General features: G+C 40.0%; 1 protein-coding gene across 3 annotated transcripts; it reads right to left on the bottom strand.

Annotated features, from left to right (window-relative positions):
• Positions 1 to 11,264: 11,264 nt before the first annotated feature.
• LOC144693154 (F-box only protein 34-like) lies at positions 11,265 to 49,992 on the bottom strand. 3 transcript variants are annotated; one of them, XM_078562666.1, is made up of 3 exons: positions 49,967 to 49,992; positions 23,747 to 23,856; positions 11,265 to 15,538 (listed from the first exon to the last, which is right to left on the bottom strand). In XM_078562666.1, the coding sequence occupies exon 3, from the start codon at positions 15,526 to 15,528 to the stop codon at positions 13,300 to 13,302; it is 2,229 nt and encodes a 742-aa protein (XP_078418792.1). In that variant the 5' UTR covers positions 15,529 to 15,538; positions 23,747 to 23,856; positions 49,967 to 49,992; the 3' UTR covers positions 11,265 to 13,299. The 3 variants fall into 3 exon arrangements, with proteins under 3 accessions (XP_078418792.1, XP_078418793.1, XP_078418791.1); XM_078562667.1 differs by lacking the exons at positions 23,747 to 23,856; positions 49,967 to 49,992 and adding exons at positions 20,223 to 20,337; positions 20,577 to 20,663; XM_078562665.1 differs by lacking the exons at positions 23,747 to 23,856; positions 49,967 to 49,992 and adding an exon at positions 20,577 to 20,663.
• Positions 49,993 to 60,869: the final 10,877 nt, after the last annotated feature.

Below are 60,869 nucleotides of genomic sequence, written 5' to 3'. Positions count from 1 at the left end.
TAGGATTTGAAATGCAATGTCTGATAAGGTTGTTGATATAGATTCAATGGTAGCCTTCGAAAGATAATTGGATCAATATTTGAAGGAGAACGAATTGTGGGGGTTATGGGAAAGAGCAGGAAAAATGGGATTAACTGGATTGCTCTTCGAAATAGCCAGTGCAGACTTGATGGGCTGAATGGCCTCCATCTGTGCTGTGTTATTCTATGGTTTCTTAAGTGATAGATTGAAAGTAGACATAGAGAACTCTGGTCAGACTATATTTGGAATACGGTGAACAGTTCTGGTTTTCATATTACAAAAAAGATATAGAGGCACCAGAGAAGATGCAAAAAAAGACTTACTGGGATGATACCAGAACTGAGAGGTGTACCCATCAGGCAAGAGTGAACTGGCTAGGTTCTTTAAGAAAGAGGAAAGGCTGACCTGATAGAGTAGATGTAGGGAAGATAGTACCACTTGCAGGTGAGACCATAACTAGAGCTATAAATACAATATAGTTACTAATAAATCCAATAGGAAATTCAAGAGAAGCTTCTTTGCCCAGGTTAGAATGTGGAACTCGCTTCCACAAGTAGTTGAGTTGACTAGTATAGATCCATTTAAGGGGAATCTAGGAGCAGGAGGATATGATGATGGGGTTAGGTGAAGAGGAATGGGAGGAGGCTCATGTGGAGCATAGACAGCACCATTGAGCTCTAATGCCAAGTAGCATGTTTCTGGGCTGTGCATACTTAGTAGCTTTGTAATAATTCTGTCCTTATCAGGCATTGCATCCACTGGCTTAACATGAGAAGCACCACAGGATTTTATAAAAATGGTTTTTCACATACCTCTGTGAAACACCTTGAACATTTTTCTACATTAAAAATGCTAAGTAAAATTGTTTTGCAGCGTTTGATTTTCAAGTCAAACTACAATTTCAGTCACACTTAATCATAGTCAAAAATCCTAGGGAATTTTCTGCCAGTTACAATTGATTAGTTATGTTTGAAATTCCCGCATTTCACCTTTGTGATTGATATAAAACAGCAGCCATTCAAAATACCTTCTGCAAAATATCAGCCATGTCCCCTTACCCATTGACCAGTCAACCAAACACAAGTAAACACCAAAAAGTTTGCACATTTTGCAAAAAATATTTCAATTTAGCCACTCCTATTTTTTCCTCAGACCCATATCAATAGCATGGTATTTAAATTTGGTTCCAAGGCTGCAGTCTGTGCTCATGTGGCCTCAGAAAACCCATGGTAGGTCCAATAAAAAAAATGCTTGTTCACTTGTACCTTGCTGCAGCCCTGACAATTCAACCTGGCATGTTCTTGACCACTTTGACCAATTCCTTGTTATCGCTTAGCACATTCCAGCCTATTAGGTCAATCCTGGTGGCACATGCATTTCAATTCTAATAAGAATAATGGGAAAAAATGATATTGAAAAGCAGATAGCATTGAAACTAGCTTCAAGTTGCAAACATGCCTGATAAACCAGCAACACCTGGCAGCTAGGAATTAGCCTATAATAAACTGGAAATGCCTAGTAGCTAGGAATGGGCATACAACAAACCAGGTGGTGGTTGGGAATAGGCATTGAGCAAGTTGGGGCAGCTTTCTGTGTTATCAAACTACCAAGGATCCAATTCTGCCAGTCTCAAGAAACCACCACCACCCCAATGCAGAAACTACAGAACCTCTTCCACAGGACCCATCAATTATCACAGTTCTCCACAATCCAATCCCTCTGTCCCCAAGTATTGATGGGCTATGCACCTCTAACACTTCACAATGTTAGGCCTCAGCACTATGATGCATTTGGAGACTATTTCAACTGCTGCCGACTGTGGGACCCAGCAATGGTTCTCGATATTCACATACCTAACCATTGCCGGTAGAATGATCCAATGAACTAAACCTACATTTCATCTCACAGCTACCCCATCTGCAGTACTACAATACCCCAAACTTTCCTAAATTCCCTAGATTCCTGAATGATTCCAGCAAATTGGAAGCTAGCAAATCTAACTCCATTTTTCAAGAAAGGAGGGAGAAGGAACTACAGGCCAGTTAGCCTGACATCAGATTCCAGAATTTTCCTGATGACTATTATTAAGGAGGTCTTTAACAGTACATGTAGTATAATCAAAGTCAACATGGTTTTACGAAAGGGAAAGTGTTTGATAAATTAAAATTTTTATCTCCACTATTGAAGATTGGTGGAGGTAATGTTTTCACCTGTTGGTCTGTCTGTAAACAATATCTTTCAAGCTAATGGACAGATTTCAACAAAACTTTGTGCACAGATAGGGTATGGTCCAAGAAAACTTCTTGCCAAAGATGCAGTTGTGGATCCTGGATTTTTTTTAGAAAGATCCATTAGCATTGGAAGATAGGCCAAATTGTTTCATTAAGAATGCTGTTGATTGTTTTAAAATGTTGGGCTGTCACAGCTGCTGTGGTGAAATTTGTCACAGCTGTCAAAACATGAGCAGAGTTTTCAGAGCAGGTTATTGGATGTGGATTGGCCTGAAGCTGCCTCAGTGAGATAGAATCTCTTAATAAAAAGATATCTTTTTTCATTTTGTAGTCAGAGCATCAGCCAGGTAGGAAAAGCCTCAAGGAAGAGCTGCATAATTTTAATGTTGAATTAACATAGCATGGTAGAGGTATGTGCTCTGAATGTCCTCTTCACTTGTTTGAGAATGTAACTATTAGGGTAGATAAAGACAAACCAGTGGATGTAGTGTACTTGTAGTGTCCCAAAGATATTTGATAAGGTGCCACACAAAATGTTAATATGCAAAGTAAGGGCTCACAGAGTTGCAGGTAATATATTAGCACAGACAGAGGATTGGTTAATGGACAGGTAGCAGAGAGTAGAGATAAACAGCATTTTCAAGTTGGCAGGCTGCAACTAGTGGAGTGCTAGTGTTAGACAGATTTTTGATTTACAAAGGAAACAAGGGTTATGGGGGCCAGACAAGAAAGTTAAATTAAAGGCCATAATCAGGCCACTATCTTATTCGATGGCTGAGCAGGCTGCTCCTGCTCCTATTTATGTTTCTATGCCAGGGCCTCAGCTATATAGAGTCTTTATTGATGACTTAAACAAAGAGACAGAGTAATGTATCTAGGTTTGCTGATGATACAATGCTAGGTGGGAATGTGAGCTGTGAAGAGGGCAAAAAACAGATACATTTAAGAGAGTGGGCAACAAGTTGGCATATGGAATATGATGTGGGCAAGTATGAGGTTGTTCACTTTGATAGTGAAAGAAAAGCAGTTTGTTTTTTAAAAATGCATGAAATTTGTAAATGCTGGTATTCAGAGAGACTTGGGTGTACTCTTACAAAGAATACAAAGTTAGCATGCAGATAGAGCAAGCAATTAGGAAGGCAAATGGCATGTTGGCCTTTAGCAAGGGGATTAGAGTATAAAAATAATTTTACAGGGCTTTGAAACCACACCTGAAGTACTGTGCGCAGTTTTGGTCTCCATATCTAAGGAGGTATGTACTTGCCTTGGAAGCGATACAGCAAAGGTTCACTAGATTGGTTCCTAGGATGAGAGGTTGTCCTAAAATGAAAGGCTGAGAATACTGGGCCTATACTCTCTGGAGCTTAGAAGAAAGGTGATTTTATTGAAACATACAAAATTCTGAAGGGGCTTTACAGGGTAGATACTGAGAAATTGTTTCCCCTGGCTGGGGAATTGAGAATGCAGGGACACAGTCTCAGGATAAGGAACTGATCATTTTGGATTGAGAGGAGAAACTTCTTCACTCATATGGTTGTGAATCTTTAGAATTCTCTACCCCAAAGGGCTGTGGATGCTCCATCATTGAATATATTTAAAGCTGAGATAGAATCAAAGATTATGGGGATTGGGTGAGAAAATAGAGTTAAGGGAGAAGATCAGCCATGACTGTATTTAATGGTGGAGCAGGCCTGATGGGCTGTGGTCTACTCTTATTTATGTTCTTATGTAAGCATACCCCAATACTACCAAAGTTCAGCACCCCACCCTTAACTGCTGCTGAACAACACATACCAACCTTCAATCTGCTACATGTTGTCCATCACCTACCATTCCATGCAATAAAAAAGAGAAAAACACACGATTTAACCGGAGGAAATTGCATTCATTTAAGACTGGATTTCAGACAAGCAGTCAAGCCAACAATTGCAATGGAGCAAGATCAACACATGTTCATGGCGCATTTCTGGTAAAGCTGGCATTTATTGCTCATCCTTAATTCCCCCCAGCTTCTTGAACACAATTGAATGGTTTGTTGGGCCATTTCAAAGGGCAGTTAAGAGTCAACCACATTGTTGTGGATGTGGAAGTAGGCCAAACTAGGTTAAGTTGGGAGATTTCCAACCCTAAAGATTAGTGAATCAAATGGATTTTTACAACAATCTGGTCATTTCATGGTTGCCATTATTGATAACAGCTTTTTAGTTTAGATCTAAGTTAATTGAATTTGAATTCCCTAGCTGCTGTGGTGGAATTTGAACTCATATGGCCAGTCATTATTAGTCCAGTAATGTAATCAGAAGGCTACAGTACCCTTATGATGCAAAGATATAGCTGAACGTCATCAGTACATATGTGGAAGCTGATCTAATTTCTTTTAATGATGTTACCAATGAGCAGCATGAAGATGAGGAAGGAACCAAGGATGGGTCTTTCTGGAACTCAAGAGGTAGCTCGACAGGGTGGGAAGAGAAACCATTGTTGCAGTGGTTACTTGATTGGCAGGAGTGGAATCACTTCTACTGAGCTTGACAAGACGGGAGGGATTTCAAAGAAGATCAATCCTGTCAAAGGTTGCAGACAGGTCGAGGAGGGAAAATGCACCAGAGTCACAAAATGTGATTTGTGACTTCTATTAGGACCCTTTCAATGCTGGAGGAGGAGCAGAAATATAATTGGAGGGACTCAAATATGGAATTGTGGGAAAGGTAGGCATGCATTTGGAAGGTGACATGTTTAACAATTTGGAGAAGAAATGGAGGTTGGAGATGGAATGGTAGATTGCAAGGACAGGTTCGTGTCTTCATTTTAAAGAAATTGTGTTACGACAGTTGTTTTTAAACAGGAAAGTTAAAATGCTTCCTCAGCAGGCATTATCATCATGATAGGTGTTCAGCAATTTAGTGGGAATAGAATCAAGGTGAGACTCATGGCCAAAATGGGTGCTTGGAGAGAGAACGAAGGAGCTGAAAGAAAATAAATGAGGAACATTGGAACCAGGTTAGGGTGTGGGGAGAATGAGGGAGGATTGAGTTGATTTGCAATGGAAAGGGAGGAAAACAGAGGTTACTAAACTGGTCATCTTGATATTAAGTGACAAAGAGATCCATGAGCTTCCTGCATTTGTTGTTGGAAGTGAAGGGTAAGGGACTGGCTTGGGGAGTTAGAGATAGTTGAGTGGATAAAATAAATTCGGGATTGTTTTTGCTCTGCACAATAATTCTGGAGCAATGGGTGGTTTTGGCAGATGAGAGCTAGGGCCGAAAAGCGCTTGATATGGTCCAGTCAGATCTGATGACATTCAATAGCATTACCATCGCTGAATCCCCCACGATCCACATGCTGGGGATTATCATTGACCAGAAACTGAACTGGACCAGCCATATAGATACTATGGCTACAACAGCAGGTCAGAGGCTGGGAATTCTGTAGCAAGTAACTCACCTCCTGACTTCCCAAAGCCTGTCCACCATCTACAAGGGACATGTCAGGAGTATAATGAAATACTCTCCACTTGCCTGAATGAGTGCAGCTCCAACAGTACTCAAGAAGCTCGACACCATCCAGGACAAAGCAGCCTGCTTGATTGGCACCGCACCCACCACAAATATTCACTCCCTCCACCACTGACGCACAGTGGCAGCAATGTGTACTATCTACAAGATGTACTGTAGCAATTTATCAAGTCTCCTTCAACAGCACCTTCCAAACTTGCAACTTCTACGACCTAGAAGGACAAGGGCAGCAGATGCATGAGAACATGACCACCTGCAAGTTCTTCTCCAAGCCCCACACAATCCTGACTTGGAACCAAATTACCGTTCTTTCACTGTTGCTGGGTCAAATCACGGACCTCCCTTCCTAACAGCACCATGAGTCTTCCTAAAGTACATGGACTGCAGCAGTTCAAAGCGGCGGTGCACCACCACCTTCTCAAGGGCAATTAGGGATGGGCAATAAATGCAGGCCTAGCCAGTGACATCCACATCACGTGAAATAATAAATAAAAATAAAAACTAAACCATTTGTTTGTCAGACATGAAGTCTCCACCTCTTGAACTTGAGGGAGCAAAGATGGGAAACTCTAGTGGGAATTGTCACAATGGAAGCAGGTGATGGTTTTACTGGATATTAGCAGTGAAAGTGAGGGAGTGGTTGAGCAGATCAACAACTGCAATATTATTGTTGTGAATGAAAGATGAAAGCCTGGGCAGTTGGGAGTTTGAAAGTGTATTTGTAAGGAATTTGGAAAATATTTTCCCTCAAGAGCAGACACAGAAGGAAGTAGGGTTGGTAGGAAGTAGGGGGATATGAATTCGGAGGAGGGAAAGGGGAATTGAGAAGGAGATTAAAATTACCTAGAATGAGTTGCTGCTCAGTCAGGGATGAAGGAGAAACTCAGAATAAGGCAGTTAAAACCCCTGCAAAGTGATAAGCAGACCGCAGGGAAGCTTCTGTTGCAGTGACTAGAATACATTGCTTAACAGATCTGGGTCTGAACAATATATGGTGCAATTTTTCAAATTACCCAAATATCTTAGGCACAGCAGCAGCTGGGATGAAAGCATGCATCTAAGATCAACTAATCAAATTATATCATGTCTTCACACGAGACTGTTGGTTCTTTGTCAAAGCCAAGGTTGAGGGAGGATCAAATTCTATTCCGCAGAGTTGGGGAGCCCCCATGCCAGACTGACGCTTTTCTTTTGGGAGAAGAGCTGTATTTTGGAGTTATCATCTGGTACGATAAAAACTCTACTGGGTCACCCAAGAATCTAAAGATTCTTTGCTGAAGTCTTGAGGACAAAGCGCCCCTAACAGGGACTTTGAAAACCGTGTAATTTGTGCCTGTATAAACTAATTTGGCAAAACTATCTTAAAAGAAAGAACCTTAATGTCCTGGAATTTTAGCAAGGAGTCAGCACTTACCAAGCTTGCACACCAGAAATCAACTAGAAGTAAAACAGGTAAGAGTGCAACATCTAAATACTTAAAAGGGCTAAAACCTGTAATTATTTCTCCTAAAACTCACTGAAAACTGCAGAAACTAATTCTAGAAGTCAAATAAAATCACCCAGTGATAGTCTTCTAAAGTGTTGGGTGTGGGGGAAAAGTAGAGGACAGTTGAGATGATGTACACATCTTTGGTTTTATACAGGGCACCAATCAACACATTAACGTAGCTTACCTCATTGTTGTTCGTGGGATCTAGCAGTGTGCAAATTGGCTGTTGCATTTGTTTTCCTCGCAACAATGGCTAGACTTCAATAACTTATTGTGAAGTACTTTAGGAGGACCTAAGGATGTGAAAGGCTCTATTTTATCTGTTAAATATAAAATTTTAGCCATTTTGCATACTGGAGTCTGCTTAAGTTCCTGAAGATGAGATCACAGTTTCTTGCTTGCTAGCATTAGAACAGCTTCTTTTGAAGGACTGGGCACTTAAATTGAGAATAGTATTAAATCATAATGTACAATTTAAACACCCTGTAAAGGAAAACAATGAAAATGTTGCAGACTCAGTTAACATCTGCCATTATTACTCCATACGGGTTTTTAATACAAAAGCTTAACCGCTTAAGCAGCGGACGGTCCTGAGTAGCTACACATGGCAAGATGAGTTTCATGCCCTGATCATGGCACCCAGGGTGGTCATGCACCTGTTAGGCCAGTTCTGCTCAGTAAGTACTTTAATATTATTTCAAGGCCCCTGAGTAAGTCTTGACAGGCCCCAGTTTGAGAACCACTGCAATAGAGGCCTAAGTCTTCCACTCTACCTGTCCCTTCATAAATCTGCTGATGCCATGGCCTTCTCTGGCTCAAGGGAATATAAGGACTTTAATCAATGGTTAACTTAAATACCTATTTCCCCAATAGCGTTTGTCATTCCCCATTACACCCAACTCCAAGCCTGTAAAGTTTCTATAGCCTTTACCTTCAGCCAATCCCCCTCATCTCCAACCCTAACCTTCACCTGCTTCCTCTAGCCTCCACAGTCTTTTCTTGCCCTGCTCTAATTATAGGAACAGGAGAAGGCCATTTAGCTCTTCGAGCCTGTTCCACCATTCAATTAGATCATGGCTGCTCTGCAACTTAACTCCATATACCTGCCTTTATCTACATACAGGTCTTTGTTCTATAACCTTAGGTTTTAAATTTAACATTTGACTTAGCATCAGATTCCCTTTGCAGAAGACAGTTCCAAACTTCTACCACGCTTTGTGTTCAGAAGTGTTTAATTTCTCTCCTGAAAATCCTGGTTCTATTTTTTAGGTTACATTCCCCACTTCTAGATTCCCCAATCAGCAGAAAAAGTTTCTCACTATTTACCCCATCAGTTTCCCTCAATATCTTGAAACTTTCAATCAAATCACCCTTTTAAATTCCAGTAAATATAAACCTTGCTGTATAATCTTTCCTCTTCATTTAACCTTTGGCAAGCAGGTATCATTCTGGTAAATCTGCACAGCATTCCCTTCCAGGCCAATATATCTTTCCCAATATGTGGCACCCTGAACTGCTCACCGTATTCCAGGTGTGATCTAACTAGGGCTTTATATAGCTGTGGCATAACATCGATCCCCTTGTAGTCCACTGGATATAAAGGCCGGCATTTCATTACCATTTTTGATTATTTTCTGTACCCGTTCATGATCTTTTAACAATGTATACAGACAACCCCCCATCCCCAGTCTTTTTGGACCTCCACTGTTTGCAACTTATCGTTTAGAAAGTACTCTATCCTTTTTAGGTCCAAAGTAAATGATCTTACACTTGCATATGTTGAAATCCATTTGCCACAGTTTACTCTATTCACTTAATCTATTAAGATCTGTAATTTTATGCTTCCATCTATATTGCTTACAATGTCACCTATCCTTTTGTCATCTGCAAATATGGACATGTGGCTCTCTATCCCATCAGCCAAATCATTAATAAATATAGTGAACAATTAGGGCCCCAACACAGATCCATGTGCGATACCACAAATTGCATTCTGCCAATTAGAACGCCTACCAATTATCCTTACTCTCTGTCTCCTCCCGTTCAGTCAATTTGCTAACCAGATCAATAATCTGCTTTCAATTCCATGAGCTTTAACTTCAGCTAATAGTTTATGAGGGATTTTACCAAAAGCCCTCTGGAAGTCCATATAGGTAACATATATAGTTATTCACTATCCACTACATCAGTCACCTTTTCAAAAAAGATTCAATCAGGTTCATCAGCCATGACCTACCCTTTACAAATCCACAAATCAGTGAAAACTTTCAGTGTTCAGTCACTTATTTACAGACTCTAGTAATTTTGCTTTTTTTTCCTCCAAACCTTGACGACAAGACTCCAATTGGTTTTTGACTCATCACATGCAACTTCAGAGGCAATTGAGAAATGTTTTAAGTTTTCCAAATGTAAACTCTTCCAGGCGATGCTTTGAATTATGATGCAGATCAAATAAGATAATTATGTAGTAGAATCCCGGATTTGATTACTTCTAAATCCGCATGACAGCAATTTTTTTTAAATATTGGGGAAAGGAAGTTGCAACTGATCAGACTGGAAAGATAATAGCAAATACATTTAACTTAGAAAATATGATCAGTGATAAGAATATCAAATCTAATTATTCACTAAAGGGTATGTATTGTAAGAGTAAGTGCAGCAGGAAAAGATGTTTCAGTGTACCCATTCGGCAGTAGTAATTGCTAAGTAAATAAACCGATTGCACAATGGGTAATGCATTTGTTCCATTCCCTTCCCAAAAGGACAAAATCATATTGGGACTCTGCTCCACGGGCTTCTGCCACACCAGCCATTCTGCCATTTAAGGCTGACTATTTTACCATAGGACAATCCTTCAATAGCTAAATACATGCATTTTCTCCTGCCCCCTTACCACCTTACTAAGTCAAAGCGAACTCTGGTGCCCCTCGGTCACACACAGCACAGAATTAATGGCATAGATCAGGGATCTTGCTGGCCCATATGATTTAATACCACATTAAGTGGTGCAGTTATCAACCAACTAAACAATGAAAGCCGCTCAGTCATCATTATGTACCTCACTTATAATTCAGAGAACATTTTCACCTTAAAATAAACAAAAGTGCACCAATATAGATGTAGGGCATATAAATATTGTAACTAATATAACAAGTACACACCCAACAGATAAGAAGGATGATAAAACATATGATAAATAGCTAATAATTATTACCCAAGAGTTAATTCTGAACAGTGAGACTTCTGTACTAGTACAAAAGCTATAGCCAAAAACCAAAATCAAGCCACTTCTATGGTGAAAAGTTGATTAATTTGTAATCAACCCAAAATTTGGCTTTATTAACAAATGGAATATTTGGAGTCTGATACAGCTTCCAACATAATGTTGATTAACGTTTACAATAAAGAAAGGCTACTTTAAAAGTTCTAATCCAGAAATGGGGATATAACGAGTTTCTATATTAGGTACCAAACATTTACAACCAGTAATTTTTTTTATTAATGTCCCATTTTATTCATGTTACAACTTGTTTTAAGCTTATAGAAAATTGCAAGTTAATGTACATGACACACAGAAACAGCAGCTGTACAATTGTGTATCTTAACTGCTGAAATGTAAATAGAGATGCTTGCAACGTTGAGCACTCAAAATGAAAGTCTTTTGGAGCAAGCAGCAAAAAACTTTGGTTGGGGCAAAATACACTCTGAAGCAAAGAGTTACAGGTTATGCAGAATTAAGGAGTCAGTAGCAAACAAACAGGCAAACATTTTTAGGCACCATCTGAAAATGTTAAGTGCGTTGGTAATCAAAATCTAAATTAAAAAAACGTGCTCATGTGTCAGATTTATTGCATTTGATGGGGATACTTCACTACATTTATAAAATTCAAAGTAACGCACATGTTTACAGGACAGTGCGAATGCAAAAATGAAATCCTAGTTCTGACTACAATCAGAAACAGGTATAAATATGTAATCAAATCATGTATCTCAAGCTTGCAAAGGCAGTAAAAGTGCTTTAAAAGATTTATTTAGAAAAAAAATACATCAGTACTCTTACAACCTAGTTTTGGGAGTGTTACAGACAGTGACTTTTGAAAAGAGACAGCATTGTTATGGGGTAACTAGGCACAATATCTTAGCTTAAACAGAATACTGCAGATGCTGGAAATCTGAAAAAAAAAATTATGTGAATACTTAGCAGGCCAGGAAGTATCTATGGAGAAAGGAATAGAGTTCGCTTTTCAGGTTGATGACCTTCGTCAGAACCCTCCCTTCCTCTCCACAAATGCTACCTAATCTGCTGAATGTTCCCAGAGTTTCCTGTCTTAGCCTTAAACTTCACCACTGTTTCACAATGTTGAACATTTTCAATAATGCAGTTAAGAGACAAGTACAATATTAAATAAAATATTTATCCCCAGAGTTGAGAAAACAACTACTCACACAAGGGCATGAATTGAGATGAATTTTGTGCAGTTGTTTCTTTTGAAGGGAAATCTCAGAAGTCAAATTTTAAAAAATATATATGGTACACACACACACACGCCTACACATGTAAAAATGTCCATCCCTGATTCAGGCAGTGCCAAAGAGATGAGAGGATGCTTTTATATTGCTGCTTCCATTTTTTTGAGATGAGAGGGAAAATTAAAAATGAATCATTTTAAAGTCAAGCTGGAATAGAGCTTTCAACTGGAACTCAAAATATAAAACCACAAGGGCGTTGGGATCTTAGTCTGGTGCTGCAGCTGAAGTAGTTATTATTAAACCATGGCAATTTAATATGTTGCTAAGATTTAAAAATGACCTAGTCTTAATATTTTTGGGGGATGAGGTATATATCTTTCCCCACACTACTTTATGTCAAGATGAAATTTATGGCTTTATTTTGTAGAAGGCTTTGTTTAAAAATAGATTTTTATTGCTCATCAATAAAGCAGATTTTAAATATGATAAACATATCAGTTGGATCAGAACATTGTTTGCCATGGCATAATGAATTTTGTTTTTGATAAAAAGTTGAGTTACATCTTATTTCAACACAATAACTGGTTAATCTTATTAAAATACCTACCTCACTAAAATGATTGCTTTATACAAGGGTTTATATGACTCTCCACTTACAGCATCAACAGTTCAAACCTTAACCGAGTTTAAAAGAGATGTGTTCAGTTATTGACTAAATAGCAAAATATGTATAAGTGCTTTCAGAAACCAAAAGATGTACAAATGACTCTAAGACTCTAAATCAAGTAGGGAAAAAAAAATTTGCACTGTGCAAAGTATCTTTACTTGTCGAAAGCACTTCGTGAACAGCCTTACATTTCATAACTATCTGAATGAGACTTACAAAAACACAAAGCAAAGAAAATAAGAGTTCAACTTAATTTCCTTTTAAGACCAGAAAACAGGCTCCCAAAAATTACTGCAACTCAATCAAAAGCACTGATATGGAAATTAAAACTGAAGATCCAAACAATATTACTGAAAAAAATTTCAAGCCATTTTACATTTTGCATAACCTGTAATTTTGCAATGCCAACATAACATTTTTCCATGTATTTGCCCCAACATCATATAGCAACACTTGACTATCATAATTCTAACTATGTCTTAGATGACCAATTTTGTTAAGATGTGTTTTGAGTTCATTCCCACGCCAATATTTTGCATTTTCACTTAACTGTAATTTTAGGTAGAATATACAAACTATTCAAAAGAAAGACCAAAATTTAAAACAGACTAACTGCAACATTGACATAGCTGCATTGTAGTGGTTTGTTGCTGTGCCAGCTACATTAACAGTACAATATTATCATCGATCAAACACATGATAGAGCAAATACTGCACTTCTTGCACAGTTAACAGCTGCTGCAGTTCTGTACATGCAGATTCATATAAGCCAATATGATCATATTGTACAATGTAAACAGTGCAGGACTGACAAATATTCCAATTTCTACAGGAAGCAGATCATCCAACAGGAATTTTCTTAAATCTCTAGTCAGGCGAAACCAAATCCACCATTTTTTTTTAAAGTCACATTCCTTCTCCATTCTTCTTTGCTTTTTCACATATTTGTTGGATGTGATTACAAGACTGCACCCAGTTATTATCATGAAGCCCAATTTTACAGCCTGGTGAATCTTTTTCTGTCTGCCAACAGCACATCCAGTATGAGCGCCCATAAGGTAAAACTTTGTAATAGGGTTTTGAGTGCCACCGACATGGTGACACATCCCCTTTTGAGTAATGCTTTTTGCACTGCTTGCATGGATCATCCTTGTATCGTGGGTCACAAACCCAGCGTGAATCTGTTGCTCTAATGTCATAGTTTTCTATAATGAACTTGAAATAATGGCACGTGCATTTCAGAGCTGCCAGAGTTTTGGTAGGGAGGAACATGAAAATCTTCACCATAATGTGGTGTGGTAAAAAGACCATGTACTGCCGAGGCTCAAGAAGCTGCTGGATTTTGAAACGTGTTTCTAGGAATTCATGAGATACTTGTCTTCTTAGAGGAAAGAGCTCAGTTAATGAAGGGCATGTGGTTTTGAAAGATAGAAGAGAATTGTCCTGATTTGCTTCTAAGCAACTTCTGTCAAATGTTTTGCTTTTAGCAGTCACAAAGTCGTCCTTGCATTGTGCAACATCCTGGAGTTCCTCAGTAGTATTTTCATTTGAATCCAAGTTTTCTGTATGGGACTGTTCAAGTGTGAAAAATAATTCTCCAGGAAGTGGTTCCTCACAAGGATTAGACTCTTCCCAATTAGATCTAGATACTGATCTACATTCCGTTGCTCCATTCACTCTTCTAACCAGATTTCCATCCACCATACAAGACACCAGCTCTTTGTCAACAGTAAAGTCATTTGCATACTCACGCTTACCATTCCCTGGTAAAGTTAAGTTTGATACAAACTTATTGTTTGTTTCCCAACATAGGGATGGGGTATTACAGGACTCCACTGGCATCCTGACATCACTGCTGAAAACTTCTCTGGTACTGTTTGGCAATGATGTTGCTTCTTTGCAGATTAATGAAGACTTTTTGTTAGAAAGATCCAACACAACACCTGAAAGGTTATTTGCTTGAGGTGCACCATGTGTAGCATCTTCCTGTGATTCAGTGCACGGTTCAGTACAGCTTGTGCTTATGTGGCTGTATTGTTCTTTGTTTTCCCCAATATTATCAGCTGCTTTGGATACCCCCATGGATGTTGTAATGACCTCTGCACTCTTGGTGCTTTGCTCTGATTGGTGTGGACTAGTCAGCAAAACCCTCCCCACCCCTCTCCGAAAACTATTATTCCTGGACAAACTCTCTCCATTTCGGTCATGCTGATTCTTCAAGCACTCTGATTCAAGCTTTGCTATAACTTCTATAACTCGGACATATTCACCCTGTAGTTTATTATTTTCAGTGGACTTTTTGTGGCTTAAGCCAAACTCAGGTCCTATGGCAGAAATGGCTTCTGGTGATGGAGGCCCTCCCTTTGAATGCACAATACCTGGTATGTTGGCACTGGCATTTGTAAATGTTTTGCTACAGTCTGGGAGCAGAGAATTTGCCCTTTGTTCTAGAAAAGCCACCATTTCTGCCACAGAAAGGGAGCTGCTGTGACACAGTCCATCACCATTTTGCTTCTCATTATTTACAGATGAATTTTCCTCACTGTTACTGGTTGTTGGGGGATCAGCATGTAAACACCTTCTGTCAACATCCTTCACATTATCTTTTATTCTCATTGGTTGAATTTTTACTTTCTCTAGATCAGCAGATTTCCTTCTGCGTTTAGCAGTTGTTACCTCAGTATCCCAGCTGCTTTTTATTTTCATGGAACCAGTCCTGTTATTGCACTGATGTGCTGCAAAGAAGGCTATTTTCTCCTTTGTGTTACCAGGTTTTATGACTGCCCAGATATCCAGCGGTGCCTCCCCTTCTTCCTGATGAATTGAAGGAGGCAGAGTATTTTCAGACATGTGTTTCTTTCTTCCCTTAAAGGCAAGATTATCAACTGGATTCCTCATATTGCACATTTTATTTTGAGAAATGAAACCAAAAGGTCTTGGACACCACAAGCTGATGTGAGATGCCACTGTACTAACTGTAATGGATTTACAACATGACCGATTATTGTAGGTGGATTGGCATCTTTCAACTCTCACTGTTGCATGCTGGCTGGAGCAAAGCCCTCCAAGTGCCTCTTGGCTTGATTCAAGAGATGCATCTTTCTTTTGAAGTTTTGGGTATGGCTTAAGGTGCATAATGGCCAACCTGCAAATAAGGAGAGAAATGGTTACAGTATAGGTAAAAATGTTCAGATTTTTATTTCTAGAAACACTAAGAAAGAGATATGCTATATTTTGCATACTATGATCAGTACTTACTGGGAAGTATTTAAGCTAGTCTTGATGTGATGGAAAGTTTTTCAGTTTAACATTTAAAGCTAATTTGCAAAAAAAATTTAAGATACCAGGTCCTGTGGGCAACTTTCCCCATAATTTTATTTTGGAGTGCATGGGTAATTTATTTTACTGTGTGGCTTCTTTAAAATTTTTTGCATAGCTGTGCACGTGTGGTAACTTAAAGGGGCTGACTTGAGCACCTGTGCAAGAACTTTCCAGTTGCTGCACAACTGTACAACTTAAAGGGAACATATCCCCTGGAACCTCCCTCTTGTGCTGTATGCTACTATGATTCTCTACAAACAAGCTCTGCAGACCTTCATCAATGGTTAGCACCCTTAGCAAGCAACAGCATCAAGCAGAACGAAACCTACATATATAATACAGCAAGCCAACCTCTTTACTGATTGAAATCAAACTTATCTCCCACATATCAACAGCTTGCAATGTCAGAAAGAAAATCTTGTCTTAGCTCAAGGAGAAAGTCGACATGGTATTTCTGCAACAGACCCACATCAACCCTTCAGAGCATATTGAAACTATTAGCATCTGGTTGAGTAAACTGTGGGCACGCTACATCTGCCCTTAGCTCTACAGCCAAGTGCCCCTTAAGAAAACAGCCACTCCACTTTGATAATGGCAAGAGAATACATCACAATACCTTTAATGTGGACTCCCCCTCATTCTCCACTGAAACAGTCCTCTCAACTAACTTCAACAGCTCCAAACCCCAAATTCTCATATGATCCTGGAAGGAGACTGAAAATAGCACTCTTCATCCCCAGGTGGACCAGCTCTCAGCAGATGTAAGGCACCATGACTGATCTACAGTGAGTTCGCGAGACTAGGCAAAGGAGCTTTTTTGGTTCTTAAGGGAGTTCAGTGGCGAGTCTAAAATAAGTACATTGCTTAAAAATGTATTACCCGAGTTTTACATTTTCTAGCTGTTAGTTACAGCTGTAGAAATGTTTAAGTGGTTGCTGGATGTTAGTCCAAACACAAGCAGCAAAATCTTAATTGGTGATTGCGCGACAGTGCTGACTGGCACAGGGGAAACAATATGCTAAATTCCAACAAGCATATAGAAACACTATTCCAGAGAGTCAGCAGAAAGAACTGAACTTGTGAGATTATGAGCGTTTTGGTTCTTTGAGGAGATTGGTGCTGAAAGGAAGCTCCGACTCCCTCTCTGGACTTGCCTGATAAGAGGTAATTTAGTAACATTTAGATGGGACCAGAACAGGAGGATATCACAGTCACATGGACAGCATGTGTGCTACATGCATAACACATGAACCACCCTGGGTCCACAAGATACGCAGACAGAATCTACTGATGAGAAGTGTCAGTGGACTGTGACTCTGTAACATAACATTGCTAAGCTCAAGGAACAATTGTTTACATATGTGACAAAAGTGTTTAGTCTAAAACACGCACTTCAAATAATTGGTTACTATATGAATTGAGAGTCAGTGTTTGACAGTGAAGCAAGATAAGCATGTGGCTGACTGCCCCCAGAGGGACTGTTGTCGTGACTGGGAGTCTCATGTTACGCTGCCTCCCAGATGCAAGGGTATGAGAAATAGTGGATGACTAAGGTTCAAAAGCCACGCGGTTCACACTTGAAATTACAAGGCAATTTTCAAGAGCTGGAGTAGATTAAGATTCAAGACTTCCAAAACAATAATCTCAGATTGTATCCAGTTCCAGGTGCTGCAAAAGAGGACAAATAGCTATGGCACATGAACTACACTGCTTGAAGAATGGTGTATGGAAGGAGGTTTCAGATTTCTTGGATCTTAGGAATATCTCTGAGAAGGGTGAATTTCACTTCAACCAAAGAAGCGCCAAACCTCTTGTAAAAGTTAAGAGCATAAGTAGTAGGAGCAGAAGACGACTATATGACCAGTTGAGCTGGCTCTGCCAATCAATATGATTATGGCTAATTTGGGCTTCAATTTCACTTTCCTGCCGCTCCCCAAATCCCTTGATTCCCTGACAGACCAAAAATCTATCTTGGCCTTAAATTTATTCAATGATGAAGCATCCACAACCCTCGGGGGTTGAGAATTCCAAAAGATTCGCAAACCCTTTGAGTGAAAAAATTTCTCCTCACCTCAGTTCTAAATGAACAGCGTCTTATCATGAAACAGTGCCCCCTTGTTCTAAATTCCCCAGCCAGGGGAAACAACATTTCACTAGCTAGCATTTCAAGCCCCTTCATAATCTCATTCTTCTAAACTCCAGAGAACATAAATCTAATTTATTCACCCTCTCGTCCCAAAGACCAGTCTAGTGAATCTTCACTGTATTGCCTCCAAAGCAAGTATATCCTTCTTTAAATATGGAGACCATATTGCACAGAGTGTTCCAGCTGTGGTCTCAACAAAACCCCGCACAATTGTAGAAAAACTTCTTTATTCTTGCACTCTAATCCCCTTGCAATAAAGCCATTTGCTTTCCTAATTACTTACTGTATCAGCATACTAATTTTTCCTTGTACAATTACACTCAAGTCTGTGAACATCAACATTTATAAGTTTTGTATCTTTGAAAAAACATTGCTTTTCTGTTCTTAAGACCAAAGTGAATAACTTCATACCTCCCCACATTATACTCATCTGCAACCTTGTTGCCCATTCACTTTACCTGTCTATATCTTTTTGCAGCCTGTGTCCTCCTCAAAAAGCTAGGTGGGAATGCAACTTGTATCGTCAACAAACTTAGATACATTACTCTGTCTCTTCATCTAAGTCATTAATATAGATTTTGTAAATAGCCAAGGCCCCAGCACTGATCCTTGCGACACTCCACAAGTCACAAACTGCCAACTTGAAAAATGCCCCATTTATCCTTACTTCCTGTCAATTAACCAATCCTCGATCCACATTAATATATCAACACTAACTCCGTGAGCCCTTATCTTGTGTATTAACCTTTTGTGTGGCACTTTATCGAATGCTCTTTGGGAATCAGAGTATATAACATCTAATGGCTCCCCTTTATCTACCCTACTAGTTACATTCTCAGAAAGCTAAATTAATTTTTCAAACAGGATTTCCTTTTCATAAAACCAAGTTGACTTGTTTTAATCATACAATGCTGTTCTAAGTCCATTGTTCAGGCTTCCTTAATAATATATTCCAGCATTTTTCCCAACAACTGATGTCATGCTAACTGGCCTGTAGTTCACTGCTTTCTCTCTCCCTCCTTTCTTTAATAGTGGTATTACATTTGCTCACTTCCAATCTGCTGGGACCATTCCAGAATCTAGGGAATTTTGGAAAATCATACCTAGCATATCCACTATCTCTGCAGCCATCTCTTTTAGAACCCTAGGTTGTAAACCATCAGGTCCTGGAGATTTGTTGGATTTTAGTCCCTTGAGTTTCTCCAGTACTTTTTCTCTGCTGATATTAATTACCTTAATTTCCTCACTCTTGGTTACCCTCTATTTCTGGTATGTAACTTGTGCCTTCCACTGTGATGACAGACAAAATATTTGTTCAATGTCTCTGCCATTTCCTTGTTCCCATTATAATTTCTCCTGTCTCTGCTTCTAAGGGACCAATATTTACTTTAGCTACTGTCTTCCTTTTACAAAGCTCTTACAATCTGTTTTTATATTCCTGGCTAGTTTACTCTCATATTTTATTTTCCCCTTTTTGTCCTTCAATGGCATGACAAGCAAGCTAAGAGCAGCAGACCAGATTTTTATTTTAGAAGGGAGAAGTACAGAAGTAGAACAATCTCACAAATACATTCTTGTTAATTCAAGACAGAAGGTAACAGTAGACTCAATACTGTGTAATAACCAGGAAAGATGTACCCTAGAGAAAAAGAGCAAAGGTTTTGTACCACAGGAAATGAAGGCAAAAAAATGCTTCTTTCAAGTATAAAACCTGAAGTGGACCAAAAACACGAATTATAAGATTTAAGGTCAGGGAACTAAAAAACTGACCAGGACAGTCAAAATTGATGTGATTAGGATTGCTGGGAATATAAAACAAATTGGCCCAGATTTTGTGGTCAGCAGTAAACAAATAGCGCTCACTATTCATATTGTCTACATCTGCCCACAGACTTTGTGGACTTTTATACAGCAATTTATGGTCAATTAAGGGAGGGAAAGAAGATAAGTTTGAAAGAGAGAGATAAGAGACAGAAAGGGTTGAAATAATAATTTTTTATAAAGTCTCTAACAATAATTAAGATCCGAAGGAATGAGACACCACACTCATACAAGTATATTTTCAGTGCCAGAAAGGCTGTTTGACAGTAATTAAGATTTATCACACCTTAAAAATTTCACTTGTACTTGAATGGACAAGCCCTAAGTTTTTCTGGTGCATTTGTGGGCAAGTACTGCAGTTTCACTCCTTTCGTGTGTTTGGATGCCGAATTTCTCAGTGAAAAAGTTTGGAGGAGCAGCGCAAATTGTAAAGCAAATTTCTGATTCCCACATTTAACTGCGGATGGGCAGACACCAGAAGCTGCTGTCAAATTTACTCCATTATAACAGCCAGCGCTGGTGGCTTCACTATTACTCTTACCTGGATAGAAAGAACTTTTTGAATATCCTTTATTTAGATTTTAATGAAGCATTTGATATAGTGCTACAGAGATTGGTCCACAACGTTAGAATGCTTGGCATGGGCGGAGTTACTTCTGCAATAGATGGAAAAGTATCTGAAGCAGAGGAGTTGGATAGACGTGGAGCAACGTAACTTGTGAGGTGCCTCAGGGATCAATGCTGATTATAATATACTTAAAATGGTGAAATAGGAAAAGAATTAAAACTCTCTAAGTTTGCAAATAATATCAAACTGGGATGAACAGGCAACAAATCAGGAGCAAGCTGATCAAATATAGAATGACCAAATCATTTCTTTTTTATTGCTACATACCTTGAAATATGGTATTTTACACCTTCATGCCTCTTTTGGAGTCATAAATATATCAAAACCAACTTGCACAAGGGAATAAGAGTTTACCTGGTGAAAAGAGGTGAAAGTCAGTGAACAAAAAAAAATGCTAATTCGGTTAAAATTTGGTGGACAAAGGATTTAGGAGGAAAATATATATAGTTACAATATGCGCTAATACTAACTTTCATTAGAATAACATTACTACCAAAGTAAAGGTCTGTATAAGTATCAAAAAAGATTCCAATAAACCCCGTGAACTCTGTGTCAATGTAATGATTTTAAGGAGTTGCAGCTCACCCTTCTCTAGTTTTAGCAGAACATTTGATATCTTTGTCCTTTCACATTTCCCCTGTCCCAACCCCTGCCACACCACATTACCCAAAAGAAAACCAAAATCCTTGTAAGAAATCACGGAAAGTATCTGCTCTTATGGAAGATGCTGGAAATTTGAAAGAAAAACAGAAAATGCTGGAAAAACTCAGCAGGTCTGGCAGCATCTGTGGAGAGAGAAACAGAGTTAACGTTTTGAGTCCGTATGACTCTTCTTCAGAGCTCTGAAGAGTCATACGGACTCAAAACATTAACTCTGTTTCTCTCTCCACAGATGCTGCCAGACCGGCTGAGTTTTTCCAGCATTTTCTGTTTTTATTGTTTCTGTGAAAGAGTGGTTACGCAAAAAGTCAAGGATCGAGAGGAAGAAAAAAATTAAGCACTAAAGGATGTATGATTTTTGGTATTTTGCTTCAGAAACCATACAAAAACTTACATTTATATAACACAAAAATAAAAAATACTTGGAAAAACTCAGCAGTTCTGGCAGCATCTGCGGAGAGGAACACGGTTAACATTTCGAGCCCGTATGACTCTTCAACAGAAATAAATAAAAATAGAAAAGAGGTGAATTTCATCTCTTTTCTATTTTTATTTAGTTCTGTTGAAGAGTCATACGGACTCGAAACGTTAACTGTGTTCCTCTCCGCAGATGCTGCCAGACCTGCTGAGTTTTTCCAGGTATTTTTTATTTTTGTTTTGGATTTCCAGCATCTGCAGTTTTTTACTTTTACATTTATATGACGCCTTTCACAAAGCAAACAAAACATCCAAGATGTCTTTACAGGAGGAAAGGTGGCAACCTAACAGGAAGTGGGGAGCAGAAGAGCTTGTATGCAGGGTAAGTTTGAACAAGGACAGGAAGGCAGAGGTGAGGGGTGTGGAAGGTGAATGGTGCAGGATAAAAACAACAATGGCACAGAACCTTAAGAAAACAAGATTAAGATAATAAACCTGAGGAAGATAAGAACAAGATTACACCATGATTTGCTATGGCAGAAGGCAATTAAAACCTGATGTTTCTTGATCTGTACGGCACTGTCTGTTAATCTGGCACTACAGTATAATTGAGAGAGAGCCCGAATTTTGGCTCAGGTATAACACACAAGCACATTGGATGGGAAAGGAAAAGATTACAGATAGCAAATAGATTGGTGTTATACTAATTCATTTTCCTTTTAAACAGATTGATGAGCATTTCATATTCTCACGAGCTAATATTTAATTAAATTAACGAACTGTTGAGACTAGACCGATCATCTCTCAAAATGATAAACCAAAGAATCCAACATATCCTCAATATTTACATTTTCATTAGGCCAGTATTACTGCGATTTAAAAAAAAACAAATTGCACATAGCAATGAAATTAGGTATATGATTTATCAGGGAAAGCCTGTACAATTTGAAAATCCTGAATACATTGCAGATTACTGGATCAACTGAATATATGGTTTTCAAACTGTGTTGTCAAAAATACATAATTAAGCACAAATTCTTTAGATTGAATTTATGGGGTGGGGGGGGATTAGAGACAGTACTAACCCCTCTCTATGTAACTGTGCTTCACATATCTGGTATGGAATCCCCTCCTTCCCTCCAAAGTGTTACCACCAACTCAACTCTCTATTAAATATTACCATTGCTGGGAAGCAAGTTATGTAGGTTGGAATAAGCTGAGATAGTCATTTTGTTACAGGTATGAGGTTATTAAGGTTATGTTTTAGACTGTGTCTTTAAACTTAAGTTAAAATGAAGTGTGACTACTATAAATTCTGCCTGACAAGAAACCTGGCTTAATTAAAGGACTGGCTGAGAAAGGTGTGAAGTTCTCACACCTGGGAATAAAGAACAAGGGCAGCTGTGCTAACAGTAAATAGATTTGCCAGCTCCAAGCTTATGGGCAGAAAGAAAAGAGGGAAGAACAGCATTTAGTGTGGTTAGCAGAGAGAAGAGGCTGTTGTTCTTTGTGAGCTACCAAAGCCAGATGCAGGAGGGAAACGGTCTCTAGTCCGTGAGACGGACTCTCCGAAAACTGAGGGAAGCACCTAAGAGATGGTCAAAGTTAATACAAGGTGAAATGGGAAAATGTACCCGCTGGAAGCAACTATGGATTGTTTTGCTATAGGGACAGTAATTCTATGGAGAGTGCTGTGTGTAATTTAAAGTATAAGCTGCCTACAAAAATAGTGTTTTGCTAATTGCAATTTTAGTAATCTGTTACAGTAAAAATCTTAAAATGTGAATTCTCGCTGTGTCACCTTTTTCAGCTGTTAACTAGAAGTTCAAATTTATTTTTAAAACATTATTGGTCTCTACGGGGATCATAGCAATTTCTTCTCTCCTTTCCGGGCATAGTTAATATGAAAAAAGTAGAAAAGTAGAAGTTTAAAAAGGACACAACAAAGGACAGAGAAGCAAAATGGATAGGAAAGAGTGGAAAATGTATGATCAATAATGTACATGGCCAAACAGTAACACAAAATGCCACCCAGGTCACGCACAAATCCTCTCTCAGATACCGTGCATTCATGGATGTTGCCGTGCAAAAAAACTTGAGGCACCAAACTTTCAAATGAACAGGCAGCAGAGGGGACATTGGTAATCAGGTAAGCACTCTTAATTTCAAATACCCAGGAAAGGTGGGAATCTGTTACTGTCACAACCTGATGCTACAAGATTTCTACAATTTCTGCTGATTTTTGCACAGTGTTACATTTCCAATGTTGTTCTCACTGAAACATACAAATTACTTATTTGGTTTAATGAAACATGCACTTCTTTGCTGTAGTATAAGCTGGTACTTATTAATATCCTCACCAGAGGCAATTCCAAAGTAAGGCACGCCGTCACTTCCTTTAATGTTTTCTACATCCTGAGACCAGTGACTTCTTACCACAAGGCCTTAACGCATCATCTTCAGAAACAAACTGAAAGAGAAAACAGGAAACAATGTTCTGTGACACATACGAAAATACCAAAACCAATTCAGTTTTGTTGCACACAAATGTCAGTTCTCTCACACCATTCCGTCTATCAATTATGTATAAAAGATAATAGATTGCCAAAGACATGAATGAAATTTTCATTACCTCTATTAATTTATTTATACTAGAAGGAAACAAGATGCTACTTTTTCAGTCCATGGAAAGTTGAGAGTGTAATTTGGAAATTAGTTCACAGCTACAACATATAAATTCAACCAGTTAGGATAACAATTGCTTAATGGTTAAAAATAACTAGAATTCAAAATTAATCTTCAAAGAACTGACCGGTATTCGCCAGCCCTTCTCAAAACCAACAGCTCCAAACTCATGGGATAAATATATACATGCAGCACAAGAAAGCAGCAATGGTTAACAGCGCAAAGCATGAGCTCAGTGAGAAGGGTTCGATTGCTGAAGTACAGGCTGCCAGCAGATTGCTTTACGTTGCACTCTCTGGAGACCTGCAGGAACAAGACAGCATTTCACAACTAGAGCAAAGGAATTTCACACCATATTATTCAAGAAATCGAATCTTGATTAAACATCTAGTGCAAACTCTCTTTACCCAAGAAATGTAGATCTATTGGTTTTCATTACCAGCTGCAGTCACATCTCTAGTACAGTACTAAGCAGTTTACAGCAACATAAAAACTTACTACACAACTACCTTTCGGGTTCACCTTAAAAATTAACAGAAAACTCGGGCAACATCGACAGGCACATACCTGAAAGTGTCCAGTAGAGCACTATTAGCCTATATATGGCTCAGCTGGTAAATGCTTAATTTGTTGCACAAAGTAACTGCCTCCCAGCAAGCTGATTACATTCTTGTTACTCCACCCACTGCTCAACAAAAATAGGCAAGCCTTCTTGGGCCTGGAATTTTTCAGCAGCAGCAAACTGATAAATGAAGGCCAAAAACTGCAAAAAGTTGACTAATGGCTGAGTTTTTAGGCGTAACCCTGAGCTGGAGACAAAGATTAATTGCTCCGTCAGCCAGCTCTTTTGCAGGGCACCACTAACTGCTTACTCATCCAGTCAATTTACCGAAGTACTATGAACTATTAAAGCAGATACAAAACCAGCAAACATTTCCTGCTCTTGAACTCATATATTCTGTGAAAGATTGATATAAATGCAGAAGTATTAACAGTGTTTGTAGCTGCTTTGAGCCCAATAAAAAATTAGCACAAGCATAATTTGATTTAATTTAGCTTTACTGGTCTTTTTTCTTCTCTTTCCCCAAAAGGCAGAATTCACAGTGCAATATAATTCCATGCATATCAGCAAACTTCTGTTACCTTATTCATTGTAACAAATTTTCATTTATGAACATTGACAGCAAGTGCCTGCAGGGTATTAACCAAAGGTGAGGAGATAGAATGGCATCACAGCTGAGTTCAATTCTGCCCTTATAAAGCATTAATTAATTCATGCACACTTTCAACAAGAGATAGATAGATAGATATCTATTGGGAAGAGTAACGTTCTCATTTTGAGCCTGGATGTTGAGGATCAAACTACTGCACCATCCAAAGTCTGCCCAGCTAGCTAAACATGGAATTAAAACCTGCATAACATTCACTCATCTGGAGAAATAAAAGGCTCTGCCCTATTTTAAAGGGGGATCACAACAAAAGCATTTCAACACTTGTTACATTTAGCACTTCAGAGAACTGACCATAATTTTGAAAATTCTCTAAACGAAGCTGTATTCATGCTTACTTATGTGATACAGGATAATTAATATGAAATGTCTTAAATTCAACAGCTACTGTACACTAAAAAAGGCTCGTCTTGTTTTAGTTCTGTAGAACAGTTTAGGTATGTTATTAATGGAATTTACCTGAAAATGCTTTTATGGTAAGGAAGTATCTCTCTTTACATTAACTAATAGATCAAATTCCAAACACACTTATATATTGAAGTTACAACATGGAAACAGGCCATTTGTCCAACCAGCCCATAAAATCTGTATTTCCCTCCATCTATCATGTCTGCTTCCACCATTAAGAATTCGACAAAGTTTGTCAAGCATGATTATCCCTTTGGAAATCTGTGCCAGCAACTATCCTCTTTTCATCTAGATACATAGTAATTTCATCCTTAATGAAAAACTTTGGAATTATCCCAATCACAGGCGTTAAGATAACTGTCCTGAAATTATCTGCGTTACCTCAGTTGTCCTTTTATGTCCGAATTTGGCCACTCTCCAGTCTTTTGACATACATTCGCAATCAATAGAGTCCTAAAATGTAATACCTTGGCAATTTCTTCCCTCATGAGCATGCACCCCACCTGGCTCTGATTTTTTAGTATTCCTGGAAATTAACCAACATTATTTTTTTAAAATCCACTATAATGTTGCTCAGCTCACTCTCAACCATTTCAAGGTTCACCTCTTTTCCAATATCCTTCTCTGGAGTAAAGACCGATGCTGAATACTTATTGAATACCACCAACATTTTTTGATCATCATCCACAAACTGACAATCCTCTCCTTTCAGGACATGTTCCTTTTCATGTTTTTTTTCAATCTTCCCATAACTTTCAGTTTTCTCGTGATTATTATAGTCTCCAAAAGCTATTTAAATTTTAATTGGTTCTACTATCTTTAGTTATCCCATGACATACTCAAACTGCCAGCAGCTTCCTTCACTTTTAATCCAACATTGTTATTCGGTACTTCAAAACCACTTTTTAGAAACATCCTATTGTCATTACAGTCCCATGTGCCAAGTTCTCCTCTACTAGCTCACTCACCTTTCTAAAATCTACCTTGACTGAATCTTAGATTCTATTTTTCATAAGGATTTTTTCCCCTTTCAAGTTGGCTCTTAAATCATTTCATATTGTGGGCATTACTCCCAAGTTGCTCATCCACATTTCGCTAATCAACCTCATCTATTTGTATATCAATCAGATGCAGCAGCCACTCCAACCTTGTAAGCACATTTTAGGAACTCCATATCCTTTCTTCATTTATTCCCCTTCTGTTTCTGTTGATAAGTGGATAATTAAAATCTCTCTCAACAATTGCTGTGCCTACTTATTTCACTAATCTGACAGAAATTCTCTTTTTAATTTCTTTCCTACAAATTAGAGTTTGTAGTATGCCCTTTCCAATATAACTAGCCCTTTATCTTTGAGCCCCAACCATATTCACAATCTGTATCCATTTCTTGATTATATGAACCCTCTCAACTGCATATATTTTCTTTTACAAATATTGCCACTCCACCTTTATCTTTGCTATCTCTCCTACATTTATTATATCCCAATTGTTTTTCCCATTCTTGTCCAGTTTGCAGTCAGGTTTCTATTAATGCTTTAAGTCTAGATCACCCTGTAAAATAACTCAATTTACTTTTCCCACAATCTGCACATTACAATACATGTAGTTTCCTTAAACACTACTCACTCCTTTTCTCGTGCTATTTTTGTCTCTTTCCTTTTCTTAAGTGTTTCACCAATTTATGGCTAGTTATTCGATTTTATTCCTCCACTCCATATCCCTCTTGCTAAAATGATTTTATTTATAAATATCTTCTTCTTTTCCCGGGTTGATTTTATTTTCATATCCCAGATGATCCCATCACCATCTGTTGTTTGACCAATGTATGTATACGGTGTCTTAATCTTTACAAACATGCTGCTCCTTAGTAGCAACAAGACCAGTGAGCTGTAACTAATGTCAGTTTCGTACTCAACCAGTGAATTATGCCAGATCAATGAGATATTGATCAATTTGTGGCAGAATGTTAAAAGAATTATGGGGATGTTAATTTGATTATTACCCAGACTAAGGATTAAACCAAAATTGCAGAAAATGCACATCAGGCAAATCAGCATCTCCAGAGGAAAGACAGATCAGCATTTTGACAGTGTACACTTCACCACAAACCACTCATCTTTATACATTAAAATTTCTACAGTTTTGTTTTTATTCCAGACGTCCATCTTATGCATTTTTTTTTCTTTAAACATTAAGCATCTGGATTTCTTTCAGAGCTCCAAAAGGTCTAACTGAATAAGTGGAAAGTTCATTTTTTTAAAAAAAGGTATATGAAAAATACTAATCGACTACTGTTGGCCTAATTTCGACCAATTTTATGTACAAACGCCAGCAGGCCAATTCTTCACAGAGCCTCATTATAATACAGCTGCATCATCAGCATCAGAAAGTGTTTACTGACGTCACTTCAAATGCACAGGTGAAAACTGCACAATGTAATTCATTCTACAAGATGTGCTTTGGGGAACTTAAGATACTGTATCAGCATTAAGCTTTCTTTCGATGATGTGTATATAAAATAAAAAGGACAAAATTAATATCTCATTATTGATCTCTGAATATTAATAATATGAACAATAATTGTTACATCACACTTACAAACAGTACTCAAGATAGAAGTGGTGCACCTCTGGGACATGCTTTCACTAAAAGTGGGAGACAGGGAGGAGGAGAGGGAAAAAAATGGAAAGAGATGGCAATGAATGGGGGCTGGGGAGATTGCATGCGACGATGGGAAGGGGTTCGGTAAAGTGGGAAGAAGGAAAATTGAGTGGAAAGGAGAACTGGCAGTAAGCAGGGGAAGTGCAGGGAGGGAGATGGAGCAGAAAGGGAAGGTGGGGTGGGTAGAAAGTGAGAAAGCCAGATGGAAGGAGCATCACAATCAATTAAGTTTGGTGCTGTCCTCACCTTGCAACTTTATAAATGGATTTCCATCAAAGTTTGCTGGAAAACTTACTTATCTTCCCCTTCTTAACCCAGGAGTACTGAAGGCATCTGTAGCAACCCCCCACTCCGAACACTGTTGCCTTGGCTGGTGGCATTGTGGTTATGTTACTGGACTTAGTAATTCAAGAGGCCTGGACCAATGATCTGGAGACACAAGTTCCAATACCAACACAGAAGCTAGGGAATTTAAATTCAATTAATTTAACTTAGCATAAAGGGTTAGTATCAATAATGGTGATCTTGTAACTCCCATATTGTCAAAAATAACCACCTGGTGCATTAGTGTCCTTTAGGGAAGGAAATCTCCCATGCTCATCCAATCTGACATATACATAATGTGACTGTTCATATTCCAATTGATATTAGGGTAGTCGACGTCCCCACCTATTACTGCACTCAGGAATTTGTCTACATATTTGCCCTTCCATTATTTGGGGGTCTATTGTACACTCCTAGCAGCATGGCTGCTCCTTTTTTATTTGAGCTCAACCCATATGACCTCATTTGATGCTTCATTTAGTATATCATCCCTCCTCACTACTGTAATTGATTCTTTAACCAATAATGCTACACCCGCACCTTTTTTATCCCCCTCGCTATCTTGCCTGAAAACTCTATATCTAGAGATATTGAGCTGCCATTTTGCCTCTCTTTAAGCCAAGTTTCCATTATAGCGATGGAATACTGCCATGTGTCTATCTGTGCCCTCAGCTCATTGGCTTTAATTTGCTAAACTCCTTGCATTTACATATATACCTTTTACCACTGCCAAATTCTTGTGCTGTACACTTTTTAACCTGTATTCTTGTCTTTCAGAGTCACTCACTAATTCTCCAACTCACGTTCCCTGCTCTGAATTTGCCTTCAGGTTTCAATCCTCGCCCCCCACCACCAACCTAGTCTAAACCCCCACCCAACACCACTAGCAAACTTTTGCTTTTAACACTAGCAAATCTCCTTGAGAGGATACTCGTCCCAGTCCTGTTCCGGTGTAGACCGCCCAGATTGTACAGAGTCCACCTTCCCCACCAGTCCCAATGCCTCAGAAATCTGATGCCATCCTTCCTACACTAGATTTCCAGCCACATGTTTAATCACTGAATTCTCTTATTTCTATCTGTACTCACTAGTACAGTGCACAAAATTCTTCAACTGCATTCTGGAGAACTTCTTTAGCCAGCACATAATAAGCACAACGAGAGGGGGTGCAATTCTAGATTTAGTCTTAGGAAATGAAGCTGGGCAAGTGAATGAAGTAGCTGTGGGGGACCATTCTGGAGATAGTGGCCATAATACAGTAAAATGTAGCAACATTATGGAAAAGGACAAAGATAGAACCGGAGTAAAAGGTCTAAATTGGGGGAAGACAAATTTTACAAAGCTGACAGGTGCACTGGCGAAAGTGGACTGGGTACAGCTACTAGAAGGGAAAGCGGTGTCAAATCAGTGGGAGGCATTCGAAAGCAAGATTCTACGGGCATAGTGTAGACATGTCCCCACAAACAAAAATGGGGTACTGCCAAATCTAGAGCCCCCTGGTTATCTAGAAGCTTACAAGGTAAGATAAAGCAGAATAAAAAACTTACGACAGTCATGAAAAACGTAATACTATAAAAAGCCTTGAGGATTATAGAAAGTACAGGAGTGAAGTAAAAAGGTGATTAGGAAAGCAAAGAGTATGCTAAAAAATATTGGCAGATAAAATCAAAGAAAATCCAAAGATGCTTTACCAGTACATTAAGATCAAGAGAATAACCATAAAAAGATTAGGGCCTATCAGAGGTGTACATGGTAACTTATGTATTGATGCTGAAGATGAGGGCAGGATTCTCAAGAGTACTTTAAGGATGATGCAGACATTCTAATTAAAAAGGAGTGTGAAATATTAAATACAGTAAGCATAATGAGTGGGAAAGCAGTGGAGGGACTGGCATTCCTTGAAGGTGGATAAATCACCAGGGCCGGATGGATTGTATCCCATCCATCCCAGGGAGGAACGCCTGGGAAGCAACAGTGGATGCTCTGACGATCATTTTCCAATCCTCAATAGATACAGGTGAGGTACCAGAAGATTGGAGGTCTGTGAACGTTGTACTATTATTTAAAAAAAGGTGTGAGGGATAGGCCAGAAAATTATATGTCAGTCAATCTGACTTTGGTGGTGGGCAAATTATTGGAATCAATTCTGAGAGACAGGATAAACTGTCACTTAGAAAGGCATAGATTGATCAAGGATAGTTAGCATGACTTTGTTGGAGGAAGATCATGTATTACACTAACTTAGTAGGGTTTTTGAGAAAGTAACAAGGATTGGTGAGGGTAGTGCAGTGGATATTTTCTACATGAATTTTAGTAAGGCATTTGACAAGGTCCCACATGGCAGATTGGTCAGTGAGATCCCATGAGATACAGGGGAAGGTGGCGAGTTGGATCCAAATCCAAGAAATAAAGGATAATGGGTAATGGATGTTTTTTTGCAATTGGAAAGCGGTTTCCAGTGGCATTCCACAGGGCTCAGTGTTGGGGCCCTTGCTGTTTGTTGTATGTATTAATGATTTGGACTTCAATATGGGAGGCCTAATTGGGAAATTTGCAAATGTCACAAAAATTGGCTGTGTACTTGAAAGTGAAGAGACTAACTGTTTCTTCATAATGACATCAATGGTTTGGTTGAGTGGGTGGAAAAATGGCAAATGGAATTTAATCTGGAAAAGTGTGAGGCATTGCATTTGGGGAGGGCAAACAAAGCAAGGGAATACTCAATTAACAGGAGGATATTGAGAGGGGTTGAGGAAGTGAGACACCTTGGAATGCATGCCCACAGGTCCCTGAAGGTAGCAGGACAGGTGGATAAGGTGGAAAGCATGTCGAATGCTTGCCTTTATTGGATAAGGTATTGAATACAAAAGCAGGGATGTAGTGATGGAACTGTATAAAATGCTGGTTAGGCCACAGCTGGAATTTTGTGTACAGTTCTGGTCACCACATTACAGGAAGGACATAATTGCTCTGGAGAGAGTGCAGAGGAAATTTACAAGAATATTGCCAGGGCTTGAAAATTTCAGCTATGAAGAAAGATTGGATAGGTTTGGGTTGCTTTCCTTTGAACAGAGGAGGCTGAGAAGTGACCTAATTGAGGTGTACACAATTATGAGGGGTCTAGATAGGGTATACAGGAAAGACTTGTTTCCCCTAGATGAGGGGTCAACTACTAGTGGGCATAGATTTAAGGTGTTTGGCAGGAGGATTACAGGGGACATGAGGAAAAACTTTTTCATCCAGAGGGTGGTGGGTGTCCGGAATTCACTGCCTAAGTTGGTGGCTGAAGCTGAAATGCTCAACTCATTTAAAAGTTACCTGGATCTGCATCTGAAGTGCTGTAACCTGCAAGGCTACAGACCAGGTGCTGGGAAGTGGGATTAAATTAATTGGGTAGGTTTTTTTTTCTTCTCTCTTTTTGGTTGGCGCAGACATAATGGGCTGAATGGCCTCTTTCTGCACCATAACTTTTCTAAGGTTCTATATTCATAGCAACATGAGTGATTTAACTGCCCCTAAAATGGCCTAGCAAGCCACTCAGTTGTGAAGAAGGTAGCTCACCACCACTTTCTCAAAGACAATTAGGGATGGGCAATAAATGCTGGCCTTGAGAGTGATGCCCACATCCCGTGAATGGATTAAAATGAAATAACTGATTTAACAAAGAAGCCGGGATCTTTCTGGTTTGCATGGCTCAGATATTGCATGGATAAACTCGCTAACGAATCAGGAACACTCAAGAATACACTTTAAACCAGTAGAGCAAAATTCACATAACTTGTACACTTCAGTGTTAATTCAAAATGCAGTTTATTTATTTATTTAGCATGTGTGTAGTCACAGAGCCAAGCAATAGCCTTGTCTGTGGCTAGATGGAGTTCTTTAAGCCCACCTTCAAGTTTAGTCAGTGGACATTCCTCGACAATGTGAGTCATTGTTTGGACTGCACTACAGCTGCAGCCTGCATCATCTTGGCGACCCCACTGATGTTGGGTGGCTGCGCAGAGGCCTTGGACACATTCCATAAATTGCAAAAATCACTCAAGTTTTCAAATCTTCTTCCCATGTGAGAACTGGGCAAGACACAAGCTTTATCATATTACAATAGGCTTCACGTAGATTATCACAGCTTGGTGACTACTACACCTAATCTAGTAAATAGAAAATCACGGAAACTTCTACCAACCTAGTAGCATTCATGACCCAAGAGACAGCAAAATTATTCTGACAAATCATTGTCAGTGGATAAGTGCAAGTTGAAATCCCACCAAGGCAAATCATGAGACTGAATTTAAAGAATATGGTAAATCATGGGTTGACAGCAGGAAAAATAATGAAAGCCAACGGATTATTGCAAAAAGCTAACTGGCTCACTAATGCCTTTCAGGGCAGGGAACGTGCTATATCTAGCTGGTTTGGCCCATATGCAACTCCAGTTCCAAACTTTGGTGGTCATCTATTGCACAACAAATTCATTGTACAGATGCATAACTGTACTCTTTATAATAAACTGATGTATTTTACAAATTTTGTATCTTTATAGAATATTATTGCATATATTTTATACAACTATGATTATTTCAAATGTGACATATTATACCTATACTCCATTTAAATGTAATGTGATATTGTCTCAGTAACAGTAGTGACAGACACAAAACTACTGCAATCTATTTGCACAGATTTATTCATTTGTGAATCTGTATTATGCAAGCTGGCTTTTTAAATTCATTAATGGGATTTGAGCGTCTCCGACACTGCCAGTTTTTAATGTCGATCCCCAATTGCCCTCGAGGTGGTGATGGTCAACTGCCTTTTTGAGCCGCTGCAATCCAGGTGGTGAAGATACTCCCATGGTGCTTCCAATTTCTGAGCCAGCTACAATGAATGAAAGCAATGTATTTCACAGTCAGGGCGGTGTGCAACTTGGAGGCAAACTTGTAGGTGGTGATCTTCTCATGCGCTTGCTGCACCCTGATTAATTTATTTCTTTACTTACTCATAGGGAGTTAGGAGCACTCTACCTGTATTGGTAATCTTTCAATTTTAATTTGTGAGCAATGACATCCAGGAGATAAAACTAGTTAATTATGGAACCTTGGTTAGAGTACACTAGTACAAGAACATAAGAAATAGGAACAGGAGTGGGCTATTTAGCCCCTCAGGCCTGCTCTGCCATTCAATAAGATCATGGCTGATCTGATTGTGGCCTTAACTCCACTTTCCTGCCTGCCCCTCATAACCCTCGACTTCCTTGTAGATCAAAAATCTGTCCAACGCTGCTTTGAATATATTCAATATTCTAAGCTCCAGTCCTCTCCGTGGAAGAGAATTCCAAAGATTAATGACTCTCTGAAAGAAGAAATTCCTCATCTTAAGAAGGAGACGCTTTATTTTGAAACTGTGCCCCCTGGATCTAGATCTCTCTCTCCTCTCTCCCCCCACCCCGCCAAACCACCACCACCTCCACCTCCACAAGGGGTAAACATCCTCTCAATATACACCAATCCTAGACAGCATATTATAGAAAAAGGATATAGAGGTATTGGAGAGGGTGTGAAGAGGATTTACAAGGATTAAACTAGAAATGCAAGGTTATATCTCTCAGGAAATGATGAATAGGTTGGGTCTCTTTTCTCTTGAAAGAAGGCTGAGGGGTGGCCTAATGGAGGGCTTTAAAATGATGGAAGTTTTGATGGAGTAGACAAAGTATTTCCATTTATGAGGAAGAGCAAAACCAGAGGCCATCAATATAAAATATCCACCAAGGAATCAAATAGAGAATTCAGAAGGGACTTCTTTGCCCAGAGAGTGGTGAGAATGTGGAACTTGCCACCACAGGGGGTGGTTGAAGCAAATAGTCCTGATTCATTCAAAGGCAAGCTAGATAAGCATATGAGGGAAATGGGGATAGCAGAAAATGCTGATAGGGTTAGATGAGGAAGTCCAGAAGGTGGCTTGAGTGAAGCATAAACGCTGCATGGACTGGTTCAGCCAAATGGCCTTTTTCTCATTTGTATATTTTATGCAATCTATGTAAAATATACAAAGCCTTATGAGTTTTACCAAGAGCAGATTTGTGAATTCCTTGAAAATTTATGCTGGAACGGGAAACTATTTACATAGAAGACCAAAATTGCAGACAGTAATAAGGCATTTCAAACAGAAAAGTTGTGAAAAAACATTATGTAATGAAGCTCTTTTAAAAATGGAGTGGGCAGTCATCCATTGGTAAATGAAGACAATTAAATGCTGCAGCACAATGACTAACCACCTGCAATATATAATGCAGGCTTTAAAAAACTGCTTACAAAAGATCATACTTTATTGAAAATCTAGAAAAGTATTAATTTCATTATTATGGCAAAATAAAAAGAACTGTTTTTGTTGACATCTATACATTTTTTAAAAATACACTATTTATGGCTCTCCCTTGTGGCTCAGTAGGTAAATACACTAACCTGGTACAGTATAAAACCAAACACACACCTGATTTCTGCTCGTATAATCTCATCCAGGGTCATCCCTAAAGGCACAGCAAATAGCTTGCACCCTCAAAATTGGGAAGGCGGTGGAAAACCTGCCAGAATTTCCTTACATGACTATGCCTCAATAACATGTGCTGGAAAGCAGGCAATAGTTGGGGCAAGAACAAGTTTGGCTGTAATGCACCTTATAGCAAGTTAGCAATGATCATGTACACACAGAAGAAATGATTATGCACCAAATACTGGAGGGCTAATAGCACATATAATCGAACTTCAAAAGCAAATCAGGAAAGCAGTACAGGGATAAAAATGCAAGACTGAAACTTATATCCTTAGGTCAATTTTTGCCACAAACAACAAACCTAAATTTAGGCTACAATTACAAGCTTAATGTCTTTAAAGTAAAAAGAAAAGTTACAAAGAATTTCACAATGCAGAAAAAAGACAGTAAAAAAGACAGTAAGCACCAGTGGGCAAGTTAGAAGGGGAACATAGGGACTGCTGGATAAAAAAAGACCAAGGTCCATATAGTTTGCCCTCTACCATACCAGTAGTTATGATACAGAAAAGGCATGGTTAAATAAATAAGTTCTGAATACATGTTTAAAGATAGGGAGGGAGGGAACAAGGCAAGGGGCGCAGGGTGGGAGCTCCTGAAAATAGGGTCAAGTCTCTTATGATGAAATGGGACTATCAGTAGTATTTGGGGAGTGCAAAAAGGTTAAGGAATGTTGGACGTACATTACAGCAGCACAAAGGGATCCAGTAAGAATTTTGAAGGGACGAGGAGCCAGTGTAATTAAACAATTTACTTCAAATCCAAATTAAATTTAATGCGTCTTTTATATGTAAGATATGTAAAACTATATCAGATCGACCAGATAGCAAGCAAAACAGCACCTACAATGGGGACAGATGTGACATATGGCTCCAAAACCTTGAAGTCACTTTCTCGCCCCTCAAACTTAGAATTCCTCGAAATACCAGTAAAACCGATTTGATCTCAATCAGCAGCTTCGGTGTCATTGTCATCGTTCCCCTCCACCCCACAAAAGCAACCTTACAAAGGTCCCGTAATGCCCATAAACCAAAACCTGCCTGCGTTTTCTATTCTGTTTACTCATTTTCACACCTCTTTCATCAGTTTGCCATTGCTTCCTTTCTGAAATCATAAATTGACTGATGTATCGAACAGAAGAGCAACATGATCAATGATTTCTTATATTACTAAGCACCTAGAATCACAAACTGGGCAGCATTAGTAAAAATGGTATGATGATGCCAACCCAACACCTTAATTGCCAGTTAACAAGCATCCCGTGTTCCCTGACTTTTCTTGCATTATGTAAATTAAAGGGCCTCCAAAACTACGCTTACTCACGTAATCATCTGTTGCAAAATACAAGCATTAAACCCAGCTAAGTGAGATTTCTTTGTTAATGACATGCCAAGTATATGGGGAGCTTCAAATGTGAAGATCATTCCGGAATTGAACTTATGCCAGGTTTAGATCAAAGTTTATGGTTCAGACAGGACTCCAGAGACAACACTTGACTAAAACAAAGTTCTCAATTTGGATGAAAATGATGGAAAGGAAAGTTATGTAGTCCTCTGGTAAAGATTTAGTTCACATCAACATAAAAGCTAATAGAAGCTTCAATTCTCGTCTTTAAAAAACTACCACATCAGCCCCTGTACCTGATGTATTTAGTGCATTAACATCTAGGCTTCAGGATCCAGGTCAAATTCTTTGAAACATTTTTTTCTGTGCAACATCAAGTTGTTTAATATTTGCAGTCAAGTCCCTCCACATAAGAACAAATCTTGGGCTCATTTTACAACTTGCCAAAATTTTCTTCGTCCAATTACTCGACAGGTACAAATAGGCAGGAACAGAAATATGGACTGATTGAACAAGAAACCTCAGGAGGTTAGGCCTGGGTCCGACAATTAATTGATGATACTGCACAGGGAAATGCTAAGTTAAATGCTTAATTTAACAGCCAAATCCATATTAAGAGAATCATTGAAAACATACCAAAACTGGGCTGAGAATTATGGAATTTTGAAGGACAAAAGGCAGCCGTTCAGCCTGTGCCAACTTTCTGAAAGGGCCATCTAATTAGTTCCATTCCCCTGCTCTTTTTCCAGGACTTTCACCCTTCTTCAAATATTTATTAATTTTAAAAAACCAATATGTTTTCTGCTTCCACCACAATTTCACTTAGGATATTCAATACCTTGACAACACTTCACATTTAAAGACAATTCTCCAACTTATCCTTATCTAAACCTTTCATAATTTTAAACACCTCTATCAGATCTTCTCAACATTCTATATTCTAACAGAAAAGGCCCAGTTTCTCTAATCGCTCTTCACAATTAAGGAGTTTTATCCCTGGTATCATCATAACAAATCTCTCAGTACTCTCGTCATAGTATGGATAGTCTTCCTGAAGTAAGCTGCACAACACTGGACACTATTCTAAACTGGTGACATTTATAGATTTAGTATAACGTTTTTGCTTTTCTATTCTATACCTCTATTTATACAACTTAGGATCCCAATCTTTTTTAATAAAATGTTAACTTATCCTCTCACTTTTCAAGATTTGTGAATCTGATTCAAGTTTTTGATAATTTATTGCATATGCCTTTTCCTATTCTTTCTCCCAAAATGAATTGTTACGATCCTGTTAAAGACCATTTAAAGAAATCCAAACACCCAGCAATTAACTGACAGAACTACACCTCAAGACTTTACGTTTTTAAACAAAAACGAACTTTATTGTATACAGAAAGAAATTAAACACCACCAACAACACTATAGCTTATAAAAACCTATGCGATAAACTCCGATTTACTTTTTAAACTCAAGAGTTTCCTTATCTTACAAAATCTTTAAGCTTCGTTCACTTTTGCTGGGACTAACTCAAAAGGAATATCATCGCTCTCTGGAATTCACTCTGATTTCTCCTCAGTGTTCCAGCTATATGCCAAGGTACAAGATTTCATGGGGGTCCTTCCATTAGCTTTTGGCTAAGGGACCCTCCAATTTCTTTACCGACTTCACAACTCTGGATTCAGTTCAAGCACAGGCCTCCCTCTGATACCCGCAGTGGCTTAAAACATCAGAAAACACCCTTGATTTCCAATAGTCTGCTGCTATAGTTTCAAACTGCAGCCAAGCTGATTACTTCCAGAACTCCAACTGCAACAAGGTTAGTTGCCTTTCACCGAGAGAATTACTGTAGATTTCTTCCTTTAACTTCCAATTAAAGAAATCTTCCAGTCATGCTTTCCTCTTTCCAACTTTTATCTTATACTGAATACCAGCTCCCAATCACAGGCTGCACCATGGATGATAGATCTAGCATTTACTCTACTTCAGGTGCAGGTCTGGCTTTATCTCTTGACTTCCAAGGAGCTACAACTTAAATAATACCCAAAGCTGACAGAGTCCCTTAGCTGCTTTTCCAAACATTAACCAGGCTTGCCACACTAACTGAATTCACAGATAACTCAAAAACAAAAAAGCTCACTAAGCTACACCCACCTTCATACACACATGGCCTGTTCCCAGGTAAAACAAAATTAAAATTAACTGTTTTAATTATGAAGTTTTTCTTTGTACTGGGGAACCATATAAATAACATCTCTTTTTTCGAATAACTGCAGCCGTCATGTCTCCAGTTCTTTAATTAAGACCACCTGCCATTACAAGACACTCACGCTTACCTTTTAAATTGTAATAATCTTAATTCCATGTAGTTTGCAAGCCTCTAGATGTTTACCAAGGCTCCTCCCCCACACTGAACTTAAATTTAAAATTCAATTCCTAAAACTAACAAGCTGTGCCTCAAATATAATGAACTATGACATTAGGCATACATGACAATATCAATTCATATTTCTCCAAATTAAATCTTATACCTCTTGCGCATCACTGATTTTAATTGCTCTACCATTGGTGGCCACGCCTTTAGTTGCCTTGGAAAAACCTCTTTACACTTCACTGCCTCTACCTTGCTTTCCTCCTTTAAGACACTATTTAAAACCTACCTCTATGACCAAGCTTTTGGTCATCAGACCTAAAATCTCCATATGTGGCTTGTTGCCATATTTTATTTTATAACGCTCCTGAGAAGTGCCATGGGATGCTTTATTACAATAAAGGCACTATATAAGTTGCTGTTAAATCTCATCTGATATCAATCTGCGTCTACTTGAAGTTGCTTAGTGCTTTCAAAATTATTTAAATGACAGTTTTTGTGAACAATAAACAAGGAACAGTAGATGCTGAAAACATTCAGCAGGTTTGTCATCTCCACTGGGAGAATAGACAAATTAACATTTCGAGCATAGACCCTTCATCTCCCTATTTCTTACTGCCTTCAAATGTCAACAGTGTGTTTCTATAGGCTTCTCCAGATCACTTATAAATATTGGCCTGCATTTTGCAGTAGTAATGACTGCAAAACTGTTGGTGTTCACCATCACTACTAAAACTGACATCTTCTAGAATACACACAAGCGTGGACACAGAAATCCAAAGATCGCTGTCAGTGATTCTGTGCTCCTCGAGAGGGTGTGCCATTTAGGCCAGCCCAGGCTATAACCAATGCAAATCAATTGAATTGGTGAGAGCTTACACTCTTATGCTGTTAATTTTGTTGAATAAACCCTTGAACAAGTTGGACCTTGTTGAATTAGGTGTAACTGTGTTTTGTATTAACTCCATAATTGCTGCTGAACACACTCTCTGTCCCTGAAAAGCTAACTTTATATTTGTAGAATATCAAATTTTGCCACAAGGATTAAAAGCTCCAAATATGTCCAAAAATGTTTTTTTAAAGAAGTTTATCTTTAGTTTAGTTTCTATCATAATCCAGTCATATTAATTTATTTTACCATCTGAAAACTAAATTAGAAGTGACGGGCATTGAAGGTTTTTGTATTTGTATATAAATATTTCAATGTGATTGACTGCCTACCTCCTTGCTGATATCGCCGTTGCTGCATACAAGACATCCCCTCGACTCGGTGCCAGATTTTAAATGCCATCGGAAAAGAGGAAAACCATGCCACAGAGGTCGCCAGATCTTTACAGGCAGCTTTCTTTGGGGTCAGTGGCGGCATCCTTGCTTTGCCACTGACCACAAAATCCAGGCCATTGAGAAGAGCGCTGGTTTGAACACTAATTTCTGGAGGACGATGTTGTTTACATTCCGACAGTCCAAAAAACACTAACCACTACTCCCTGCTTTCCGCCCATTAAACAGTTCTATTCATGCTACCACAGTCCCTTTTAGGTCATGCACTAATTTTCAACTAGTTTTGAAAATCCTCACACATCTAATAGAGACCTCTCTTTTCCGAAAGGGTACTAATATTCTGATTACTACTCTCAGCTTCTTTCTTCAAATATCAACCTAGAACTACCATGGATCAAAATAAATTTTCAGTGCACTTGTATCAGCATTTGGACAAATCTTGGCTACAGTTCGATGCATCATTTCCCATCAACTTTTCCTAGTGATGTTACTTGGACAGTTACTAAATATAATTTAAAACCCTTAATTGGGTTAAAATCTTGAAGTTCACTCCTAGATATTATTTTGTCCAAAAAGAGATTTTAGTGCAATTTTAATTCAATCACTGTTAAAAGCAAGCCATTGAAGGATCTGGGCTTTATGGTCGGCTTAACATTCGCCTTTCACCAGGTCAATATGATGAGATGAACACAACCAGCAGAAAGTGCAAGTGAAGATCTCAAGTGAAATAAAATTTTGGGCTGTACCATACACAATGGGAATTCATATGACCTAATTTTGTAAACAATAAACAAGGAACAGTAGATGCCGAAAATATTTATATGAATTCCAATTGTCTATGGGCCCACAGCACAAAGCTGCTCTCAATTCAGCACTAAACCATTAATCTCACTCAGAGAAGGCGCAGGATGCAACATTTAGGGTAATGGAAATGCATTTCTGAGCTTCCCAACCACACTGTTGGGTAGTGTAGAGAAAACTTTACTATGTATCGAACTATGCTGTGCTTAATTTGGGAATACTTGTAGTTGACATTAATGTTCCCCACTTTAGAATAAAATTTACAACATTTTTTTCAAGAAAACACAAAGTTCTCTCTAGCAGATGGGCTAAAATTTACATGAAGAATTATTAACAGAATACAGATATTTTTGACAATGGATTGCAGCACTATTTAATGCACTGAATAGTTTAACATAATTAAGCCCAAATTCTGTGCACTTTGAGAGAGTTAAGCTTCTATAAGGAAATTCAAAAGCAGACCAACTTATATTTATATAGTACCTTTAACATAGAAAAACCAAGCCAAAGCAACAGAAAAAAAAGCCATGGATACTGAAAGTAGTAAGGGTCAAAATTGCAGAGGCTGTTGTAATTTTCCAATCCTTCTTACAGGGTGGTGTCAGGGAACTGAAGAATTGTTATACCCTTCCTCAAAAAAGGTGCAAGGATAAGACCACAACTACAGGTCATCCAGTTTAACCTCAGTGGTGGGAAAGATTTTTGAAATGATAATTCAGGACAAAATTAATAGTCACTTGTTCAAGAGTGGAATTTTTTTTAAAAAGCCAGCATAAATTTGTTAAGGGTAAATCATGGTCAATGAATTTGCTTTGAGTTTTCTGATGTGGTAACATGAAAAGGTTAAAGGTGTTAAGTTTGAGGTACAAGTAAATAGGTTAGATCTAATATTTGCATTTTTAGATAAGTTGAGAGGTTGTTTGAATTTTAAAGGGGAATCAGAGGCAACAAGGAAAATGTTAGCATATTACATGGTAAATAGTCATGGGGTATTATATTTTTTTGACTCAAAAACAAAGACAATATGGAAACATGAAAGGGTTTGAGTTTCAAAGGGGTGCGAGAACAATGGGACTGTGGCGAAAGGGAGAAAAGGTATATTACAGCTACTGTCGATAGCTGTTGAGGTAGAGAGAGCTCGAGATAGCTATTGAGCTCGATAGCTGTCGAGCCATTAAGCTGGAGCTGTTGACAAGTCTTGGGCTGCAGCAAGCAGTTTTATTCTGAAGTGAATTCCGTGGCAAAGCGGAAGAGGGTACAGGTCAGGTGGTACACCTTTATTGAAGCTGCAGCAGTCTGCCATGTGTGATATTACTGGATTCCATATTTGAATTTCTATAAGGGATTGTGGCCTGGAAGTGTTTACTTGTGGGTTTGATCAAGGGGGAATGTTTTGTAAAATTAACTTTAATTGTGTAACTGTAATCTTGTGTGCTTAAGTATTTTTATTAATAAAACCTTTAATTTTTAAAACCCCAAGTTACTGGACTTCTTACTGCTGAGATTGGTACATCTTCTTCTCGTTATTAGAATACAAAAAAAAAGGGTTGTGGCCTGTAAGCCAAGTTTCCCTCTGGGATTTGGTTTGCGCAGCAATGAACACCAGCTGTGGTCATAACACAAGCATACTTTCAGATCTATGGCCATGCCAAGCAGAACACCACTGCTCCAAAAGGGTACCTTTGCCCCACCGGCCCTCTTTATTTAAAGTCTGCTCCCTGTAGCTCTTTCTTCAAGTTCAAATCTGTTTCTCTGCTCCTTTCTTCAAACTTAATTGGGACCTGTTTCTGTCCCTTTTGACTTTGTGACACTTGTTGGCTGGCAGACTCCCTAAAACTGACTGCCTCAAGAGGGGTTGTTAACTGACCCTTGAACTGATCTGGAGACCTATCAAAACACTCCTAGAGGGTCCCACCCTTGTTACTAAGCTGAAACCAATGTAACAAGCATTGGAACATCCTGTACCTTAAACGTTACAGTCACCACAGACTTCTAATTTAGCATCCAGGGACACAAAGATCAATGGATTTCATGACAATATTGTTAGCTTGCAACATGTAACTTATTATGATCTGCAAGTAGAAAGAAATGTGCAAGTGTCATAGCCAAAACTAAGTTGTATAAATGGTTATGGTACTGGACTTGAAATGCAGAGGTTGCAAGGTGAAATCCCACGATGACAAATTGTGAAACTGATGTTAACGAATCTGTTAATTTGGGCCTGGACTAGGAAAACAAATGACTATGAAAGCTGTGAGATTGTGATAAAAATCTAAATGGTTCATTGATATCCTTTAGGGAAGGGATCATGGCTACCCCAATATGCTCTGACCTACAAACAACTCCAGGCACCATACCTCCCGAAATGCCCCAACAGATCACCAAGTTGTAAAAACAATAAGAATATAGGATGGCCCAACGGGAAATAATCCTGTTTTTCACCATCACTGGGTGAAAACCCTAGAATTTCTTACCAGCATCATCGTCATAAAGACTGAAGTTCAGCATCACATTTTCAGGACAGCTAGAAATGGGCAATAAAATGTGGCCTTGCCAACATTACCCATACTTTAGGAACATTTTGTTTTAAATGCAATAAATTAAGTGACTAATTTCAGTATGTTCCAGTTATTACATATTGCCCCAATGGATCAATGGATAAATATAACTCATGGTGTTGAAACTGAACCCTAAAGAACAGGAATGTCCCACGTTTCATCACTGGTCTTTGCTGAGTTACTTGTTATCTCCTAGACCAAGAGTGAGTTCACAATGATGGCCTCATTGTCCTATGCTAAACAGAGGTGTGAATAAAAGAAAGCATCAATGAAATCAAAGCACATGTAGCTACCATGCAGCAAACTTCAGTTATACAACCTCCACAATCAAACATCCCAATGACAATCATTGTCCAGGCACATGAATGAAGATTGGTCAATTGGGGTGAAGTGCTAAAGAACTGGCCACTGTCGAAGGATGAGTCATCATTTTCAGCAGATAGAGTAAGGGTAAAACATTACAGTAAAATAAAATGTGTTGTAATTTTGAGAGTTGGTGATTTTTTTATTTGCAAACATGCCCTGTCCTATTATAAACAAGGCAATTTTAAAGAATGCATTTAAACTGCCAAAATTGTGAATATAATTACTAGTTTGTGGTTTAATTCCTCAGGAAGAATTAATTGAAAAAATGAAATGCAGGCTTTCCTGATGGAGCTGAATAAATGCACAAATTCTGAATTACAATAGATAAGTGCTCTTGCACGTTCCCATTCACAGCAAGCTAAATTCCACCACCCCCACCTTGCTTCACCCAGACAGGACAAACTCAAATGCAATATTAGAAAAATAAACTATTAGCATATTCTGTAAAGCTTTTGATTCATCAGCTTGGAAATGATGCAATTGTCTACCTGCTGACATTTCACATGTACATTACTATACTGATGGGATACACATGGCATGGCATGAATACACTGATGTGATGAATTTGGCTAATGCATTTGAGGATTTCCAAACAACACACACTACATTTTGTTTGCAAATGATGGAAGAGAAAAGATCTTTGGTGAATATCATGAAAAAGCAAAATGGTTGGATTGGCCAAATTCTAAGGCTTGCTGAGGGAGGATTAGAGGGACAAAGTAAATGATGATGTTAGACAAGTTGAAATTGAAAATGAGAGGCCCCTACAAGCAACTTAAGAGGAAAACGCAAGACCAGGTGGTGTGGAGAAATGAGAGAAGGACTATTAGGCTGATCACCATTACTCTATTGTTAAATCCAATGGCACCAGTTAGAGATAATGAATAATCAAAAATGAATGGCTTTAAGACATGCTACCCTTAAATACACGTCTACAGAGTGCTCTTCTCCCAATATTATTGCTAAAGGACCACAAAGGAAATTATCAAAAATAGATTATTTCCCATTAAGGCCACCAGGTGTAAAAAATTGTTCAAATTATTCAGATGGCTTCTCAGATATTTACTACTTAAAAGTCTTGAGTGCTAATTTTAAACCTGATTTTTAAGCCTTTGACAAGGTCCCACATTGAAGACTTATAAAGAAGGCAAATCCACATGGGATACAAGGTAATTTGATAAGGTGGATTCAAAATTGGCTTCGTTATAGGAGACAGAGGGTGATGACAGAAGGCTGCTTCAGTGACTGGAAGCCCGTGTCCAGTGGCGTACCACAGGGATCTGTGCTGGGGCTGCTATTATTCGTCATTTATATAAACGACATAGGTGACTATGTGGGGGTAGGATTAGTAAATTTGCAGATGACACAAAGATTGGCCGAGTGGCTAACAGTGAGGTTGAGTGTCTTGGGCTACAGGAAGATATAGATGGGATGGTCAAATGGGCAGGTATGTGGCAGATGGAATTTAACCCTGAAAAGTGAGAGGTGATACACTTCGGAAGGAGTAATTTGACAAGGAAGTATTCAAGGAATGGCATGACACTAGGAAGTTCTGAGGAACAAAGGGACCTTGGCGTGTGTGTGTCCTTAGATCTCTGAAGGCAGAGAGGCATGTTAGTGGGGTGGTGAAAAAGGCATATGGGGCACCTACCTTTATCAATCGAGGCATAGATTACAAAAGGAGGGAGGTCATGTTGGAGTTGTATAGAACCTTGGTGAGGCCACAGCTGGAGTACTGTGTGCAGTTCTGGTCGCCACATTATAGGAAGGATGTGATTGCACTGGAGGGGATGCAGGGGAGATTCACCAGGATGTTGCCTGGGATGAAACATTTAAGTTATGAAGAGAGGTTGGACAGACTTGGGTTGTTTTCGTTGGAGCAGAGAAGACTGAGGGGCGACCTGATTGAGGTGTACAAGATTATGAGGGGCATGGACAGGGTGGATAGGGAGCAGCTGTTCTCCTTAGTTGAAGGGTCAGTCACGAGGGGACACAAGTTCAAGGTGAGGGGCAAGAGGTTTGGGGGGGGATGTGAGGAAAAACCTTTTACCCAGAGGGTGGTGACAGTCTGGAATGCGCTACCTGGGAGGGTGGTGGAGGCAGGTTGCCTCACATCCTTTAAAAAGTACCTGGATGAGCACTTGGCACGTTATAACATTCAAGGCTATGGGCCAAGTGCTAGTAAATGGGATTAGGTAGGTAGGTCAAGTGTTTCTCACATGTCGGTGCAGACTCAATGGACCAAAGGGCCTCTTCTGCACTCTGATTCTGTGATAGAACACACTAATGACTATATACCAACATATTATAAAATACTGCATAAAGGAATATTCGCTGCAACTCTGCATCAGGCTTGGAAATAAACTTATTAAAATAACAGAATAGATAAGTGAACTGTAACAGCACAATAATTCCATCAAATGATCCAAATGTTGTCAAGCAATATATGAGATTATGATCATAAATATCATATAAACTAAATGGAAATAGATTTTAATTCACTTCTAAAAGATATTCAATACAACACAACAACTCTACACCACATTCTATTTCACATGTTTTCACAGGATCAAGTTTTAAAAACATTAGTTTGCTTCCTCTGAGGAACCAGAAGAGAGAGTGGGAAGCTCAGCATGCGGCATCAATTTTTAAAGGTCAAAATATTTTTTAAAATACAACATATTAAAAGCTGCCATTTCTGTACCCTCCAGACAGCCACAAAATTCAGATAGAACAACATAGCAACACAAGAACAAATAGAATGAAGCTGCTTGAGCTTAAAAGGGCTGTCAACAGCCAGGGTTCAGAAACTGTCTGTCGCTTGTGGTGGTAGCCATTAAAATAATCTGAAATGATGAATTGTCACATTAATGTTTTTCAACCTCATCAGCATTACGCTGAGCTATATTAAATATAATTTTTGTAACACACTGGTGTCAATACAGTAAATATTCCTACTGGCAAGAGTCACATCTAAGGTAATGCGAAGCTCCTGCTACGCAGTATCTTGGATTGCTTATATAAGATGTAGTTCAGATCATTGTCAACAACACAAATATTGGGAAAAGATTGAGCTTGCAAGGTTCAAAAGTCACAGTCAAAGCTAAGTTTCTGCCTTCTCTGCACATGGATAGAATGCACTGACCAGTAATGCAAAACCTACTATCACAGCAGAATAGCAACCAACTGAGACCTTCCTGATATCCACGCTGTGCAACACTGTTCAACATTTGATGTCAGCAGCATAATGCATTTGTGAAGCAGCAAAAAATTCTCTTTTGAGGTGGGTCTTGTTTTCACAGAACGAAGCAGTACCTTACCATCTGTATTACAATGATTGAAGTTGTTGCTGCAGCACTAATATGGAGCAGTGACTGTTGCGTAGCCAAATACGCGCATACATACAAACAATGGGCAGCAGGCGGCTACTCGGTCCCTCGAGCCTTCTCCGCCATTCGATAAGATCATGGCTGATCTGATTGTGGCCTTAACTCCACTTTACTTACTACTCCCTATGCCCTTTGACTCCCTTATCAATCAAGAATCGATCTAACTCAGCCTTAAAAAATATTCAATGACCCTATCTTCACCGCTCTATGGGGAAGAGAGTTCCACAGTCTCACTTCTCATGGGAGAAATAATGGGAGACCCCTTATTTTTAAAACTGTGTCCCTTGTTCCAGTCTCCCACAAGGGGAAACATCCTTTCTGCATCCACCCTGTCAAGTCCCCTCAGGATTTTATGTTTCAATAAGGTGATATCTCATTCTTTTAAAGTCCAATGGATACGGGCCCAACTTTTCCTCATGGGATCAGCCCCTCATTTTGGGAATCAATCAAGTGCACCTTCTCTGAGCTGCTTCTGATGCTATTATGTCTTTTCTTAAATAAGAAGACTAAAACTGTACACAGTACGCCAGATATGGTCTCACCAATACCTTATACAACTGTAGCAAAACAGCCCTACTTTTATATTCCACTCCCCATGCAATAAACGACAAGATTTCATTTGTCTCCCTAATCACTTGCTGGACCTGCATACTAACTTTTTGCAATTCATGTACCAGGGCACCCAGACCCCTTTGTATCCCAGAGTTCTGCAATCTCTCACCATTTAAATAATATGCTGCTTTTTTATTCTTCCCGCCAAAGGGGACAAGTTCACATTTACCAACATTATACTCCATCTGCTGATTTTTTGCCCACTCACGTAACCTATCTATATCCATTTGCAGACTCCTCATGCCCTCTTCACAACTTAATTTCCTACCTTTGTGCCATCAGAAAATTTAGCAAACATACATTGGGTCCTACCTTCCAAGTCATTGTTATACATTGTAAATAGTGGAAGTGCCAGTAGTGATCCCTGTGGCACACATTAGATCTTGCCAACCCGAAAATGACCCGTTTATACCTACTCTCTGCTCCCAATTAGCTTACCAATCCTCTCTCCGTGCTAATTCATTACTCTCTACACCATGAGCTCTTATTTTGTGTGGTAACCTTTGACGTGGCATCTTGTCAAATGCCTTCTGGAAATCTAGGTACAAAACATCCACAGGTTCCCTTTATTCATGTTGCTTGTTACTTCCTCAAAGAACTCTAATAAATTAGTCCAACACGATTTCCCTTTCACAAAACCACGTTGACTCTGTCTGATTACACTGAGATTTTCTAAATGCCCCATTATAACCTCCTTAATATCAGATTCCAGCATTTTCCTTATGACAGGTGTTCAGCTATTTCCTGCTTTCTGTCTCCCTCCTATCTTGCATAGAGGAGTTACATTCATGCAGCACCATGCTTCATCAACAAAATCCAAAAATGAATGAATGACCATTTAATTGTTTCTTTGGTATTATTAATTAAGGAATGCTGGCCAGGACACTTAGCAAACTGTTTTTCTGAATAGTGCCATGGGATCTAACATCCTCTGTTAAGTATCTCATCTGAATGATACTATACTTGAATGACAGCCTAGGTTACATGCTCATGTCCTTGTGCAAGACTTGAATTCATAAACCTCTAACCAGAGGCACAAGTACAAACATATGAAAGTGGCAGCTAGTTGGGCAAGATATCAATAAATAAATTGCACAAGACCCTGCCATCAGGGAAAGAAGGAGGAAATCAAAAAACAAGGAACAAGAGTACTTTATGAAGCATACTAACAAATGCATAATTATAAAATTGCATAGTAATTGCACAGGTTTTTCAATTTTAAACACCACTACACGAAGGCACATTTAGTTCCAGTAAGTAACACATGAACATGACTTCTCAACAAATGGGATATAGTGGACATGTTGTCAAATGTAGTTTGATAAGGGAAGATCTTACAGTTTCCCTCACCATAACTTAAGTTGAGAACATCCAGTTCAACAAAAATGAGGTGCAGTGTTATCATAGTAGCAACAATAAAGCCTACATCAGCACGAGCAGCAACAGAGGTATTTCTCACTGTAAAATTAGATCGTGAACGGTGCTGAAACTGGTTAACAAATACGGGGCCGAAGAAAGGAGAAAATGCAATTACGTAAAAAGACAATCAAAATGTACAAAAAGACGAGGAGGGTCTGTTGGATAAGCTCTATTCAAACAGTGCTTGTCCCGATTTTGGCTACACAAGATTTTCAGTTACTGACCTCAAGATGTTTGGATTGATATTCGGGGCTCAGCTTTTCCCGTAGTGCCTCAGTGACACAGTTCCTGACCTGGCTCTCAGGAACCAGGGAGGGAGGCAAAACCCTCCTGCTGCTCAAACCCAGCACACCCCCGCGCACAGTGCAAGTCCTGGCATGCGGGAACCTGCTGTCAGCAGAGCCCGAGGCTGCGGCCTACCTCTCTATGCTTCCTACATTCAAAGGCGCGGCGCTTAAAGACATCCGATTAAAAAACAAACATACCAACTAAACCCGTCTCGGCCGCAAAAATCAAAGCCCAACCGCACCCCGCCCCCGGGGCCATTCACACCCGGGACGTGGCGCAAAAAATAGGAAAAACTCACCTGGATTCGGGATGTCGGGCTTTGTACCGGTCCCTCGGAATCGGGTTTAGGATTCACAGGAGGGACCGGGACTAGCAGAAACCCGCCTGGGTTTTGCACCCAGAGCGCGGTTTCTCGATTCACATACACACAACGATACTGCTGCTATCGCCGCCGAAACCTCCACCAACACCGCCACTCCTCCCGCACTTGGGGCCACAAGACTGCCAGTATCCCAGGGTGCTGCGCGCTGAGAAGACCTCCTTCCACCTCCTCCTTTCCTCCCACCCCCAGGACTGCCAACATCCCAGGGTGCTGCGCGCTGAGGAGACCTTCCCCACAGGGCTGCCAGTATCCCAAGGTGCTGCGCGCTGAGAAGACCTCCACCTCCGTTCTCCCCCAGCCTCAGGACCGCCAGTATCCCAGCGTGCTATGCGCTGAGGAGGTCTTCCTCACAGGACTGCCAGTATCCCAGGGTGCTGCGTGCCTGGGAGGCGGTCACTGTTGCCAGTTGGGATCTTGGGTGGATTGCTGCTGTATTGGCTCCTATTTCACTTTTCTGCCTCACCGCATCAAGCGCCGTCAGTTCAACCTGCTTGCTTTGAAACTAGAACAAAGACAAAAATACCTGGAAAAACTCAGCAGGTCTGACAGCATCTGCGGAGAGCAACACAGTTAACGTTTCGAGTCCGTATGACTCTTCATCAGAACTAAGGAAAAATAGAAAAGAGGTGAAATACAAGCTGGTTTAAGGGACAGGTAGAGCTGGATAGAGGGCCAGGGATAGGTGAAGATAACCAAGAGATGTTATAGACAAAAGGACAAAGAGGTGTTGATGGTGGTGATATTAGCTAAGAAATGTGCTAATGGGGACATTAAAGGTAGAAAGCAGGACGAGCAAGGTACAGATAGCCTTAGTGGGGGTGGGGTGAAGGAATTGAAATAGGCTAAAAGGTAGAGATAAAACAATGGATGGAAATACATTTTAAAATAATGTAAATATGTGGGAAAAGAAAAATCTATATAAATTATTGGAAAAAGGGGGATCGGAAAGGGGTTGGGGAAGGAGGAGAGAGTTCATGATCTAAAGTTATTGAACTCAATATTCAGTCCGGAAGGCTGTAAAGTACCTAGTCGGAAGATGAGGTGCTGTTCCTCCAGTTTGCGTTGAGCTTCACTGGAACATTGCAGCAGGCCAAGGACGGGCATGAGAGCAGGGTAGTGTGTTGAAATGGCAAGCAACAGGGAGGTCTGGGTCATGTGTGCGGACAGACCGAAGGTGTTCCGCAAAGCGGTCACCCAGTCTGCATTTGGTCTCTCCAATGTAGAGGAAACCACATTGGGAGCAGCGAATGCAGCAGACTAAATTGAGGGAAGTGCAAGTGAAATGCTGCTTCACTTGAAAGGAGTGTTTGGGCCCTTGGACGGTGAGGAGGGGAAATAAAGGGGCAGGTGTTACACCTTCTGTAGTTGCAAGGGAAGGTGCCGTGGGAGGGGGTCAAGGTGTAGGGGGTGATGGAAGAGTGGACCAGGGTGTCCCAGAGGGAACGATCCTTGCGAAATGCCGCCAGGGGTGGTGAAGGGAAGATGTGTTTGGTGGTGGCATCATGCTGGAGTAGGAGGAAATGGCGGAGGATGATCCTTTGAATGCGGAGGCTGGTGGAGTGATAAGTGAGGACAAGGGGGTCCCCAACCAGGTTCTGGGAGGGAGAGGAAGGTGTGAGGGCGGATGCGCAGGAGATGGGCCGGACACAGTTTGAAACTATGTCACGGTCACTGATTGATGTAAATCAGGACAAAAAAAATTGGACCGATCGAGGAGTTGACTGCATGAATTTTTAAAATGGTACTGGAATGGCAATCTTTTTCTCTCCACTGACAGGCACCCGAACACTGGATTAACTCAAAAAAAAATGTTGGAAATGCTAATCATCTGAGAAGAGAAAATTACAAAAGGAAGGGGAAAAACCTACACACAAACACGAGAGAAAGTGGGCTGATCTGTAAACTTATTAAAAAGAAAACAAGGCTGGTGATATTAACATAATAGGAAAAAAATAACATTGAACACATCACCAAAGACAGTTAAGGAAGCAATGCTGATGAAAGGCCATCAACCTGAAACATTAAGATAAAAGCAAAATGCTGCGGATGCTGGAAATCTGAAACAAAAACAAAAATAGCTGGAAAAACTCAGCAGGTCTGACAGCATCTGCGGAGAAGAATACAGTTAACATTTCGAGTCCGTATGACTCTTCATCAGAACCATCAACACCCCTTTGTCCTTTTGTATATGACATCTTTGGCAATCTCTTCTTTGCCTCCACCTATCACTGGCCCTCCATCCAGCTCTACCTGTCTCACCCCCCCATCAACCAGCTTATATTTCACCTCATTTCTATTTTTCTTCAGTTCTGATGAAGAGTCATACGGACTCAAAACGTTGACTGTGTTCCTCTCCACAGATGCTGTCGGACCTGCTGAGTTTTTCCAGCTATTTTTGTTTTTGAACCTGAAACATTAACTCTGTTTCTGTTTTCACAAATGCAGCTTTATCAACTAACCATTTTCCATTTTACTGACAACATGTGAATCGCTAAGGTGATATAGACTATGAGGCAGGTTTGATTTGGAAGTTTGAAAAGCTGACAAAGCGCAAGGGAATCTAGAAGACTGAGAAAGAAAATGTAGGCCAACATCTTGGGTGCAGACTGCCCCATACAGCCAACTCTTCCAATGCCATCTCACTTTAATAGTTTCCTGACCCTGTCTCCTTCTCACCATGGAAGTACAATCCCACTACACCTCCACAAGGACAGTGTGTGAACAGAAAGTCAGCCAGTCTCCAGTGACCACCACCTCCTCCACCTAGCTGAACCTGTTCTCACATTGAACAACAATTCCTTCAATTCCACTCATTTCCTCCAAATAAGAGACTTTGCTATGGGTATCTGCATGGGTCCTAGTTATGCGTGCCTTTTGTGGGATTTGTGGAATACTCTTTGTTCCAGTTCTACTGAGGCTCCCCACCCTCACCTCTTTTTCTGATGTATTGATGACTGTACCTGTGGTGTTTCCTGCTCTCACTGGAAAATTTCATCAACTTTGTTTTTGATTTCCATCTTCTCTCACCTTCACGTGGTCCATTAGAGATGTCAGCTGTGGCTCAGTTGGTAGCACTCCCACTACTGAATCATAAATGGTTGGGGGTTTGAGTCCCACTCAAGGACTTGATCACAAAAATCAAGACTGACACTCAAGTGCTGTACTCAAGGGAGGTGCTGTCTCTCAATAAGAAGTTAAACCAAGGCCCTGTCTGCCCTCTCAGGTGGATGTAAAAGATCCCATGACACTATCTTGAAGAAGAGCAGGGGGGTTATCCCTGGTATCCTGGCCAACATTTATCCCTCAATCAATATCAGAAAGACAGATTATCTGGTCATTATCACTTTGCTGTTTGTGTGGGAACTTGCTGTGTGCAAGTTAGCTGCAGCATTTCCTGCATTACAATAGTGACAACACTTCAGAAGTGCTTAATTGGCTGTAAGGTGCTTTGAGATGTCCAGTGGTCATGGTAGGTGCTATATAAGTGCAAGTCCTTCTTTCTTCTGTCTACTTCTGGAGATTGGCTTTCAGCTAGTATTCACTATAAGCCCACTGATTCCCACATTGTGCATGCACAATAGGAAAAATGAAGAATGAAGAGAAAATGAGGAGGAGACTAAATAAAGGAAAGCACACTCTCCTTACATATTTTGGCAGAAAATTTCAATGTATGAAATATTTGACTAACATCCCAAAATCTGCAAAGTAAATATGACTGATTTACTTCATGGCCATTCTTGAGATTTAGGCAACACTGCCAAATCAATATGTTAGGGTTTTTCTGCACAAGTCACTGAAGGCAGCAGGGATGGTTGAGAAAGCAATTTAAAAAGAAATATGGGATCTCGTGCTTTATAAATAGAGACATAGAATACAAAAGCATGGAAATTATGATGAACTTCTATAAAACGCTGTTAAGGCCACAATTAGAGTACCGTGTCCATACAGCACTTTAGGAAGGATGCAAAATCCTTGGGAGGATACAGTAAAGATCCACTGGAATGGTGCCACAGATGAGGGATTTCAGTTAGATGGATAAATTAGAGAAGTGGGTGTTTTCTCCTCCAATAAGAGAAGACTGAGAGGAGATTTGATAGATGTGTTCAAAATCATGAGCAGTATAAATAAAGAGAGACTGTTCCCATTGGCAGAAGGGTTGAGAACCATAGGACAGAGATTTAAGGTGGTTGCCAAAAGAACCAATGATGACATGAGAAAACCTTTCTAAGCAGTGAATAGGGCTGAATGCACTGTCTGAGGGTGTGGTGCAAGTAGATTCAATGGAGTCTTTCAAAATGGAATTAGCTAAGTATATGAAGGGAAGAAAAAAATTGTAGGACTATGGGGAAAGGGTAGAGGAGTCGGACTTGCAGACAGGTTCAACAGGCTGAATGGCTGCCTCCAGTGCTGTGACCGTTCTATGATTCTATACGCTGACCATACTATAAGTAAATCTCTTCACACAAACTTTAGAATTATTTGCAATCACCTCTGAGTCCCCTTTTCAAAAAAGAGACAAAAGATGGACTACTTCATTTCAACAATAGTTATTCCCATTGTAGGGGCTATTAGTTAATCCACTATTTTCAGGTTTCAAAATTTGACAGGTTCCTCCCTCAAGACCACAGCCATCTCTAAATTTTAATATATTGCTGAAAAGCAAGCTATGTCGCCAAACCTTTGCAACTTACACTCATCAGGACAAATGCAAGAATGCCAAATTTCAAATGATCACAACAATTTATGTCACAGGAGAAAAGGGAACTGATTGGTTGGCAAGTTGACTCTGCTTGGCTGAAGCATTACCATGGGGAAAGTAACTGGAAACTATAGGCTCCTCATGCTTCTGGGTATCTCAAAAAAGGCTTAAGGCTTAAACATATTCCTTTTATTTGCAGAGAACGGGTAATGTATGTCACTTCTAGCAAGCCTAAATGAGCCACATTACAAGCTCGACTGATTATCTTAAATTGGTTGTTAGTGTAGTTATTAGCACACTCAGCATTGCTTAGCATGTGCTTTCCAATCATGGAATCACATCCAGCAGTAGATATTTTGTTTTCAGTTTTGCAAATGTGGGCTGCAAAGATATCCTGCAGGACAATAACTATCTTGGTCAGGTCATTGTTCACTGTATATTGCGCAAACTTGCATATGGGCCAAAGGCTGCCACTTTCAGACCTGAAAAATGCCTGGTCTACCTCAAATTAACCTGGAAAAGTAAAGTATCTCAAAAATTTGAACAACGGGTTAAGCACTCCATTTCACGCTGTTACTATGTAGTGGTGACTCAACTGATATTTTCCACCAACAGGATGATGGTGGATCCAGAAAGACCGTTTTACCTACCACACAATTGAGTAACATGTATGAATTTCAATGCCAGTGCCATGCCTGGTACATAGGTTGTGTGCCCCTTCAATTGGCTAATCGAATCAAACAACATATACCTCTGGCTGTTCATAATAGGCAGAGTACAGACTGTAGTCAACCAGCCTGAGGTGTTTCACAGGAGCATAATCAAATAAAATGTGATACCAAGCCTCATAAGGAGACACTTGGATAGGTGTCCAAAAGTTTGGTCAAAGAGGCAGGTTTTAAGAAATGTCTTAGGAGACAAGGGAGGTAGAGGGCAGCAGGCATATGGGAATGCCACCATCTGGAAATTCCTCTCAAAGTCATACACCATCCTGACTTGGAAATATATTCTTCACTGTCGCTGGATCAAGATCCTGGAACTCCCTCCCAAACCTCATTGTGGGCATACATATACCACATGGACTGCAGCGGTTCAACAAAGCAGTTCAGCACCACCTTCTCAAGGGCAATTAGGGACAGAAAATAAAATACTGGCCTTGCTGGCGACACTCACATGAACAAATAAAATCAGAGATTTTTAGGGAGGGAATTCCAGAGCTTAAAGCCTAGGCAAAGACCGCACCTCTGATAGCGGAGTGCTCCCTCAGTATTACCCTGGAGTGTCAGCCTAGATTTCATGCTCAATTCCCTTGACTGGGATTCAAACCCTTAGGCTCCTGAGTCAGAGGCAAGAGTGCCAAGGCTGAGTGATCCGCCCAGCATTCACATTCCACCTACCACAGCCCAGAGCAGAGTGAAGGTGCAGCTTGGAAGTTTCACAGTTCCAAATAAGACTGCCCGCCACACATCAGCACCCCTAGCACAAGAAATGATGCCAAATACCAGCAGTTCACATTGGCGCTCGAGCAGTTGCTACATGCTAAAGGCTTGCAAGGAAGTGGCAATGTTGATATTAATGAAGCTTGAAAGTTGTTGATTTCCATCATTTATGACACATTAGCAGCAACATTTGGTAAAAGCAGAAGCTGCAACAAAGGCTGGTTTGAAACATACTCAGCAGAGATGATAACATCTGTCATTGAAGCAAAAAGCAAAACTTAACTAATGCACAACAGAAACCTAACAGCTAGAAAGCTGCATGACTTGAAAGTAGCCAAGACAGTTATGAAAAACTCAGGGAAACACTGTCCAAACAAATACTGGATCAACCTTTGCCAAGAAATCCAACCTGTGACAATGGAAATCCATGTGCTCCTTATGATAGGATCAAGAAGGTGCTTAGTCCTACCATTACCAAAGTTGCCCATCTGAAATTGGCAGAAGTAAATATGTCCCACTGGATTGAACACTACTGTGAGCTGTACTCCAGGGAGACAGACACCTCCCAGTCTGCATTTGACCCTGTCCCACAACTTTCCGTCATGACTGAGTTAGATGCAGAACCCTCATCACTTGTGCTTGAAAGGCCATTGATTGCTCAGCAAACAAAAAGGCACCAGCAAGGATAGAATTCCAGCCAAACTGCTCAAGTATGGAAAGTCCCATCTACTGGCACAACTTCATCACCTCCTTTGTGTTGGAGGGTAGGATCCGTTCCACAGGACATACGTGATGCAAATATCATCACATTACACAAAAACAAAGGCGATAGAAGAGATTGTAACATGTACGTGTCATCTCACTCCTCAACTTCACCAGGTAGACCTTTGCTAGGGCCATGTTTAAAAGACTTTGTCAACTAGCAGGCCAGGTGTATCCAGAAGCACACTCTGGCTTCTGTGCTGGCAGATCTATTGTGGACATGATCTTCTTCCATATTCCAGCTACAAGAGAAGTGTAGGGAACAGGGTAAACCTCTTTACCTTGCTTTCATCGATCCCGGTAAACATTTAACACCGTCAGCAGGGCAAGACTGTACAAGATTTTAGGGAAAATTGGCTGTGCCCGAAGATCCTCAGTCTCATTACAGAGATTAGAGAAAGTCAGGGCAAAGCAATATTAATGAACATAAAACAGATTATGAAAAGTAATGAATTTAAATTTTGCAGCATTATTATATTCATTGTAATTAAAATAAAAATGCATTCATTGAACTACTGTGTCAAGAGATGAGACTGACATTGTGTCTCTCTGGTAAAATTTCTCAGAAGTTTTAATATAGTAAATTAAAAATACTTGATCCTAGAATCCTATGCAATGTAGAGCTTTTCATCTCAACGGGCAAGTTGAATCTTAAGTAGCAGATCCAGGTGAAGGAAAAACTGTCATAGCTGATCTCATCCACTTCAGTTATCAGCAAGTTAATAGATGAAATCATTAGCGATAGAATGTACCTTGACTTAGAAAGTGTTATTAATTTTAACATGGCATCTGGGAAAGAAGATCCAGTTCCATGAACCTGATTGAACTTCTTGAGGAAGCTATTTGGTTGGTGGGTGCAGATAGACAAATTTGTTAAATTTTTAAACAATGGTCAACTAAATGAGGTTGAACCCTGTGGGGAGAGTTTGGGTTGGTTTTTTTAATATCTGTCTATGGGATATGTGCGTCGCTGGCTAGGCCAGCATTTATTGCCCATCCTGAATTGCCCTTGAGAAGGTGGTGGTCTTCTTGAACCGCTGCAGTCCATATGGTGTAAGTACCCCCAGAGTGCTGTTAGAAAGGGAGTTCCAGGATTTTGACCCAGTGACAATGAAGGAATGGTGATATATTTCCAAGTCAGGATGGTGTGTTGGAGGGGAACTTGCAGGTGATGGTGTTGGCATGTATCTGGTGCCCTTGTCCTTCTAGATGGTAGTGGTCATGGAATTGGAAGGTGCTGTCTGAGGAATCTTGGCGAGTTCCTGCAGTGCATCTATTAGATGGTACACTGTTCATCAGTGGTGGAGGGAGTAAATGCTTAAACTGGTGGATGGGGTGCCAATCAAGCAAGCTGCTTTATCCTGGGTGGTGTCAAACTTATTTAGTGTTGTTGGAGCTGCATTCATCCAGGCAAGTAGAGAGTATTCCATCACATTCCTGACTTGTGCCTTGCAGATGGTGGACAGGCTTTAGGGGGGTCAGGAGGTGAGTTACTCGCTGCAGGATTCCTAGCTTCTGACTTGCTCTTGTAGCCACAGTATGTATGTGGCTAGTCCAGTTCAGTTTCTGGTCAACGGTAATCCACAGGATGTTGATAGTGGGGGGGTTTAACGATGGTAATGCCATTGAATGTCAGGAACGATGGTTGGATTCTCTCTTGTTGGAGCTGGTCATTGCCTGACACTTGTGTGGTGCGAATGTTACTTTTCACTTGTCAGCCCAAGCCTGGATATTGTCCAGGTTTTGCTGCATTTGAACATGGACTGCTTCAGTATCTGTGGAGTTGCAAATATCGCTGAACAATCATCAGTGAACATCCCCACTCTGACCTTATGATGGAGGGAAAGTCATTGATGAAGCAGCTGAAGATGGCTGGGCCTAAGATACTATCCTGAGGAACTCCTGCAGTGATGTCCTGGAACTGAGATGACTGACCTCCAACAACCACAACCATCTTCCTTTGTGCTAGGTATGACTCCAACCAGCAGAGAGTTTTCCCCCTGATTCCCATTAACTCCAGTTTTGCTAGGGCTCCTTGATGCCACACTTGGTCAAATGCTGCCTTGATGTCAAGGGCAGTCACTCTCGCTTCACCTCTGGAGCTCAGCTCTTGTCCAAGTTTGAACCAAGGCTGTAATGAGGGCAGGAGCTGAATGACCCTGGCGGAACTCAAACTGAACGTCAGTGAGCAGATTATTGCCAAGCAAGTGCCACTTGATAGCACTGTTGATGTCCCTTTCCAACACTTTACTGATGATCGGGAACAGAATGATGGGGTGGTAATTGTCTGGGTTGGATTTGTCCTGCTTTTTGTGTACAGCACTTCTGGCTGAAGATTGTTGCAAATGCTTCAGCCTTATCTTTTGCACTGTTATGCTGGGCTCCCCCGTCATTGAGGATGGTGCTATTTGTAGAACCTCCTCCTGTAGTGAGTTGTTTAATTGTCCACCACCATTCACAACTGGATGTGGCAGGACTGGAGAACTTAGATCTGATCCGATGGTTGTGAGATCATTTAGCTCTGTCTATCGCATGCTGCTTACACTGTTTGGCATGCAAGTAGTCCTGAATTGTAGCTTCGCCAGGTTGATACCTCAGTGGAAATGCTTTAGGGATGTCCTTAGAGCATCCCCAAAGAGGTCAAACATACCCGCCGACTCATGGGAGACCCTGGCTTGTGACCGACCAAAATGGAGAAAGCTGAATTGGGAAGGCACTGAACACATTGAGTAACTTCACTGGAAAAGTGCAGAGGTGAAGCCAAGTCTTTGGAGGGAGCGCACAAGCCTCCAAATAACCCATCTACCCAACCCTTCAAACACCACTTGTCCCTTATATGGCAGAGTCTGCAGATCGCACATTGCACTTATCAGCCACCACAGAGCCCATCAAATCAGACTGGAAGCAAGTCAACCTCGATACTGAGTGACTGCCTAAGAAGAAGAGGAAGTGCTGTGTTCAAATTCAAGTCTTACTTGTCATTGGGGAGATAGTTGGCCATTGTATTGTGGCACAGCACATGTAACCCTCCAGAGTTCAGACAATGCACAGTGCTAACATTCTCAATGCAGCACCAACTTTCCCACAGTTCACACACACCACACTAATGTCACACAGTTCAGACAATGCGCAGCTCGAACAATCCCTTATGATTAGACAGCACAATGTTAACAGATCACAGTTCAGACAATGCAGAGCGCTAACATTCCCACATCTCAGCCAACACACAGTGCCGACACTCCTCAAAGATCAGATAGCACAAAGCACCACTAGAGTTCAGCGACAATGCACACCGTTGCCAGCCTCCAAAAATTTGGACAATATTCTATTCATATTGTAGGTGGCAATGTTTGTTGCTAATGTTAAAACACAGATGGCCACAGAAAGCACATTTTTAGTCTGCTGTCTGGAACAGGATGATGTTGTTGCATATTTCTGTTTATGAGGAGGGAGTTGATTGACGTTGTGCTGTAGTGTGTTGTTAGATTTTCCCCCTACTGTCACTGGTCAGTATGGGAACACTTTCGCAGTGAAAGAATATTGAAAGCATATTTGTTTGTTGCAAGGTGAACAGAGCATCAACCCATCATCTCATACACTCCAGATATAATTATTCAGTGAGCTTTAGACATGGAGTGAATAGGTGCCAATATTGCATTCTACCACACGGACAATACACAATGCCTTTTGGAAGAGATGTTCATGGCACAGACTCTAAGGCCAGAATTTTTTGTTCCCTTTGGTGCCAGGCATCATGGCAGGCGGAGGGGGGGTAGAATTTGGCAGGAGGGGCAGAAATCAGTGTCACGCCGGCGAGAAATCACAGTCGGATCACCCAATGGTGTTTGCCATGGCGGATTGCGAATCCTGATGGAGGCCAGCGTGAACCCAATTTGCATCCCACTAACGGGATTGAGGT

This window comes from Cetorhinus maximus, chromosome 18 (assembly GCF_964194155.1).
Source record: "Cetorhinus maximus chromosome 18, sCetMax3.hap1.1, whole genome shotgun sequence".
Classification (NCBI taxonomy): domain Eukaryota; kingdom Metazoa; phylum Chordata; class Chondrichthyes; order Lamniformes; family Cetorhinidae; genus Cetorhinus; species Cetorhinus maximus.
Note: the sequence above shows the minus strand (reverse complement) of the source record. Positions and strands in the feature narration are given on the sequence as shown.

Bases quoted from the DNA above. Each gene is read 5' to 3' on its own strand.
- LOC144693154 (XM_078562666.1), bottom strand. From the start codon at position 15,528: ATGCACCTTAAGCCATACCCAAAACTTCAAAAGAAAGATGCATCTCTT.